At 40.2% G+C, this 72,089-nt stretch overlaps 1 protein-coding gene across 1 annotated transcript; it reads left to right on the top strand.

The window, feature by feature from the left end:
* Positions 1-1,050: 1,050 nt before the first annotated feature.
* Positions 1,051-41,203, top strand: DCHS2 (dachsous cadherin-related 2; the record flags this gene model as incomplete). The annotated part of the gene is made up of 15 exons (XM_009874815.1): positions 1,051-1,238; positions 1,713-1,812; positions 9,276-9,433; positions 10,252-11,095; positions 11,987-12,226; positions 17,229-17,363; positions 17,609-17,818; positions 19,028-19,885; positions 25,219-25,329; positions 27,180-27,391; positions 28,845-28,996; positions 31,778-31,908; positions 33,371-33,657; positions 37,102-37,240; positions 38,577-41,203. Coding segments are annotated over 15 exons (6,392 nt in total), but the record flags the coding sequence as incomplete, so codon positions are not given.
* Between the last annotated feature and the right edge of the window lie 30,886 nt (positions 41,204-72,089).

A 72,089-nucleotide genomic window follows, 5' to 3' on the forward strand; every position in this document is an offset into this window, starting at 1 on the left:
ACTGGGTTTTAGCTCAAACCCAGGACACAGTTACAGTGATTTAAAGTATTTGTGAAAACTTCTTTAAGTTACGTAAAAACTGAACTGACATTATACATGGCACCACAGAAATCAAACTGGCTGAGAGAAATTTTTCATTGCATGGAGTTTGCTCTGCAGTGAATCACGAATGCCTTGAGTAATAGCTAGTGTGTCCACACAGGGTAATGCCACAGAGCACAGCACAGAGAGCCCAGGGGAAGGGAAGCCTGTAAGGAACACACACCCTGTAAATAATCTGGTTTAACAAAATGATACACAGCAAACAAAGATCTGCTGTTTGAAATTCCTGTTCCCAGATGCCATGTCCTCATGGGGAGTTAATAGACTCTCCCAGAATGTCTCTTTGTGAATCTCAAAATAAAACTGTCATTTCAAGGCAAGTTCATGTTAAGTACATTTATGGAGGTTTAAAGGCAAACAGAGTACTAAGAGTTACCCAAGAAGATCTTAAAATAATGTGGTTGTCTGTGTGAAGGACTTTGGTCAACCGCAAATCTACAGCTATATTGAGTGTGGTTGAGCAGATGGAGAGAAGATTGGGTCAGATTTATTCACTGGGTTTACCAGAATGTGTACGAGACATAAGGCTTCCTCATTAATGTACAGACATTGCGTTGAGAATTTCCTAACCCCAGGGGCATTTGTCAGCAGTTAAAACAGCCTGCTCATATGTTATCTGCTCTGAAGTGTAGTGAAGAAAAGGCCAGATGGATTTCTCTGAAAGGTCAGCATGTTGGTTTGCACTGTTTTATACCTTTGCTCTGGGGCATCTGCTGTACAGTAAAGGATGTACTATGGTGCTAAAGTACAAGTGCAAAGTTTGATTGACAGAATGTTTCTACAGAATGGAGCCTGGAAAACTGAAGTTTTAATGTCAGCAGTAAGGTGTATCAGAAGATGTCTCATTATTTCATATTAAATTAAATGTATAATGTCACACAGTGAGATGAATGCTAGCATCTAGCAAATATCTAGCTCTCTTTCTCCTTCGTTTTCTTTGTCCATCAGGTGAAATCATAAACTGGGTGGCGCTAGATCGTGAAAAACAAGCTCACCACCAGCTGACCGTGCTGGTGACCGACCACGGGTCCCCGCGGCTGAACGCCACTGCAGCTGTGTACATCGCTGTGAGGGACCTCAACGACAACGAGCCCCAGTTCCCTCAGGCAGGGCCCGGGCAGGAGCTGCACCTCAAGGTGGGTGCTGCCAGCGGGGTGTGCTGCCTCGCCCCGAGCACCACCCTGTGGCAGGAACCCAACCCCCCGTCCAGTAAAACACTGACAGTACTGCACCGAAACAGAAATGGAATATCTGGGAATTGCAAAATTTATCAAATGGTTACACTGCTCTGCTTTGTGTACTGTTAGATGTAAAGGATATACATGTGTAATTTTATTTATATATGCGATAGCATCTCTTTTAATTTTTGACATCTGAGGCTGCTGTACTAAAGATTTTTGAATTAGCGATACATGCAGACCATAACAGAGAATTGCTAGAACTGTGTTATTTAACCATTTCCTGAAGTGCTTTTTGCACTGACTGTAAATGTTATTGAAAAAGGAAAATAGAGCAACAGCTAAACTCTTGTGTTATGGCAAGGAATTCATTTTAAGACTCACTGTTATCCATGTATATTTACAAATTGTTTATAAACTGCTTGATGACAGGTTTTAGAAGGACAGCCATCAGGGACACTTATTACCACCATCTTTGCAAAAGACTTGGATTCTGGAAACAATGGTGCTGTATTATATTCAATAGAATCAGGTAAGAATTTAAAGTGTTATTCATAAGATACATTGAAATAACTAGAGTTTTGCAGGTGGCATATATGCATACAGGATTTTATGTCTATCTTGTGTTTCTTAGAATAAAGGTGCCTGTGTGAACAGGAATCAGGACCATTGTATGTCTTATGAAGTGTATAAGTAGGTGCAAGCAGCTCTACCTTTCCGTCTTCTCATTCTTCCCTATCTTCCCAGGGATTTGTTTACTCATGTGGCTGGCCAGAGAGAATTCAAACAGCACTCAGAAAAGATTAGGATGGTGATCTTGTACTTACAGTTCCATGTTTCAGTCAGTTGTTTAACATCTTAAAAGAAAGATGATCTCCCTTTTCCCATGGCCAATTGAAAATGTTCCTGCTAGAAGGACAGTTTGTGACAGTCTGAGACAGGGATCAGAAGGATCAGCAGATAATCTGGGCAAACAATGAGGCTTGTGGTTTTCAGTTCATGTTTCACCCTTTGTTTAGCACTCTCTTAGCTTGACATAGCATGGCCACTTAAAAACACTTCTCTAGTTTTCCCCATAGTTACTGCATGCAGTAGTTCACTTCTAGGGTAAGCTGTAGGATACAGTTTTGCTTGCAGTGAAATCAGAGCAGGCCTAAATTGGAACATGAGTGGGACTGGGGCATGGTAAGAGACATAGGTGTGATCTCTGTGCTGCATACCAGTTTTACAGGAAAACTCCATCTGTAACCAGTGAGGGAAACATGTCTGTTCCTCCTGCTTTGATTCACTTCAAAAAAGCAAGCGTTGCCAGTAGCAGAAATGTTTCTTCTATTTTGGTACCTGCTTAATGTAATCGATGCCTTTTAAGCTTGGTATTTGTGTCTGTGGTAATTTGCACATAGAGCGTACTGTTTCAGAGCAAGAAAATATTTCCAGTATTTGCATCCACTCAGTGCATTTCCTCAGGTGTTCTTTTCTGTGTAGGCAGAACTCAAAAGTGGGCTTGGTTAGTTTAAACTCATTACAGTTATTTGGCACTGCAAGGTAAGGAATGAAATACTGCAAAGCTACATTTCTCCTCATTCTTAAAGAGCAAGGGAATCTGTAGCCTCTTCTTGCCAAGGCTGAAATTATTAAAAGGTTCCTGTGAATTATGTTATACCATGTCTCTATGTACTCTCTTGACTTCTGTGGAGTAATGGAAGGACTTTAAGATCCCAATCCCCAAGGGCCGGAGAACTAAGTCTGCTCTTTTCCACCATTAAGAGATGCTTAAAAAAATGAGACATTTAACAACTCTACTGAAAATTTTGTGGTTGAAATACATGTAGATAATAAAAGACTGTAGGATCAGTTTATGGCCATACTATTATTCCCTTTATTAGGATACAAGTGACTGCCTCTTCCAGGTCAAATTGGAGAGAATTCTACACGTCTGTATTGTGAATAATAGTATTTTGCACGAAAGGTCCTCACTTAAGAAAAAAGGAATGAATAGTACTTAACCCTTTGTTTGAAGGGTTATGTCCAGGCAACATGAGAAGTGTTCTTCAAGGGTCTCTGCGTGCCTGTATATCTGACTATATCCCCTTCCATCAAACAGCACATAGACTTTTCTTACTGGCTTCACTGTAGAGCCCCAGAGGGGAGTAAGTAAGAGTTCAAATTATAAACATGACTAACAACACAAAATATGACTGATCTTGCAAATGCTGTCTCTAGAAAGAACAAAAGGATAAAAACAGCAGCAAAAAAACACTGCAAGAGCCCTCCCAGCCTTGGAACTAGATATTTTCCCGATAAACAAATCCAGAAACAGCTGAGCTTCTCTGATCCTAATTTTTGTTGTTGTTTGTTGGCTCACAACTTTTAGCATCTGGTCTTCTGTTTCATGGTGAAGTTCTTGTCTGGTTTATATTTAAAATAGTATTTTCTAGTTCTGGGACATTGTTTAGTAATAAAATATGAAGAAGAAATACGATCTGATTTATGGCCGTCTTTGTTAAACACAAAGACATCGGGTTAATTGGAGGACTGCATGCAGACCAGTGCTCTTTTCAACAGTTGAGGGACTGCCACAGGATTAAGAGCTGCAAGTGTCAGTGTCAGCTGTTAAGCTTGTAGGAGTCACTGAGTAATTTTTAATGTTCTTAAGACCTTAAATAAATGCCAGGATAGCAGCAATAGATTAAGCTATGCAGGAGGGCTAATGACAAATGCCAGCAAATTACGTAAGGGAAAAATCAGTAAAAGAACTATGAGGTTTACACAACATCCTCAGAGGTGAAGTGTTTCCTTCCAAATGCCCCTCCCTCTTCCAAGAAAATCAAAACAAATCATCCTTAAACATTCCTGTGTATAGAAATGCATGTTTCCATGTTACCACTGAAAGAGTAACCAAATTCAGAGGTGACTACCAGCTATCGGTACTGTTCCTTAGTGATGCTGGCAATTGCAGAGTGATTTGCCTGACCTTCTTTATGACTGTCAGTAGGCTGTAGTACAGCATTCATAACTAAAATTAGCCTCTATTTATAGTGCATCATAAACTGTTGCTTTGTGTGTTAAGACCCGTGCTGGCAAAGTAGAGACTTGCATGGTTATATTTGGACCAGTTCTGCGGATACATTAGCACTTACCCACCAGAGTGCTAGGAGAAGCCTGGTTTACGATACTAACCCACGCAAACTGGCAAGTGTCGTACGTACGTCTGCAGACAAGTACTTGTTCTTCAGGACAATTTGCGAGCAGCATGCAGGGAGCCTTGCTAGGCTTGCAGAGGGCTGTGTTTCTGCGGCAGCACCGTGGTGTTCAAGCTCTTCGGGAGCCATGGCGTTGCTTTCCTCTTTTCTGTTAAGGAAAAGAAATTTTCTTTCATCTCAAGGGAAAAGGAGTTGGCCAAGACCCTAAGTATTTTAAAACCTAAGAAACATATAGCTCTTTAGGAAATTTGGTAAAAATACATAGTTAACTATCACTGCGTACTGAGAATACTCTAGTGTTGCTTTCTGTCTACTTTCTGGGCCATTTTGCCTGAATGCCAGTCCCTGGAAGGCTTGAATGTTCTGCCAAAGTTAACAGCCCACTTTGCCTGGGATTTCTCAGACCATCTTTTTTTTTTTGTCCAAAACTGCAATTTCTGTGGTTATGTTTGAGAGCACAGAGCTGAGAAAGTGCTTGGGCATTGGAGAACCTCATGTTAATGAAAGCCTGGCCAACAGGTTGGACAATGCAGAGGTGGAAAATTTAAGCGAAAAAGCGTATTCACTTATTGGCAGGTTAGGATAAGAAGAGACTAGAGCCATTAAAGTCTAGTTAATGAGAGATTAATTTTTTTTTTCAATTCCATGCTCCATCTGCTCTTCTCAGTTTCTTTCTTTCTTATGCATTTCTCCTATACTTTCTTTTTCGCTTCATCAAAAATGGGCATCTTATGGTATATGATATAAACAGCCATTGCCTAATTCAGGCAACTTACGGAGGTGAAAGCTGAGCAAATGTTTCTGGAAGTGCAGGGAGCATGAACGTTTAGAACAATGACTGACATGCTCTTTAACTGTAAAACTTCAGACTGCCTTTTCCCTTATTTTTCACTTTGAGCTTCCAGAAGAATGAGGAGGAGAATTCGGAGTGTATTTAGAAAGCAAGCAAGCTACCACTCACGTTCACTTGCCCTCAGTAGTCTTGGGCAAAACTGTTCAAAAGTGGTCTATCTCTTCTCTTAGTACATGTAATCTATTACATCAGTTGAAAAGAAAGATCTGTGTTTAGGAAGCCTTTTGAAATCCAGAAACTGAAGAAATTGCTTTAGCTACAAAATGTAGCATAAAAGTTAGGTTAGTCTGTCAGCGGATGAAGGGAAATCCATTTTGTAAGGGTTTTTTTTCCTTGAAGTTTTTTCTGATTTGGAATCAAATGGCTACACTTTGAAATTGTCCATGAATAAATTTAAAAATAGACTGATAAAAATACCAGAAAAATAGAAATGTTTCAGTTTTGACTGTCTTTTTAGTGCAGTACCAGATAAAAAGATGAAAATGAGAAACACTTTCAAATGAAGTCCTGAGGGGTTCTGGTTTTATACAATATCTCTTTCCAACATTTTCAGATTTTTCCATTACTTTTATCACCACCAAAATATGCCCAAAACTGATAATTTTGAGCAATACTTGGATTTTAGTGGAACGCAATCTCTAGTGAATAACGATATTGATAATTTCTTATCTCAACAGCTCTCTTTTATTCAAAAATCTAGAATTCGACCATGCCTTTCTCCTATCAAATAAGATTCAACCCTTCAGAAGCTCTGTGGACTGACTATTTCAAATGAGCTTAGTTAGCTTAGCTGTGTTCTGCTACGTGAAACAGGGAGAACAAGTATTGGTCTTTATACTGAGAGATAATAACTGTCTTCATCACTGCTGAAGTAAAGGTGAATCTTCACAGCATTATGCTCAGATTGCAGTGATGTGCTTCCAGCGTTTTTGTTCCTTGACTTTATTTTTTCAAATTTTATTTTATTTTTGGTTCACTTCGGTCACTGTAGCTCCATTTTGGTAGAAAATTTAAGAGGATAGTTTTCATGCACTTTTGTTTACTGCTTTGTTTTTCTTGTTAGTTCTCTTAGTTATTTTAAATATGCTTTAGCAAAATGTTAAAAAGATATGTATGCAATTCACATTATATGTTCTAGTTTTCATATCTTCTCTGCCTTTTGCTTAGCCGGGATTTTCTGTCATGAAACATTATATAGAACTAAACGGCATATCTGTGAAAATAGACATACTTTTGGGACGTATACCGGGAAAATAATCAAAAGCTATTTTTGAAAATAGTAGTATTGAAGCATTAGTATTTTGAAACTATAATGAAAAATCCAGAATGCAGGACTGTCTTATTCAATATAGTTGTCTGTACATTTTGTTTTCTTTTGTTCACCATTTCCCTGTTATGTTGCAGACTGCAAGAGTTAACTCAGAAGGGATTCAACGAGTATTAGAAACCTATAGTCAGTAAAAAATAGCAGAATAATAACAGAAAAATGTCTTATTTGTTGATTGTGAAAACCTTGGTTTTTAACTAGTCTACTCAGTGTTTTTTCAAATTCTACAGGTGCAAATATTTTACAGTTGCAGGTGAGCTGACTGGGTACAAAAACATCTATATGTGCATCTAACATCTGTATGTGCAACTAACTAATTTGCATGTGCAGATTTGGAGAACATAAACAACTTCATGCTCATTTAGGTGTCTATGGAAATATATTTTTTTATGAGTGTTTTGTGTACTACATCTGCACTGAATTTATTTTTACCACAGTTGCTTATTAGAATAGCAGCTGTTACGCTGCATGACTGTTCAGCACATTAGCGCACCTTATTAGAAGTCCATATAGCAAAAAGTTGTGTAATGTTCTAAGAGAGAAATAGTTATGACAAATTAAATTTTCTCAGTTTCTAGTAAGGTATAGCAAATAACAGATACTTTCCCATTTTACTAAAAATTAGAGAGTGATTTGTATTGGATTCATTGAAAATGGGGAAGATGGGGGTCGGTCTCTCTTCCCGGGTAACAAGTAACAGGACGAGAGGAAATGGCCTCAAGCTATTCCAAGGGAGGTTTAGATTGAATATTAGGAAAAATTTATTCACTGAATGGGTTATCAAACATTGGAATAGGCTACCCAGCAAAGCAGTTGAGTTGCCATCCCTGGAGTTGTTTTAAAGCTGTGTAGGTGTGGTGTTTGGAGATGTGGTTTAGACTTTTTAGTGCCAGGTTTACAGTTGGACTTGAAGATCTGAAAGCTCTTTTCCAGCCTAAATGATTCTGTGATTCTAAGTCACAAAGACGTATTTACTCTTAGGGGGCCGATTAGCTTAGTCAGTTGAGCATGGTGCTAATAATGCCTTCGGTCCCCATGTGTTGCCTGATCTACTCGAGGGGTGGCGTCCCTGGCGAGAGGGGGGCTGGATTAAAATGATCTCTAAGGTCCCTTCCAGCCTAGGCCATTATATGATTCTGTGGTACATTTTTTCTTTGCAACTCTAGAACAAATGTAATCTGATGTAGCTGCAAGTAGTAATTTTAATTAGAAGTTGCCTGTTACTAGCATGGGGCCAGTGCTTGATGAGGGATGTAAGCATCATTTCCAGTGTTCACATATTGCTCTGCAACAATTTACTGCAAGATTTCAGCTGCCCCAAGCTAGCTCCTGGTTCAGTTATCCTGGTCTGACCTAAGCAGAACCACTCCTATTCAGTGATTTTATTTTTCAGCTCAATCTCTTCTTAGAGGCTGCACTTTCTGAAGTTAACAGCACATTTTTGCAGACAGTGTCTGCTACTAGAAGTGGTAACGCCTGATGTTTACAGTTACTGCCTGGCACTGGTATGCAGAAGGGCTCTTGCTGATACTTATTCCTGCAGTGACCAAGGCCACTGCTGGCTCTTGTGTGCCCCACTGGGGGTGCCGGGAACTAAAAGGGATCACAAGGAAGTAAAAAATTGTGCCTCTGGGTAAGAGTGGACAGGTGACCCAAATGTGATATATATTCCATATGTGTCATATTCGGTATAAAGCTGAGGGATCATGGGAGTTAAGCTCTACTCTTCAATGACTGGCATCTGAGGAGGACTCTCTCTGATCTTCTGCCTTTGATCCCAATCCTGAGTTCCTGAATCCAGCTCCTCTGTCTGATTCCCCTCTGCTGCTGAGCCTGAGACTTGCCCAGTGCCTGTCTGCTCTGCAACATCAGTGAGGATTGCTGTTGGGGGATCAGAGGGTTGAGGTCTATGTTGATTTTATATACATTTGTCTATATTTTATTATTTTTCATTAATACTATTTTTTTTATTAAAGCTGGTTTTAGTTTTCCTGTCCGGAAGTGTCTCTGCCTTATTCCCTTATGCCTTCCCCTTTTGGGGGAGGAAGAGGGGTTATTAGAGAGCATCTGTCATTTGTTTAGTGACCAGCCTAGCCCTAACCCTTGACAAGAGCACAGGCAGGGCTGGTGGCACCACTGTGGTTTTGGTGTCTTAGAGGTAGATGGGGCTCTTTGCTGACCCATCTGTGAGGGACATGAGCAAGCTGGGTATCCAGCATCACTTACTTAACCCTTCATACCAGTGCAGAGACTAAGACAATTCTTTCTCTGGTCCTGCCTGCCACCTTATGTTGAAAGTAGGAGAACCGATGCTGGGGGTGGCTGCTGCTCTCCTGATGCACACACCATTGATGTGAATAACATTGATATTTGAGCAGTTGTTTTAGTACTATATAGTAGTTTTCTCTGTAGCTTTCTAAATTAAGAGTAAGTGGTTTAAAATAACTATCTCGGTAAAGGAAGAATAGGTGAAAAAATGAGAGATCCAAATGAGTGCAGCAGGTTCCCTTTCCTGTGGGTCCTGCTTTTTCTTACTGTTAATTACAACGTTCGGTACCATGGAGGCCAGCTGAAGAAGTCTGCAATAACTCACACCTATTTTTTCCCTGTAGAAGAGAATATAGGATACTTCCAGATTGATGCTGTCAGTGGGGAGTTAAGAACAACCCGGTCTCTGTCACATGTTGAGAGATCAGACTACAGAGTAATGGTCACAGCCAGGGACCAGGGGATGCCTTCACTTCAAGGACACACTGCTGTTTACATACAGGTACTTGTTTATGTTGTACAGATAGAACAGTTGCCTTAGATACTTAGGGGTTTTTGAAAAAAAAAAAAAATTTTGGGAGAATCTAGGAAAATAAGGAAGAAGTTCCAAATTATAAGCACCTTGTCTCGTGGTAATTTTATTCGGTCATTTTTCTATTGAGGGAGGAAATGAGACTAATTTTGATTAAGTTAAATATACACAGCAGCATTCTGGGCTCTGTTGCAAATAGGTGATATTTGTGCTTTAGTAAGAGGTAATTAGAAACACTAGAAAAAAGAAGAAAAATGCCCAGCTGACAGAATGAAAAGCAAATACCAAGAGGGCCTGTAAACTGAGGAGAGAGTAGATGTATTTTTCTCCACTGTGCTACTCTGTTTTCTAAATTCTGTCTCTGTAACCCAATATAAGGAGAGCTCATTCCTTTGTGTTGGTTTATACAGGGCTGCTCTGCATGGAGTGTGAAATCCAGCTTGTGCCCTTTCTACAGGCAGCCACCCGCTGTTCACCGAGCTGCAGTGGGGCTGCTTTGTCCAGGCTGCCTGTGCACTCTTTTATCAGAGGTTAAATGTCACTGAGGCTGCTATTTTTATGTCACCCAAAAGATGGTTGATTTTGGATAGCTTGGGAAAAAGTGCTTTAGTCAAGACTATCTGAACTCTTAGAGAACTTGTTGAGTTTGTTTTATTTAGGATAAATATAGTCACAAATAATAAATGATGAAACTCTCAGTTAAGGAGAACAAGTTTCATTACTGTCACTATAAATTTGGTGTTTGTAATAACAATGAGAATACTGCAGTCTTCGTGCTTTTTTTGCAGGTAGTCCCACTTCCCAACAGGAGATCTGTCTTCTTTCAAGATTTCAAGCACTTTGTTGTTGTACCTGAAAATGCTAAGCCTGGACAAGTATTGAATTCTCTGAAGTGGCCTGATAATCATCTAACAGCTAACAGGAAACTGCATTTTAGTATCACTAAAGATGATGATGATGTTCATTTTGAAATAGATAGCTTGACAGGAGACCTTTTTCTTTCCAAGGAACTTGACTATGAAACAGCTTCACACTTCCTTTTGCAAGTTATCATCAAGGATTATAATAATAATCATCCACAGAATAACACTGTCTTCCTAAGTATTGATGTAGAAGATCAGAATGATCATTCTCCATGTTTTCAGGATGACTTTATAGTGATTGGCGTAGAGGAAAATGTACCTGTTGGCACTCTGGTTTATACATTCAATGCAAAAGATGGAGATGGCAGTTTTCTGAACAGCAAAATACAGTATTCCCTAGAAATGAATAACAAAGGTGAAAGTCCATTCCTTCTTCATCCTTCATATGGCACCTTGACCACAGCTTTTCCGCTAGACAGGGAGGTCACTCGCTCTGTGATCCTTACAGTGTCTGCAGCAGACCAGGCAATAAATCTGACTGATCGCAGGCTCGATTCCCTGGCTGTGAAAATTGTTATTTTAGATATCAATGACAACAGACCAAGTTTTACGTCTTCACCTCATTCCTATGTCATGGAGAATGTGGAGGTGGGCTTCCCTGTGCACCGCATAATTGCCAAGGATCCTGATGAGGGAAGAAATGGACAAGTTACATATCACATTCTTTCAGGCAATGAAAACAAAGCTTTTGTTTTGGATAAGATCACAGGTAACTTCTGTTCTCTGGAGTTTCTTGTACTGTGCTTCATAAAAAGCAATACTGAAATACCGTATTACTGAGGTTCTCTGCCTAAGTGACTTGTCCTCAGGGGTGGTTACCTCAGGCAGAGCACCACACAGGCATGGCAGTACTATGTGCAGTAGGCGAGCTCGGTGGGACTTGGCTTGAAAATTTCGACATGACATTACATTACTGTGTTGTGTAATGTGCTTCCAAATAGCACATTAAGGAATGGGTAAAGAAAATGTGTGCAGTGGAATACATCATTCTGATTTTTGTGTGATGCATACTTAAACCATGTGCACACACTTATACTGCTGTATGTTCATACAAGGAAAGGCAAAGTCAGGTTCAAAGAATGTGCATTACATTGTGGGTAGAACATGTTGAGTGGAGACTCAAACTGCTGAGGAATTTTGTTCTTCAGTCTTCTGAAATTCTTTCATTCCTGAATGAGTTCTGTAGCCATGTATCATCTGTACACAAGTGCAAATCTCACCCTAGTACTTGCAGTATTTTCTGATTCTTGCTCTGATTTTTAATCCATTATGTGATACAGCTCACACTGATTTGTAGAGCTCCTAACTGCATAACTTAGGTGCAGAAGACAAAAAATATTTCAGTTAAATAAAGTTAAAAAGTTAAGCCCAAGTTAGATGAGAAGGAATCTTTGAACTTCCCTTGAATATTCCATGAATCCCACTCTCCCTTGGTGACTCTAAAGGGAGTCACAGGCAACGATTGACTCCAAAGTCTGGAAGTCTTGCAGCAGTGGCACAGCATACCTGGTGATGCCGCACTGAAGCTATGAGCGCTGGCAGAACTGGTATCGTAACCTGGACCAGAATACTTTTTTAATACCTTCTTTCTTTATAACAGGACTCTTAACTACAGCCCAGGTTCTGGATCACGAGGTTCAGGAGTGCTACAGTTTGACAGTCATGGCTCTTGATGACGGCAGCCCAGCTCTCTCTGCCACGCAGGTTCTAAACATCATGGTTCTTGATGTGAATGATGAGACCCCAGTATTTCTGAAGCGACATTACGAGGCTGCAGTTCGTGAAAACCAAGATCCAGGGGAGCTGGTTGTAAAGGTGGAAGCTGTGGACAGAGATGCAGGTAATTGCCATCCTGTTGCTATTAATTTCATTGTGGACCATAGTAGACCCATCAAATCTTCCTGCTTGCTGTGCTTGCATGTACAGCTGTTGTGCTTTTCCCAAGCTAATGTTTGAGTTTTGGGTTTCAAAACATGGGTTTTGGTTCAGACTCTCCACCTATACGCAGAGTTTGGAGTTACTCTGACTTACACACTGGGAGTAGTTAGCTTCAGCTCTGACTGGTAGAAATGCGTACGTGCATGATGCGGAGTAGCCCAGCATACTGTAGTTTTTGTGTGAAGATAGCTCTGGTTATAAATCAGCAAAAAATGTTCAGCTCAGTTAAAGTTAACATTTAAACTTTTTTTCTATCAGAGCGTCTTGGATAGTTTTAAAACTGTACTAAGACAACGGTTCTGGTTTTTAACGGTACTTGGTTTTGTAGCAGAAATATGCAGTAATCTTTTTTGACCAGAGAGGGGCACTGTCATCCTAGATTTACCACCTAGCGGAGCTGTGAAGGGATCGTGGAAGCCTGTCGGGATTCCAAATGGGATTTTGCGTACGTAAGAATGTTAAAGCATTGCTTTTCAAACATACGCAGAATGGATAAATAAGAAGGTATTTTATGTAAAGACTAAACGTGAGAGAGTCGTTGCTAAGCAACAAAAAAATTCTCCCCCATTCTTCAACTACCTGCTCTTTTGAAATATCTAAAATGCACATGATGTTACAGGTAGTCTGTGTGCTGGAGAGAACTTTACCTTAAGTAATACCATGCGCAGTGCACATAGTTGGTGTAACATGAAGCAGTTACACGGAGTCTGCAGTCTACAATAAAGATAAAATCTGAAAAGAGAATTCAGTATTAAAGTACTGCTGTAATTGGACCAAACTTTGTATCGTCTCTATGAATTTCTTTTTACTGTAGATTCACTTTCTGCACATCTTTAACAATGTTTATGGTTGTGCTGTCCAAAACATAGATAAAAAAGGTTGTGCTATCCAAAACATATATAGCAAAATAATTTCCTTACATTCACTAAGATTTGTCATTTTAGTGTAGAGCATGTATTCATTACAAAAGGCTGATGCGAGCTCAGTAAAGGTGTCACACAGAAGAGACATTTCCCCACAAGTACGTAAGGTATTTAGAAATTAGGAGTGAGTGAGTAGCCCTGTCTATGAAAATCTTTGTGACAGCTGAGCAGCATTACAATCTACTTCTCTACTTCACTCTTCTAAGTATTTTCTTTATTTTTTGGATCATGCTATTAAAAAAGGTAGCATTTGAAGTAAAAATTTGCAAGATAATAGAGGAAAAGAAGTGGGAATTTGACTGAATTCCTCTCCCTCCTTTCTCTGTCCCTTTATTTTTATTTATTGCACATCTTGTAGGAAATTTTGGGAGTCATTAGGAGGAGGGAGCAGGGGTGGCTTGGTGTGGTGGAGAGGAAGGGCATTCCAAGTACACTGGGTGGCACAGTGTGAGCCTGCCTGAGCAGACACTTTGGGCTGGAGCACTCTTGTGGCTGACAGTTCCTTCCTGCTTTGTTTTTTTAAGTACATTTTCCAGTAACCACAGTCCTTCTGTTGAGTCTTTTTCTCCCATTTGCCTGTTTTGGCCCTGTGACATGTGCATGTAAAAATATTGTTCCAAACAAATACTAAAGTGATGCTCATCATGTAAGAAAATATATAGAGATATTATGTTACTCACTTTTCCTATGTCTTTGGAACAGAATTTTTGAATAAGATGACTTCTCTCATGGTGTTCTTTATTCTTTACATCACATTTTTTACTGTATTTTTATTAGCCCTTTAAATTGCAATTCATACCTCAGTAATATTTGCATAGTTTCAGTGGAAGACTTCCCTTCCATCACAGATTGTTTTTTTTATTTCACTTCATATGTTCCTTGATCGACCACAGGGAGGAATCGTGTTTGCTGACAATGTCAGCCATCACTAACCTTCTGTTTGTCTTTCTACTTCATTCCCAGTGAAGGGAAGAGAGAGAGCAGGTATCTGTCACCTTCTTTGTGTTTGACCTAAACTTAAGCTTCCTTCCAGTTCAAAAGGGTTTATTTTCTTTTTTTTTTAGATTTTTTTTTTTGTTTTCCTGGAAATTACTATTAAAATCTTTGCTTATGATGATTTTCTTTCATGTGAATATCCATGAAACATCTTTTTCAGTCTACTGCTTCCTGTATGTTACAAGAGCTGCTCTGACTGCAACTTTGTTACCTCACTTTCTCTAAGTCCCCTTATGTTGTTTAACAGCACAACACAAGTAAATACAAGTCTGTAGACACGTGTAGCAGAGGTAAAAGCAAAAGTACCCACAGTGGATTTAAGATAGGTCAGAGGTTTGTCTTGAGATATGTCTTTGCAGAAGCTTTGAATGGACTGAGCTAGCATTTGTTAAGGTCTGCTTTTAAGCTGACGTGCACCTCCAGGGTTCAGTAGTTATGCCTGGAGCCTTGGGAGAAAAATCTCAGAAGGTCGACAGGGACAGCTGAATTAGAGTTGTGAGACAGGGCTTAGTGCCATTCACTAGATATTTTGTCTTGCTCATATTCATGGATTGTCATGGTCTTAACAGCGCTACTATAATAAAAATGAGACTTGAGCCTAGATTTGAGGCGGCGGCGGCGGGGGGATATTTATTCCCATTGCTGCTTCACTGATGTTGACACTAGATGTATCCATGGCTGCTTCTTCTGAGAAGCTGTGGGAGCACAGGGGCTGCCCGGGCTGTGGTGGGGAAAGGAACTGAAGCTTTTCCCTGGCATCCACCCTGCCATTTCACCTGCACGGAAAGGGGTCTTTGCCACTGACTGGTGGCATTATACTTTCATCCCTCCGTCTTTGCCACTGACTGGTGGCAAAGAAGGAGCTAGACTGCCCCTCTAGCTTGTAGTGGGTAGGAAGAACAGTTTGTTTCTTGTTTCAGTTTGTAATTTCAGCCCAAAATATGAATGGCACTACTGAATAATTAACCAGCAGGTTGGATCAAGTGCAAATGTGTCATGGTGTGTGAATGTGTAGATTCAGCACTCTCCTTGCTTAGGTAGGGTGTGCAGCTTTCTTCTACTGCCGAGTGTATGCTCCTAGCAGCTGCATAAGAGAAAGGAGGCAATAAGTCCTTGGTAAATAAATGTAATTAAAGTGTCACACATCAATGTCCTTTAAGGTTTAAAGTTTTCAATTTCAACAGTGTGTGAGTAGTCAACTTAGATGGCACCTTTATGTTTTTTTGGCACTGTCTCTAAATAATGTTCATTGTGAAATCTGCCAGTGAAGACAGTAGGCTGAAGGAATTCAGTTGTGGGGGACCAATGTCTAGTAGTTAATATCAGCCCTGCGGTGTCATGTGTCTTTTTTTCCATCTGTAGTACATTGATGATTAAGGATAGATGAATGCAGGCAGAGCTGTGAATATTTTTTTGAAGTAGTTGAATGGTATCTTATATGGGCAGATCAGATAGTGTGTATTGTCATCCTTAAAGTTTCAAGACATTTTCCTTACTACTGTGATTACTTTTTTCCAGAAATCTGGAAGGATTTCTGCAACTCATTTTTCTTTCTTCTGTACATGGTACGAGTATGTCCCTTCCTTGACTTAAATCAAGTGCAAATGCACTTAGAGTAATAATTCTCTTAATCAAATCTCATCTCTCACTGTCAACTATTTAGCAAAGCTCTTCAAAGGCAGACAAAGAACATCAAGGAGGATAAAAACTGTAAGTTCTCTTTCTTCTTTCACACTGGTGTTTCTCCATCAACTCCGGTACAGATTGTTCTGGTTTTTGCTGCAGCAGATGAGAATAGGCAGGCAGTGTCCTGACTCTGCGCAGCAGTTTTTGTACAGCCAGGAGTGCTGTAGTCTTCCAGGTGTGTGCGCCAACTGTCCCTACACTACTAAAAGACTGATTATTGGTAGGAAAAACACAGAATGATTGAATGAAACTTAGAAAAAATTTGGGGGTAAAAAAGAGCACAATAGTACAAGCCTTTTAAGTATAACGTAGGATTAAACTCATAAAAGTTAATAATATAAATATGATGGAGATGACATTATACTTTCATCAAGAGGATGTGAAACTAGAAAGAAATTATCACCATAATAGGTAAGAATGTAGAGTCAGATTCCATGTTCAACTCAGGCAGGTAACTTTGAAAGAAAGGATTTTAAAAGCCTCTACGGTTTGAGCCTATTTACTGGTGAAAGACAGGAAGGCTGCTATTCCTGTACTATATACAAATGGTAGATCTGATCAGGAACTGAATGGAATTGACATTCAGAAAAACTTGGAGGGAAGGACACTCTTTAACCTTCCCTTCTGGAAATACTGCACAACTTTATAAAACCAAGCAGTATCATTTCGGATACTGACTACAAGTGAGAATCTAAAAGGCTTGAGATGTGCTGTGAGAATGTCCACAGATTGGCTTTTCTGTTGAAGACAAGTAGGAGGTTCCTGCCCTGTGAGCCCTAATGGGACTTAGGCACCTGCCTGCTCAGTATTACGAATATATAGAACTGGTGGGCATGCCGTGAAGTAGATATTTTCTCTAAATATTTATACCGTTCAGTGTTGTACTGTATAGAGATACTTGCATTGGCTCCAAAGTAAGGTGGAGAAGCAGAGCTGCCAGAGCAGACCACTACTCTGCCTGGCATCCTGTTGAGAAATAAACTATGTGCCTGATGAAGAGCAGAAGACAAACGCATGGATTCCATGATTTAGGTGAATGCTCTCTTTCACCATGTTGATATGTCACCTTGTTCAGAGACATGGCCTGAGTGCCTAGAAATGTTACTAGGGTCACTTTGAGCAGCATCTGGACAAAGGTTTTGAAGGAGCTAATGAAGAAGCAGTTACTCACTGTGTTAAGAATAATAATTTCATCCACAACCCATTTGCCAGGGAGGAGGAGAAGAAAGGGACAAATCTGTAGACCTGAACATGAGGAGAGTGGCTGTGTTTTACTAAGACTTCCATTCTGCTTTTAAGGACTGAATTCCTTGCTTCGGTATGAAATCTTGCCAGGAACTGGTTATGAGAAATTCAAGATGAACTCGGACAGTGGAGAACTTGTGACAGCTGTGTCACTGGACAGGGAAAGCCAGGACATTTTCATTATTAAAGGTAACAGTGTGAAATACCTATGAGTGCCTGGAAAATGGCAAGTGAGAATGGATGTGGTGTTACTATCAGCATTGCCTGTTTTCATGCCATCTGAACTAAATAGAAGTGTTAAGACTTTCAGGTAGAGAAGAACATGTGCTTTTTTGCATAGCACAGGTAACTCTCCTGTTCTGCTGTTGTTAAGAAACATCTAGTGTTGCAGCCATAACCCTTATATGAAACTTGCCTTTTTTTATTAATTCTAGTTTTGGTTAGAGATAGTGGAACGCCATCGCTGTCAAGCATGGTGACAGTTACCTGCACGGTGCTGGATGAAAACGATCACTCTCCCATGTTTCTTCTCCCTGCCTCTGAGATCCGTGTTCCAGAAAACCAAGAGCCTTCACTTGTTTACATTGCCCAGGCTGTAGACATGGATGCTGGCAACAATGGAGCTTTAAGATACAAAATAATTGGTAAGTTATGCTCCATCATTTTTGTTAGTATGTAGCAGGAAGTATATAACCAGCAGTATCCAAGTTTTAGGCTAGTCTTGATTTTACCAGGCCTCCCAACTCCCATCAGCATCCCATGCTTCTTTCATGTGGAAAAATAAAAAAGTTCTTTCACCCTTTTATCAGCATTCATAAGCACTTTCCAGGCATACTTTCAGTCTGCTTTTTGGATTTGAAATAGTACAGAAAAGAAAAACAAAAATACTGGAAGAAGGCATTAATCATGAAGGTGTAATTTTGTCCTTTTGTTATAGAAGTTTTGTTATGGAAGTTCTGAATGTAAATACACCCTTGCAAATAAGTACAAGAATTAATCTCATTTTATCTATTTATTTATTTATTAATAAATTTTATTTCATGAGAGTTTCTTTCACCCAGCAATTACTCATGTCATACTTAGTTTTCATATTGCCAAACTCTCTGTGTCCACTATGCCAATGTAAGCTCTACAGCTGTTCAAAGCCTCCTGTAATATCTTTGCACAAATACAAGTTTGTTGTGCTTACTTTGGTTTGTGGCTCTCAGCAATAGCTCAAATGTAGGCAGAAGACTGCTGTCATAACAGCCAGCACATTTTTCTTTGAAGAAACAGTTATGAATTCCTTTATGTTTTCGTGGTTTTAGTTTCACAATCTTTTATGATCTGTAATTTAATTACCTTTGGTCTTTCTACATGTTATAAAGTATGTTATGCCACTCATGGTGACTATAAATGCTTACTATTCTGTTGGTTGCTTCATGTTTACCTCTACCTCCACACAACTGTTCAGTTCCAAGAGACAGGTGTGCAGAAGAGAACAAGGAGCAAGTAGTTACAATTTCAACGATGCTTTATGGGTTTCTGGAATTTGTAACTAAGGTTGGGAAAAGGTCAGTTTATGCAGCAGCATAGTTGCAGGAGATATTATAAGGTGTGCTGCTCTGGGAAGAAAATAGCCACTCTGTAAATTGATAGGATATTCTGTAGTTACTGTCTCTTCCACCTGCTGAGTTAAATGAAAGGCAGGGTTTAGTTCATATAAGAGGAATAAAATATGTGAAAGACACATGAGCGCACCAGCTGTATGAGCAATTGGATCATGTTATTGCAATTAACATAGCGGTATTCACAAGGGATTATTTTTACAAAAGCAATTGTTGTGATCATTTTATTTTTTATGTGTTTGAAAGGTGGAAATGTTGGAGAATACTTCACACTAAATAACACTTCAGGAAAACTGCTGGTCACCCGTAGCTTAGATAGAGAAGACATCAGCAATTTCACTCTTGTAATTGAGTGCCGTGACCTAGGCAGTCCCTCGAGAAGCTCCACTGCACAGCTCTACCTAACAGTCTTGGATGAAAACGACCACAACCCGTTGTTTGCAAAGACTCAGTATCAAATCTCTGTGAGAGAAGACGTGAAAGAAGGCTCAGCCATCCTGGACCTCTTCGCATCTGATGAAGATGATAGCCTGAATGGTGAAGTTACATACTCACTCATTGACAACACCTTCGGAGCGTTTGCTATCAACAGTGTAACAGGGTCTATAGTTACTACAAAGACACTGGATCGGGAGACCAAATCCCAGTATACGTTTAGGGCTGTGGCAAGTGACTGTAGCACCCAATTGCCCAGAAGCACGACTGTCAGTGTTGTGGTGCATGTGGATGACATCAATGACAATGATCCCGTTTTTTTGCAGAATCCTATCAGGGCCTTTGTGCCTGCTGAAACCCTCGTGAATGAAACAGTAGCCACCGTGAGAGCAGAGGACGTGGATCTGGGATCAAATGGAGCTGTTGTTTTCAGTTTGATGACTGCAGAAACTATATTTCAGATCAATGCAAAGACAGGTGACATCATTCTTCAGGAGCCTTTGGCTTCCAAGAACTTCAGTACCCAGCTGCTAGTGATGGCTTCAGATCAAGGTATCTCACCTCGAACAGCCACAGCTATGGTCATTATCTTTACAGAAGAACAAACGGAGGAGATTTTGTTCAGCCATAACCTGTATGAAGCAAGCGTGCCTGAGAACAGTGCGGCAGGTGGGCATCAAATCCCAATTTGTATTCTTGTGGTTGCCAATCTCCCTTTCTTTTGGAATAATAATTGTAGCAGATAATATATGGAAAGTTTTTTCCTGTGCAGCTGCAGAGAAAAATTAATTTGGATGTAGCAAATACCTGTGTCCCTTTTCCAGCACACCAGCATGAGGAAGCATGATCTGTTAGTTGGAGGTATTGTCTGGCTCCTGAGTTTGCTGCCCATGTACAACAGTGATGCTCACATTAAGCAGAAAGCTCCCTTGTCAAAGGTGGTGTGTTGCCATCCCTCAGCCTGGGAAGCCTTGAGCATCAGTGGGTTCTCTCTTCGAACAGAATGATTTCAGTGATGGGTGGACAGTGTTTACTCGTCATTTCACTTGTCAGTGCATGCATCCTCACATGAGACGATTGATGTGTACCAGTTGCAACATGATATTTCATGTTCTTGCAAAAGCTTTCATGACCCATAGGAGCTTTCAGAGATACTTTAAAACTTTCCTGAAGTTTTGGACTTTCCAGAAGAAGGAGAATGGGAGAGTAGGGTATGGTGAAAGAGAAGTTCAGAAGCTATGGTACATTGTCACTTGGACAGGCGTCTACAGTGTATGTCTAGGTAGAGCCCAGCTATTGAATGCTATCTATAGACAAACCAGCTTCAATCACGAGGTGCTTGCAGATCTGTTTACTTTTGTTCCATAAAATGATGAGAATTACTGCTCTACCGTTTATCATCCAGACAATATTACTAGTTATGCCTCCTGCCAATTAGATTTGCTAAGCACCTTCTCCTGCTTCAGGGGATGGGTTTGTCCTAATGAGAGGCAGAAAGGAGTGCCTTTCACATTTTTCTGCCCGTAAATCCCACTGTACAACTGACTGGATGTATTTAGAGATCCAACCTGTGGTATATTCTTGATTCAAGCACTGTCTCATGATGTTCACCTTGAACAAGTCATTTATCCTCCTTATGGTTCAAATTTCCCTCAGTAAAATGAAAGCAGTATTCCTTTATATCCTAAGGGTATTGTGAGACTAGTGAATTCTTAGAACTTGAGTAACAGCCTAAATATTTGATTAGGAATTGTTAAAAAAGAAATGTGTTAATAATTTTGGAAAACCAATCAATATTCTTGGATAATTACAAACAGAATAGAGAATGAAAGCTGAAGATGCCTGTTGCAGTAATTACTGCTCTGGTTACTCAGCCATTCCTTCCTGTGTGCATGTTTGGGACTACAAGCCAAATTTTCAACAGTGTATTTTAAGATAAAGATAATGCTGTGAGTATTACTGATGTTTCAATTAACAGATCAAAAATAGGCAATAAGGTAAAAAATTTTATTTAATTAAGTGACTTTTTTCCCCCTCTTTTGTTCATGTGAATGATAGCTACCCCAAGGCCATCAAGCCCTGTTTTACTATAGTTAGCACTGCACAGTAATTAATTGTGTATCACTTTGCAAAGGAGAGTCTGTCTTGGGGGAATTTCTGCTTCCAAAAGATACAGTGTGGAGTCACATAAGTGTGGGTTAATCTCTCATTTTCTGTCTTTTCGTTCATCTACCCAGTGAGAGTCAACTGTGGTGATGTAGGGAATCTCTCCATCCCAGGTGTCTGGAAAACTGAGAGACCAGGGTGTTTCCAGAGGCGAGCTCTGGGCTGTCAGTTTTGTCTCTCCACTGCTGCAGCAGGCTTCTGTTTTCAGAAAGTATCATGAGAACCTGTTTATCAGGCTTCCCAGGCAGTAAGGTCAAAGCCCTGGGGTTTCAGTCTTTTCAGGAGAGATGGGATTAATCTGCATTAATCCTGCACTGAAATTTCTTTCTAGTTCAGAAAAAAATAAGGAGAAGGAAGATAGGGTTTTTTAGGTTTAAAGAAAGAAAATAAAAATCAGGGCTTTCTCGCAATAGATAAATTGATCTGATCCTAAGTTTTCATAGATACATTCCTGGCTAGATGATCCAGCCTGAAGTTATGGAAATACCCCAAGGAACTGTGTTATCAGAATGCCATAGTCACATGTTCTCCCATTCAATCTATACAAAATACAAGTAAGGTTCAATTTGTTTTGATTAAAGGTAATTTAGCAAAGCTTCAGGGTGAACAGGAGGGTTTCATCCCCAAATGTTAGTTTGTATATTTAATAAAAGTGTATTTGCTTCGAAGATCAAATTCCTTTAAGAGTATGAGAGATCTTACCAAATACTAACACTGTTTTGGCTTTGTTTGTGGTACTTTCTTTTTTATATAAACATAAGTAAATATAAAATATTTTACATTTCAGTGGGAAAAAAGCATGTTTATAATTAAAAGTCTCATAGAAGTTCGCTTACATCCTTACATCCTTATATTTGCTCCTGGGACCTACCAATATGAATGGTACCAGTGTGTTCAGTCCAGGAGAGACTTACATTACATACTGATTATTTGTAGAACTGGTATTAATAATGCGGATTTTCCTCCTAATTTTATTTCTGTCTTAACTAATAGAGTGGGAAAACTCTAAGTTTATTTTTAAAAGAATCAAAAATCTGTGTAGTATAAATGAGGAAAGCCAAAGGCAAGTGTACTTATTTTTAACTTAGTCTAAACTCATCAATTCAGCTAGTGTCTCAGGAATTGGTCCTTGTGGTCAGATTTTCTTTAAGTGTTTGACCTCCAAGTTTGATGACCTTCAGAAAATTCCATTCTTCTACTTTTTGTTTAATATTGAACATTTAAAGTCTTTAAATATTGCAAACTGTATTACAACAGACACTTAGAAGCCAGTCAATAAATAATCAAGTCACTGGCCTCTCCAGAGTGTGAGGAGCCTTTATTATTCACCCAGCTTTTGCTGAAGTGCTCGTTTGCACAACAGTTCCTCCGAGACAGATTCACTGTTAAAACTTGTTGACTCCTCTGTTTTTTTTCTAACAGATCTAAAATAGGTAGCTGCTTAGTCTGTAAGTCATCTCCTACTCTTTGTGCCCAGTTAGCTGTTTCTTTCGTGAGCAATTAAGAGGTCTCAGGAAACAATGGCAAGGATGAACCTGGTTTAGGTGACAAAGGAGTGGAAAAGAGGCTGCTATAATGACTAATGAAGAGAGGAGAAAGCCAATGTTACCGTGGTACGGCAGCTCAGTTCTGGTGTATGTGTTGTGTCTTAACACAGAGTATGCTGAGTGTTTTTGAGTCTGTTTGGCCAGGTAGGCAGATGCTGTCCACGCTGCTATGCTTCAGTTTCAAGTCAGCAGGCGTAATGTAACAGATGGTATGTAGGCTATTTAAAGCAGTTTGAGATACTTTCAGATGTAGTAATGTTATCTGTGATTTAGGTGGAGAAGACCTAAATAAAAACATTTTAAACTTCCCTTCGCTTCCTTTCTTCTTCACTAATTCAGAAGTCGATTTGATAGCCTTTCAAGGCAATCTCTCTGGATTCTGCGGTGATCCTGATCTTTCTCCTCCCTTGCACAGGCTTCGGTGCTGATCTCATCCTCGTCCTGCCATTTCACTGTGCTTTGCACCCCAGAAAGCTACATTTCTCTTCATTTTCTCCAGGTTAAGTGTTAGGTGTTGTGACCTCTGCTTGAAGCAGTCTTTGAATCACCGGTACTTGAAAATGCAAGCTCCAGCAGATGCAAACTATTTTTGGCAATTTGCCTGGGTGTATCACAACAGACCTCAGAGTTCAGGTTTTGGGGTTTTTTTAGGACAATGAACTATACAAATTGACTGTTGGAAGGACTCATTTTCTGTCGAAGGTATCACAAACAGAAAGAGAAGAAGCTGTAAACAGTTTTAACTACCTGAAAATATGAAACTTAAAGGATTAGGAATTGAGGACCCAGAGAAACAACTTATTAACCTAACCCCTGAAAAACAGGGATTCAAGTAGAAATGCCTCTACTTCCTTCATTTCTGTTAGTGTTTCTTCTTAAACATGCAAGCAAACAAACAAAAAGACTGCTGACAGCATTAGAAAATCAATAGTGACATTCTTCAGACCTTGAATTTTTTCCTTATCTTTAACTCTGCTCCGAGGATGATTGCCCTTGCAGGCTTTTGTAGTAAATCAAAGCTGCTTGGCAATGAAGATTCAACCTACAACACCCTATATTAGTTTCTGAAAAAACCCAAACAGTGCAGTGTTTGTATCAGTCTTTACCTATTGGATTATTAGATCTTTCTTCCAGAACTCTTCTACAAGATATCTCATGAATATATTGACTAATACAGAAAATTACATGTCAAAATCAGCATGGTTTTGCTTTTGCTAGTCACATTTTAAGAACAAATGATAAACCACTTAAAATTTCCAGTTGTTAAGAATTAATAAGTAACAACACTAAAATGAAAAAGATAGCAGATAGTAGTAATAGCAACATTTCCTCTCATTTTTAAATTAAAGTCCTTTCTTTGGACGTCCAGGACACTGAATGTGAACAGCATGCTCTTTGTAGTGTAATAAAATAGCTAGTTGTCTGCAAATGCTGTTTGGAAGAGTTCAGGTTGCACAGTAACCTCACTCCATCATGGTTGCATGGAACCAGTTAGTATTAAATGACGTAATTAAAATCCGCTGAAATCAACTGCCATATATGCTGAGCTATTTCATAACTCACGTGAAAAGAAGAATTATTTGAAAATCTTGATAATACTTTTTGAACTTGCTACATTTTTGTTAAATGTGATGATTCCAAAAAAGGGTAATGTATTCAGTTTCACATTTCTCCTCGGCCTATTTCAAACAGGATTTTTATTTCATGTCTCTTGTATTCTGTATTAAATTATTGCTCTTTTCATGGACTTCGGGTTGACACAGAGATATCCATGTAGTTTTGTCTTTTCATTCTCTCTGTCAGAAGACGGTGAATTAAAATTTTAAAGAATATTTCATTTAAAATACTACTCAGAAATCCTAACTGAATTCAGATAAACGAAGGAAGAATAAACTCTTTATAATGATTCAGGGGTAACATGCATTCCTGTGATGTAGAAAAAATGGCAGCATAATGTGAATAAAAGGAATACATATGACTTAAGGTAAGATTCCAGTGGTACGTGGGAGTTTGCAGTTGGGAAAAGTTAAAACTCACCACTTTATTTAGGCAGGTGATCAAGCTGTGATCAGGTAAGTAATTTACTGGGCAAGGGCGGGCAGGCAGTACCTTGCCAATGAAGTTGTAATGCAGTGAAAGTCACAAAGGAGTTAAAATTATCTACTATTTTAGTTCATGAGTAAGCACTTAGCCTAGTGCGTAGGTGTTTGGCTGTTCATCACAGCAATATAAAATTAAGAAAAAGCCTTCTAAAGTGGACATGATGAAAATGTCTTATTGCTTCCCTAGGTACATCATTACTGACTGTAGAAGCTTATGAAAGCAAATTTACAGGAGAAAACATAAAATATAGCATCTTCAGTGACAAAGAAAGCATATTCTCCATACACCCCATTACAGGTACATTTTTGTAAATTTCTGGTTTTTTCGACTGTGTCTGTACGTAGCTTAAAGAGTGTGATCTCTAACATATAGCAAGTTCCTACCACAAGAATAAGGGGTAATACCTTAGAGTAATACTTTCCTATCAAAATTAATAAATCATTAGTAAAACTAGGGAAATGGAGAGACCTACACTATTGTAAACTTGATGTGGAAGGAAATTGAACACCAGTATACCTGGTGTTTAAAATGCTCAGTTCTGATTAACTATCGATGACCAGATATTGAGTGCTGATAAACTACAGCTTGGTGATGCAAGCCAACATTCCGTCTTGTTTCTCCTCACGAAGTTGCCCCAAAACTCAAAAAATGTAAACCTTCCAAACACTCCTAATTTAAGGAGCAGTCGGCCCAGGTTGAATTTAATGCCCTTTGTTTCAGGCAAACCTGGACAAGCCTGAAAGTGAAGTTTGTTCATTTTTTGGGTGACTCTGTTTGCATTCTGCAGCAGCTCTGCTTTCACCTGCTCCTCAGTCAGGAGTCAACTTGGGATGGCCAGAGTGCGGTGCGTTGCCCGTGTGCTTTTATGTGTTCTCATCTAAGGCGTGTAAGAAAACATAGTTACTGTGGTTTCCTCTCGGCTCCTAAACATCTGCTACTGCAGAGTTTGCCATCTGAACAGCTATAATCTTCCTGGGATGGCTTAGAACAGTATAAGGAGTTTTCCTCAGAAATAGCGTAAATGGTTTGTACTCTTAACAAATGACTTTCTCCCTGACTTCCTGGAGGCTTTAATCTCTGATTATTCTGATGCCTCCAGGCATCAAGTGACAGTACTCCTGTGAAGCTGTCATGTTTGATGCTGGTGGACAATTAAAAATAAATAAAAGATAAACAAAAAAAAATCACAAGTATTTTCCCTTTTTTCTCTTTTTATTAAGCCGAACTGCAAACAGTTACATGATGTTTTTAAGAGTCTCGTAAGCACTGTTCTGAAAACAGCAGTGAAATTTCTCTAGCAGTGGATGTCACAAGTCTTCTTTTGAGATATTTGAGCCACTGTGGTTTCTTCTGTTTCCTTTTCTCTGAAACCGTCCTTCTTGTTTTTAGAAAGCATTAATTTAACTGCAGGCTTTCAGGGCTTTTTAAAGAAACAGTTCTTATCTTAGTGTTAATTTTGACACCAGTAACTTTCCATACCTTGTTTCTACAACAAAAGTGCTTTTAGCTATATTGATGGTGTTTCTATCATAGGTGTTCTAAACAGCCAAACATCTGCCCTGCTTATCTTTTCCAGCGCTAATGTTAGTTATCCTACTTTGAAAAAGACTTTCTCCTATTCTGGGCATATTTATTATGTTGTAGAATAATATAAAGTATAGTAGGAAGTTACCCAAAGATATGAACTAGTCTGTCCTGTGACACAGGAGGAGAATTAGTTGTGCCAAAACCTCTCTGTTGTGTTCGTAAAAACCTCCAGTGGTAGCAATTCTACAAACCCTCTCAGTAGTCTGTGCCGATCTTGACCACTGGAAAATTTTTATTCATATTTTTCTGTATTTTAGTTAAAATATTTTAAATTGTATTACTTCTTAACCTAGTAAGAATAGACATAAGACAGAGGTAAAAAACCTATTCTTTCCATATTTGAGTACTGTTACCCTGTTTCTCCTTTGTGTGCACTGCTCTAGAATCAATACTGTGATGTTAGGCAGAGGAAGGACATGGTAGGGAGCTTGCTGAAGTTCTGACGTGTTCAGTGAGAGAGACCATATACATTATGGACTTCATAACTGCATTTGTGCATGTTTTTTTCCTGAATACATATGTCACTTCTCTATTTTTTTATTTTTGTTTCAATAAACCAGGTGCAATTACAGTAAAAGAGCCAAAGTTTCTTGATTATGAAGTAAAGAATAAAATACATCTTTCAGTTTTGGCTGAAAATGGCTTCAGTTCAGCACTCTGTGGAGTGACAGTTTTGGTACAAGATGTGAATGATAATGTACCTAAATTTGAGCAAAGCTATTACAAAGCATCAGTATGGGAAAGCCAAAGTCCTAAACCAGACATCTTACAGGTAAGTGGAAATATATTGTCCCAAGCCTAGTGCTGTAGTTAAAATGAACTTAGATTGATCTGTTTGTGACTACAATCCTGCTAGGTCTGTTCTGAACCACTGTCTCTTAGAAAATGATAATGAGGTTCTCGGTATTGCTACTACTTTGCTTGAATCTCTAAAATATTTAATGATCTTTTTTTTCTAGACCACATTTCATATCTCATATTCAGATTTGTTAAGTTGAAAGATAATTCTTTATCATCTTAATAGTTGTGCAGCTGAACTTTAAATACTTGAAAGAAAAAAGTCTGGTTCTTCAAGTAGTTGAAAAATACCATTCAAAGCTGTGGTTCTGGTTACAATATAGCCTGGGTCTTACATTAATGCATCTACTGGAAGGGCTATAACAATAAAAAGAATACTTTCAACTCATCAAACTAGTAGAGTCAAACCCAAGTGTTCAATTTAAAATCTGATGCCTAAAGAGCAGCTTGTCTTAATTTAAATGTGCAAACACTTCTTCCTCTGAATGGATCCATTCTCTAAAAGTGTTTCCAGCTGGCCATGTTAGAGCAAAAGAAGACATCAGTTGGACTAGAAGAACACATGATTTCCTTAGCAAATGTTCTTGCATTGCAAGTCAGGTCACAGTGAGGGTCATGTTAGGTACTAAAGATATTCCTTCTCTGGAGAATAAATTAATGAAAAGCTACAAATGCCTCCAGGGCAAAGTGATTAGAAACTGATGGACTTTCTATTTAGAGAAACCTATGTCCAGAAACAGAAAAATCCAAAGGCAGTCAACCCAGATATGTAGTCAAAATTTTATAACAGAACATGTTCTGTTGTATTTCTTTTATTCAGTCTGACTGGTTGCCCCTACTATGGTTTGGATCCCGTACGCGTGATAATGCTTGTTCAGCAACCAGAAAAATACAAAGATGACTCTTCCAAGAGTCAGAGGAGTCTTTGAGAAACCTGTTTGCTGCTCAATGTTATTTTTTCTGCCCTTTTCACATTTCTGGGTTCATACTTTGAAAAGTAATTAATGAGCTATTCCATGAAGGCTCTGAAAAAGTGGTAATTTTTTTTTATCCTTTGTTTGTATAGCAGTAATACTTTATGGGCCAGTCCCCAACCCCTGAGATAAGTGCATTTTTATGCACTAAGCAGAGATAGCATTCTAACAGCAACCTTATAGTAATACAATGGTTACATTAAGCCCCAGCTATATAAATATAGCTGAATTTCAAATTACTCAGGGAAAGATTTCATGTGCATCCTATTGCAATTCATGAGCAGATTTTGTGACCTCACATGACACTCATGGTGGCGACCAATACGATTATTTGCTTAATTCTGTGCAGCTGAAGGGAAAGTAACTGGAGATAGATGACTATAGTGTAAGGTTTTTCTTTCTGAAACTGTGTTCTGCCATTTTGGATTAAACCTCAATTTTGCACCCAAACAGGTATTTGCAACTGACTTTGACAGTGGGCTGAATGGAGAAACTGAATACTCAATTTTATCTGGTAATGAAAATGCAACATTTCTAATCGATTCAGCACGAGGGATTTTAGCAACTAATACAGTCCTAGATCATGAAAACACTTCATCTTACAGGTTTGTATATAGGTTCTTATAAAAATGTAATCTTTCTGTTCACTTTAACTTGAGATTGCTCATGTTTTTTGTGCGTATACGTTACCCACAGAGCCTGACTGCAAGCCAGACAGGATTGAGAACAGCACTAAAGCTACCCATTTGTACCATGGATTCTTGTGTAATTCTCAAATTTAAGGCAAGAAATGTATACTTGTTTAATCAATGACAAAAACTTCCTGATAGAAGTGAGTGTGGTAATTCACTATGGGAATGATGACGGTTCCTGAATTTTAGTTAACTAAGGACTGCACAGCCATTCCCTCTCTTGAACTATTTCGTATAGATATGTAAAGATAAGAGAGAAAGAAGTCAAACCAAATCCAAGAAATAGGGACATGTTCTGTTCTTTAATTAGAATATAGTTCCAATTTTCTTGTCCATAATCTGGTAAAGATGCTAAGCTATTTCCATCTATAAGCTGTCTTGTACTGAGTTTTATCTGTTTTCCAAGAAACTCTGAGTAAATATGATCAAGTGGATGTAACAGTTTTTCTTTATGGTTCATGCCTTAATTGCATTTAGAAGCCAAGTAAATCATGCCTAGGAGAGAAAACACGAGTATGTGGATTCATTAATACACCCGTTTTATCTACTGCATCTCTACAAAAAGTAGGTTTCTGTTTATGCATCAGTAGAAATTCCCTTTTTTTTTGTGGTTGTGGCATCAGTTAAGCTTTTTCCTGTCCTCTGGGCCTCAAAGTTTTAAACATTCAATCAGAATTCTTATGAACCAGAATTAGAAAACCACATTAAAAAGATCGGCAGAATATGATTTTATTTTTTTAAGTATCAGTGTAATTTGATAGTAGTGCCCTAAAGAAAATACTTTGTTTTAACTTAATATATAGAACACTTCATTTGGAGTTTATTTTTCAGTTTTTCACTGCCTCAAAAACATAATTTCTGATTTTTAATCATTTAAATAGTGTATTTTATTTAACTAGTATTTTAAAAGAATGCCTTAAATAAATCTTCCTAAAGAAGGATGTTTACTGCTGATGAAGCACTGAACATGTTCAGCATACCAATTCTTGTATCTGTCTTTAGCTGGTAGCCCGATTTATTTCAGTATTTATGATGGAATTCTAACCTTTTTAAATTGACAGTTTGTTCTGGGAATCTGAGGCTTCATATTCCTTGTCTTTATTAAAATGTTATTAATCTGTATATTGTTAGGTGAAAAGAGAGTAGCAAAAGAAGCTTTCAAAACTACTTTCCTGTTTAATTTCAAAATGTTAACTATTGATTCTTTCAAATTTGGAAGAAGTTTATTTTATCCGTATTGAACGTTTTCATCTGCAGAAGTTCTAATTCCTTTGTAATAGAAGTAAGGGAAAGTGTTGACAGACTCCTAATTTTAATGCCTTTGCTGAGATGTTATGAGAGTTTTTTCCTGAAACTTTAGAAAGTGGTTATTTTTAGTAAAATATTTCCATATGTATACCTTACCAGTATTAATTCTAGAAAAAATACGCTTTCTATATGGAATTATATGTGGTCACTGATTGAATAGTAGCCTGCAGTTCAAGTTTGTGTTCTGTCGGCATTGGAAACCACAACAAGGACACCCAGAGCAGCGCTGGTGTGGCTCAGGAATGGAAATGCTGCAATCTTCTGCTTGAATTACAGCCTTGGTATTCCATACTGTTATGTGAACATTTAGGAAGTAATACCTGTTTGACAGCTTAAACAGAAACTGCGACTTAGAAGAAAGAGGGAGAAATAAATGCAAATGGTTGTTAGTACAAAAAACATTTGATTGAAGATGCCAGGCTCTGACGTGTATCCTTTTGCATAGCTTGATGGATTCCCTCACCACTACTTTTTCTGGAGCACCTGTTGAGTTAGATTTAATTTTTAATTCCTTTCTGGATAATTTTCAATTCTGAGGAATCGAGAAGTCTTGAAAATAATCTTTGCTTACAATAAACATTACTTTAGTGTTCAGAACCTGGTTCCCACAGAGAGCAAACATCCTTTTATCCATGTTTGTCAGGTTCCTACTGTTTCCTTTGCTACATTGTTCGCAGAAATCAAAAGACTGTTAAAGAATATAAAAGCCATCCTTATGGAGGTATAAAGTGGAAGCATACACACAAAGTCTCTTACTCTGACAGTGAAATCATGGTCCCACTAAAAACATTTGGAAATTTGGCATTCTCAAATGATGCATGTATTCAGGTTTTTCTCTTTATCATTTGCACTTAGAATATAATGAGGGAACTATTCTATATCTCTACAGACATTTTGGCTGAATATTACTTTGGATGTTTTCATATTGTCCAGGTTCCTCCAAATGCTAATGATTAATTAATAATCAATTTATAATTATCAATTAAATAATAATTAACAGTTAATTCATAAATAAGTTTTCATTCCTGTTCTGAAGTACAAACTAGAGAAACGTGTCTTATTTTAAAGGTCTTACTGGCCTATTTAACCGCCTATATTTGTTATGAAATCAGATGAAACAAATACAGATTAATGCTTCCTCTTCTTCATATGATTTTGTTATGATTTTGCCGCCTAGAATCTCCTGGGCATTTTTCCTGCAAGACACAATAAATAAAGACTCCAGACAGTCAACCTTACAGAAAGAAACATGGAATTTAAGAGTCTCAGTGCAGTGCAGAAAGGGTTAATCTGTTTTGTTTGTATTTTTTACGCTCCTTATAACATTGGTGGATAAATCAGTGATTTCTGACGGATAGTGACAATTACTCCTTCCTTTAATTGTAGGTTGGTTGTACAAGCTGCTGATAAAGGAAATCCCAGACTTTCTGCTACAACTATTGTGAGGATACAAGTGTTAGATGTTAATGACAATGCTCCAGTTGTCCAACCGTCAGGTGAAGTGGAGGTCCCAGAAGGTAAGTGTGATAGTGCAGTTAAGTTTTGTAGAGATTGGGATTTGTCAGACAGCGATAGTGCTTTTGGTGATCTGTGTAACCAAGCAACTGTAGTAAAAATGCTAATGGATTGTATTAATACTGAAATATCAAAGTAAATTGTGATCTGCTTTTGTTTTCAGAGGCATTATTCTTAATCTTTAGACACTGTGTTTAAGAATAGTTTGGAACAAAACCATAAGCAATTCAGAAAGAGGTAAACAAACTGCAGAAATACATCTGTAATCTGTTCATTTTGGGCTTCAGTGTCATACTCTTCAGATGTCTTCAATTTCTGCTTTTCTCCAATAAAAATACTTGGTGTTAAAACCAGCATTGCTAGAAATGAGGCATTTTGAACTTCGCTTGTGATGAAAGAAATAATTTCTGTAAATGTGAATGAAGTGTTAAAATGCTCTATAGCTTGATGCAGTTGACGATTGTGAAGAGCAGGACGTATGACCTCCTGAGTTCTCATTCCAGCATACATCTGGTGTGTTGTGTGACATGAGCTCAACACTGGCAGGCCTTGAGTCTTAAGCCAAGCATTTTCAAATATAGGCATCATGCATGTGATGCATTAGGATACACAGCAGAAAATTTATGAAGGTTTAGGTGCCGAAATTCCACTACTCCTGTTAACAAAAGATATCAAGGCTGTCTTTCTAAACTTAGCTCCCACTGTTAATGACAAGTATGAGAGTCATGGATGCACAGCAGCTGTAAACTACTGGCTACTTACTTAGACTTTTGTATTTTGTTTAAGAACGCTTGTCTTAGGACATTGCACAGCATTGTTGTGACTTAATATCCCAGGCATGCAAATGGGAAATTTTTTAGGTTTTGTTAGCTCCAGGCTTTGTTAGATGATCGCTTACAGGTTCAGTTTGCAGTTCCTGGTACTGTCAATTTGGCACATTACAGAAGCTGTCTGTATCCAGTTGCTCAATCTCATAGGACTCATACCTTGAACTCTCATGTGCCATGTAGGTCTGGATGGAGGTTTCATTTCTCTCTAGTGGCCTTCTGCTTCTTTGGAAAAGCATCAGAATTGCATTTGCTGGTTCTACACAGACCAGGGGATTCTGATGCCTCAGTTAAATATTCTTACAGAAGTTTGTGACAATGTTCAATAAAATCATGCCACCTAAATGCTTGTGGAAAAGCATGGAAGTTTCTGTTGCTGAGGGAGGAACAGTTATGGCTACACTGTGTCTGGGAGAGTCTAAAGAAAACCCAGTTTAAAATTAGGATAAAGCAGATGCATTTGAAGAAATCCACTACTGTCTCCATAGCACTGCTAAAACACAAAGACTAAATACACCAAAAACTAATACGGAAAGATTACATGTATCTAAGATTCAATATTACAGAACTGACAAAATCTTCAGAAGCTGTAACATTATCTTTTAGCTGTGACTTACTCTGAAAATTATCATTTCAGATGCCCTGCCTGGTTATATAGTGACTCAGGTGTCAGCAAGTGATGTAGACTCCAGGCCAGCACTTCAGTTTGCTTTTATCTGTGACAGTAGTCCTGGAATGAAATTTGCCATTAATCAACACACCGGTGTAGTCACAGTGATGGAACCGTTAGATTTTGAAGAAACTGCTGTGTATAAGCTGAGAATCATGGTTTCAGATTCTGTACATCAAACAGAAGCAGAACTCACCATCATTGTTTTGGACGTCAATGATAACCCACCAGTGTTTACTCAGGATTCATATCAGGTGGGAACATGGCAAAGGCACAACAAACGTGGTATTGTTTCATATATGATCATAAGACTAGGAGTGCTTGTTTATATTTGTCCTAAAAATGCATTTGAGCACTGCGAAGGAAGGTCTCTGCAAACTATTACTGAGCATAAACAGAGTAGAGTCTTTCTGGGAAACTCCAGCCCCTTCCTAGAAATTCTGCTAAGAGGACTGAGGGAATTGTTCAGTTTTCATGTTTGTGGTTTCTGACTTCAGAAGGAAAGTGGTGTGAATGCTAGCTGTACTCCATACACCATGGAGTACGTGGAGTACACCATCACTAGGAGTTACAGGATGTAATCCAAACCAGTTTGGGGAACAAAGTCCAGTGTTCAAAACTTGCTGCTTCTGAGAAAATGGTAAACAATTTGGTGCATTTATTCTGGCCCTGTTACTATGGCATGAATTTCTTCATTTTCAGTTACACAGCTCCACAGAGATGTAGCAAATGCCCATGTGGTAGGTTATACACAGATAGTTTGTAGTGTGTAACCCTGCCTTACAGCAATGGCATTCATGTAGGGACTGCGTGATACGAGTTTTCACCTCCCCAACATACACTGCTAGACTGAGGGTAGTACAGGGCTCAGATTTTTGGACTTCTGCACAAGTGTTTGAACTGCTAAACTACTGTCAAAGTCAGGTTGTCTCACAATATTTTGAAACAAAGCTGTTTTAGCAACAATGGACAATTGTGGGACACTAAGATGATTAAAGGAATCAGAGTATGTGTAAAACAGAATAGACTTATTTCAGTTGGCAGTGACCTACAGTGATCATTTAGTCAAATTGTCTGACCAGTTCTGGCCTGACTAAAAGTTAAAGAATGTTGTTAAGGTCATTGTACAAATGCCTTTTAAACACTTGACAGTCTTGGGGCATCAACTGCCTCACCAAGAAACCTGTTCCACTGTTTGACCACCCACTACACAGAGAAACACTTCCTAATGTCCAGTCTAAACTTTCCCTGGTGCAGCTTTGACCCATTTCCATGCATCCTGTCACTGGATAAAAAGGGCAAGAGCTCAGCACCTCACGCTCCACATCCTCTTCTCAGGAAGCTGCAGAGAACAAGGAGTCACCCCTCAGCCTCCTTTTGTCCAAACTAGACAAACCACACGTCCTCAGCCACTCTCCTCGTAGGACATTCCCTCCAGCCTTTTCACCAGCTTTATTGCCTTCCTCTGGATGCATCCAAAGACCTGAACATCCTCCTTAAATTGTGGGGCCCAGAATTTTACACAATATTCAAGACACGACCACACCAACACCGTAAACAGCAGAATAATCACCTATTTGACTAGCTGGTCATGCTGTGTTTGATGAGCTCCAGGATGGGGTTTGCCCTCTCAGCTGCCGAAGCGAGCACAGTGATGTACAAGGCTCTCATGGGCAGGCTGTTGAAAGGGTTTTGCCCTGACCTCATCAGCCTTAAGGCTGTGGGGCTTGGGCTGAGGCTTAGCATGTGTAATGGCTTGGAAATTGGGTTAGGGACAGGAGAGAAAGTCTGGTGCTCTGGGTTACCATAGGCTGCAGTGAGACTTCCATAGGAAAGGTGGAGCAGTTGCTTCCTTAGGACCTGTTTGGGTGAGGTTGGGCTGTGTGGCTTGGGCTGCAGATCAAGAAAGCCCAGAGCATGAATTGTGGCCCCTGGAACAGAGAAGACTCAGGGAAGATCTTACCAATGTGTGTGAGTAGTAGTGGGGAGAGTAAAGAAGGCAAAGCCAGACTCTGCTCTCTGGTGTCCAGTGACAGGACAAGAGGCAGTTGGCATGAACTGAAATGCAAGAAAATCTGTATAAATATCAGGAAAGCATTTTGTAAAAAAACCACACCTCTTAAAAATGGTGGAGTATTGGCACTGGTTGCCCAGAGCGGTTGTGGAGTCTCCATCCGTGGAGATACTCAAAACTCAACTGTGTAGTCAAGGGTGCCCTGCTCTAGATGACCCTGGTTGGAGCAAGGGTTGGAAAAATGACTTAAGAGGTGCCCACCAGCCTCAGCCATTCTGTGATCCTACAAACTGAGCTGTTTGCTTGATTTGGTGCTTTTTGGATGTGATGGATGTGCTCAGAGCCAAAAATATGAGGCACCGCAGAAGACTTGGATTTAATAATGCTTCATTTATAAATCTCAGACAGATTTAGTTCAAGAAATAAGTCTAAACATTTGGCTTGGTAAAGAAATTTCAACATCTGAGCTGCAAGCACAACAGTTTAGTCAAATAAGTATGGGACAGGCTGTGGGCACCTGTGAAACTTTCAGGTCCTTGAGTTGTCAGAATTTGTGCAAATTGCCCACTTAGACTCCTGAGTCTAAATTCGGTGGGAGGAAAGCACTATTAATGTTCAAGTGTTTTTTAGACCTTGCCTCAAGTTTTTGTCAACCCTCATATGTGTCTGATTTTGGAGAATAGTTTAGGCAAGTACTCGCTTGTGCAAGTGCTAGGAATTTGTTTTTGTAGATCGGAGCAAATGTTACAGGCAAGGTTATTAACTGATGCAAAACAGCATAGCTCTATTGACTGTGCTTACATAAACAGCTAAGCTTTTCTTTCCACAATCCTGATGTTTTGATGTGTTGCTTAGACAGTAAGATACACTGCTGCTTTTTTGGTCAATGACATGTACAATTCTTTACTCATCATCCTGTGATTTTTACCCTTTTATTGTCTTTTCAAGTGTTTTCATATTTATACTGTTCATATGTATATATATATGTATATGACCATTATATAAACTCTCTGTTAAAATTATTTAAACTAACACTTCAAATTATGTCGAAGGTGGCTGCTATACAATATTGTTAATTTGAAATTGGACTTACAAGGTGGTAGGACACTTTTATCACAGCAGTATTGTATCAAATAATGGAAGCTCTTAAGAAGGGAAAGGACTTTCTTGGTTTCCTGGGTTATACAAAGAAAAAAAGTAGGAATAATCCAGTGATTATTAAGTGCTCTGGTGCCGGAATTTTAAGAGTACATATGCTGGGATTTTTTAATGGTCAGTTATACTCCAGACAGAGGCTGCAGACTGTATTTCATATGTGAAAATCAAGGGGTTTCTCAAAGCAGAGAGAAAGGCCAATTTTAGTTGCAGTCCATTGTAGGTATTCTTTCCATTAGTATAATATTGAAAAAAGACATTCAGTGATTCTCTGAAGTCATTGTTACAGTGAACTAGAACTAGATGAATTTCACTGCTGTTTAAAGATTCCTAGACATTTTGGCTGTGTTGTATGCATCATTCTCAATATCTCAACTCTTGTCCCGGAAGAAAACAAATAGGTGAAACTTCTCCAAAGCTGGGAACTGTGTTTGTATTTTTATAATAAGGTCAAATGAGGGAAATATATTTTTTATGCTCAGATCTTTTATTAAGCTCTGTCAAAACTGTAATTTGCTTTATATATCAGGTGAGCTTGCCAGAGCTCGTTTCTATGGATGCCACTCTTCTGACAGTCTCTGCTGTGGATAGTGATTCGGAGCATAATGGAATGATTTCCTACAAAATCCTTTCTTCCACTGAGGAATTTTCCATTGATCACAAGAATGGTGAGTCTCTAATTTTTTAAGTCTCTTATTTTTTCATATTTCTTAGTATAAATTGAAGAGTCCTACTGCACTTCCTCACCTGTTGCCAGTGATCATGTGAGTTCTGGAACTTGTTTACTCCATATTTAGCTAGGCAATTTGAATGAAATGTGTTTACATAACTGATTGGCAAACCTATCTAAATATCAAACAAGCCCATAATGCTGTTACTGGATTGCAAGCAAAACAGGAGAGCTAACGACCTTCAGTAATGAACTCACACAGCATAGCTGCCTCTAATAGGCTACTTAGCCTATATAAGAGCTAATAGAGATGATCTAATCCAATCCCTCTGCAGCGAGCAGAGACATCTTCAGCTCGATCAGGTTGTTCAGAGCCCCTTTCAACCTCACTTTGAATGTTTCCAGGGTTGGTACATCTGCCACCTCTCTGGGTAACCTGTTCCAGTGTTTCACCAGCCTTATAAACAAAATCTTCCTCATATCCAGTCTAAATCTACTCTCTAGATTAAAATCATTCCTCCTTGTCCTATCCCTACAGGCTCTGTTAAAAAGTGTCCCCGTCTTTCTTATAGGCCACCTTTAAGTATTGAAAGGCCAAACCAAAGTCTCCCCAGAGCCTTCTCTTCTCCAGGCTGAACAACCCCAACTCTCTCAGCCTTTCTTCACGGGAGAGGTGTTTGAGCCCTCTCATCATTTTCGAGACCCTCCTCTGGACCTGCTCCAGTAGGTCCATGTCCTTCTTAGCTGGGGGCTCCAGAGCTGAACACAGTACTGCAGGTGAGGTCTCAGAAGAGTGGCTTAGAAGAGCAGAATCACCTCTCTCAACCTGCTGGCCATGCTTCTTTTGATGCAGCCAAGGATGTGGTTGGCCTCCTGGGCTGCGAATGCACATTACCAGCTTATGGCCAATTTTTTATCCACCAATATCTCCAAGTCCTTCTCCACTGGGCTATTCTCATTCTCTTCATCCACCAGCCTCTGTTGATACTGGGAATTGCCTGGAGCCAGGTACAGGACATTGCACTTGGCCTCATTGAACCTCATGAGGTTCAGAGAGGCCCACTTCTCAAATTTGTCCAGGTCCCTTTGGATGGCATCCTGATCTTCAAGCATGTCAACCACACCTCACAGCTTGGTGTCATCTGTAAAGCTGCTGAGGGTGCATTTAATCCCACTGTCTGTCATTGATGAATATATTAAACAGTACTGGTCCCAATACAGACTCCTCAGGGACACCACTTGTCACTGATCTCCATCCAGACGTTGAGCCATTGACCCACTACCCCTTAGTGAGTGTGAAGTGTGGGCTTTTGTTAATTCTGTTTTATTTTCAGGTTCAGTGTTCACTACACGAGCAGTGACACAGCTGGAAGAGATTTCCGTCATTCAGCTCCTGATAGAAGCCACGGATGGTGGCAGTCCCACTCTGAGTGCAATTACCTCTGTAGAGGTCCATGTGGAAGGTGTAACTAACTATGCCCCTCAGTTCACAAGGGTTCTCTACAATCTCAGTGTGAATGAGGATGCCTCCATTGGAGAAAGTCTCCTCATATTTTCAGCTATCGACTACGATTGGACGCGTGAAAACACATATGTTGAATACTCTATTATTGATGGCAATGGTGAGAATTTATTCTCCGTGGAGACAAGTGTCATGAAGTCAGAAACATCCTACAGACTTGTTGGCAGTCTTGTTTTGAGCAATGTTCTTGATAGGGAAACAGCTTCTTTTCACCGTTTGCTCCTCCTTGCCTCTAATCGTGGAACGCCCTCCTTGAATTCGACTGCTACTGTGCTAATAACTGTACTGGATGTTAATGACAATCCCCCAGTATTTAGCAGCTCAGAGTACCATATTCATGTCAAAGAAAGCATCCCTGTAGGTAGTCACATCACTGAAGTTTCAGCAAGTGACCATGATGCAGGCACTAATGCAGAGATCACTTACGCCATCATCTCTGGAAATGACAGGGGACATTTTCGCTTGGATGAGAAAACAGGATCAGTGGATGTGATGAAAATGCTGGATTATGAGGATACCATGAAATTCACTTTGATCATCCAAGCCACAGATGGAGGAGCTGATGTAAAAAACGTGGCTTTATCTGTTGTTCTTGTTAGTATCTTAGATGACAACGATTATGCCCCACTGTTTCTGTTTCCCAGCCTGAGCTGCGTTGTCAGTGAAAATCTGCCAGCCTTTTCTTTCGTGTGTGCTGTTAATGCACTGGATTTTGATAAAGGCTCCTATGGACACCTTACCTACTCCATCCAGTCTTCGTGTCTGGCTCATCGCGAAGCTCCTAGAGACCACGACATGTTCTTCATTGATCCTTTGACAGGAGATATTCATACAAAGCAGATGTTTGACTATGAAAGTCAGAATAGATACTGTCTCATAATCCAAGCAAAAGACAAGGGCGACTCACTGGCTACTGTAACAGTTCAGGTAGATATTGAGGGGAGAGATGAGTTTGAGCCAGTGTTTACACAAGATCTGTATTTCTTTAATCTCCCTGATAAGAATGAAGCAGGGCAGTTGCTTGGCAGAGTGACAGCATCAGACAGTGATGGTGGACTGGATGGAGTTGTTCATTACTCTCTGCTAAGAACTTCTCCCTTCTTTTCTGTGAATCAGACCAGTGGTAATATTTATTTGACTCAGACTATTCACAGAAAGAAAAATGGCAGCAAAAGGAATGATGACACCCTGGAGTTGCTGGTAAGAGCTCATAGCCCCAGAATTGAGTCAAAGTTCACAGTATGCACTGTTCTAGTAAATGTTTCCAGTTCTCCTGAGAGTTACCCCATAGTGTCAGCACACAGCCTAACCATTAGTGTTTCGGTCTCCTTAATAGTGTTCCTACTGCTCACCATCAGTCTCATTGCACTTATTCTGGGGCATAAGCAGAAAGATCTCATGAACTCTTGTGTGAAAAAAGAAGCAGTATCCTCCTCAGCTGCTGATGTGATTTCAGCCAGCGAAGACAAGGACTGCCAGAAAATCCAAAGTACTGAGAGCAGCATGCTTCCCATGGGTGCCATAGCGGAATGGCTGAGCCTGGCAGGAATGAAGGAGGGGAAGGGTGATGGTGTTCCCTGCAGGCATTCAGACTCCAGTGGCCACGGTTCTGCTGAAGGAGAAACTGCAGAGGATGAGGAAATCAAAAGGATCAATGAGCATCCTTGCAGAAAAAGCACCGGATCAGCGATGAGTGAGCGAGGCTCACGAGTGCCAGATTCAGGGATCCCAAGAGAGTCTGGTCAACTCTCCTGTCAGTCTGGAGAAACAGATGTCGTGGCTACCGTGCAAAGCGCGGAGAGCGTGGAGGCCATTAAAAGAGAAGGCAGAGAAGAAGCCTGTGACACAGCCTATGTACATAATATGTTGTCTCAAACACTTAAGAAAATTGGAATAAAAGAGAAAGACATAACAACTGACCTCACAAAAGAGTATGTCTTGATGTCAGGTAGGCAAGACTCTGGGTGTGATTCACTTGCAACTCTTGGCACCTCGGATGAGGATCTCAGAGGTAATTATAACTGGGATTGTGCGCTCAGATGGGAACCTAGATTTCAACCTCTTGCCTCAGTGTTTAATGATATTGCAAAACTGGAAGATGAAAACATATACATTCATAGCTTCCCTAAGGAGAAGAAATCTCTTGTTTTCCCTCCTCCCTTGATAACATCAGTAGCTCAGCCTGGCATAAGGACAGTGCCACCACGAATGCCAAATATAATACCAGGGCAAGCATTTAAAAAATACCCTCGTTCTCCCCTTATCCAGAATCATGGATATCCTCCACCAACCATGACCCCCAGTTTTTCTCCTTCTCTCTCTTTACTTACCATGCAGACACCCACTGCTTCTCCAATAATATCTGATGGGAGAATGATAGGAACATGTCTTATTGATCCAAGCCATGAACTTGTGACAGAGGAAGAAATTCAAGTCTAGGTTATTAACTGACAGTAGTTTATGGTAAAAAATATGGTTTAAATTTTTTTTTGTTATTGTTTCGTACGCAAAATATGCCTGTCAGAGCTATATTGCCAGTATTCCTGTTTTCATGAACTGAAAAAGTTAAAATAAAAATAGCCACAAACTTGGTAACTATCCTTCTTGTTCTTCTCAGAATACACTGTGAGACCATCAACCTTCTCGCCCTTCAGCTCCCAACAGCTGTGATTCCTCTGTAAATTACGTAGCCAGGTGCCTGATAATCAACAAGTTTTACTGTTTTTCTCATAAATTTTGTCAATAACAAATAAATTTTAATAACTCTTTACTGTGGAAAAACTTCCATTAACATGCTGGTGGGTTCTGATCGCTTCTGTGATGGTGTTAGAAGAGGATGCCAAAGGGGTGTGCAAGTATGGCGGGATTGAGGGTGGCCAAAGAGAAAAGCAAGGATTTCTAATGAGCTTTTTCTCAAGTGTTTCCCCAAATTTCCTACCTCTCAGCCTCTGGGTCCCAACAGTCTGTTGGGTGTGTTGCAGTTTCAGCATCTGCCTTGGCTCCCCAGTGGGCTTTATTAGCTATCTTTGTGCTACGGAATCCCACTTAGCAGTTTCTGTGCCCCTTTCATTTATCTCCCGGTGTAAAGCCAACAGGTCATGATTATGTGAATAATAACGGGTCACTCTTAGAAAATGCAATAACCAGTGGTAAGATAAAAGCAAAAATGTTCTTTTTTACTACATCTAAAACAGATGCCTGTTGTCTTTCTGTCCTTATAGAGGCTGTCTTGGTCCCCAGGCAGGTGTAGAAACAGACAGCATTACAGTTCTGAACAGCTCATATGTCTCCACCCTGGTCTTTGGTTCTGTGCTGGGGATATCTCTGCAAGACCAGATAATCTGGCCTTGTTTGTTGTATGTGTCATACATCTGGCATTTTGTGTATGTATGTATGTATATCCAGACACATACACATGCCTATACTGCTGTGTATGCTTGTGTATTATATCAGATCAATAAAACCTGCAGAAAATACATCTAGAATAATGCTGTTTTCAGTGTGTATTTAAAAGTCTTTTGCATCACGTGTACTGAAACTGGACTGTATGGAAGAGTCTGACTGATGCCTGGGAATATGTTACAAGTTGGATGTGTACAGGAGGTATATACTGTACTGGTCATAACAGATGAAGGAAGAGCATATAGTGTGATCAGACTAAGCGATCTTGTGGGGTCAGCATCATGTGCAGTGGCTTTTGTTGGTTCCTCGGTTGTGCATGTCAAGATTTGCAGCCTGTGGGCTCATACCTTGTCTTTGAATAAGATCCTGTTTCTAAGGCGGTACGTGCACTGCCCTATTAGTCAACAGGATCTGTGCTGCTGTGCATGAGTCCATCTTTTAAAGCTGACAGTTGTTCTTTGTACTGCTGTGGAGTAAGAAATGAGAGATGTATGGCCTAGGAGTTCATCAGGATACACAAATGTTACTAAGAAAGGAGACAGGATGATAACTTTTATAGTCAGACCAAGACCTGTGCCAGGAAGAGGAAAACAAAGAAGAGGAGTCTTTCACAGTTCATATCTGAACTTGGAGTATCAGTTTTAAGGCCATTTTTTCAGCTTTAGTATTATTCTCCACCTGTTAACATATGCTGTCTACAGACCGATTGGTTTTGGCTTCTATGTCTTAACTTGTAATTTCTGATAGAATGAGAGGTGTCCTTTGTGGTGTTCAGTTCTTTGCAGTTGCAGTTTCAGGAGGCACACATGGCACACAGAACTACCTTTACTATAAGGTCAACAACCTAGCTAATCTGATTTTAGTTTCAAGTGGTAATGGTCAAGTGGCAGCTATTGCTCTGAGGAGCAATGAGCACATACTGTCTTGATAGGGGTCATCTTTCCAGTAGGTGACTGGTGGAAGAATAAATGCTTTACACAGCAAAACCATGTCAGATCTTTCACATTGATGGATATGAAGTGGTAACTAGGGCCTCATCTTGTGTACAGTCTAAGCTAATGGATGACTGGGATTTTCTTCACTAATATTGCTGTTGCAAATGAAATATCTGTAGCATTAGAAATCATTAGAAAGCATTCACTAAACACATCTAGCACAAGATTTGGACCTCACCATGCTAATGTGTGCCCACTTCCTATAGTTCTGCTTGAAAAGTTTCTGTTTGTGCCCTTTTTGCTCCTTCAAATGCAGCTTGCTTTTGATGCCTTTCTGAAAAGATTAGATGTGATTTGCATCTTGTTTATCGAGTGCATGATATAACCAATGTGTACTTTGTCCTCCTCTTAAGTGTTAGAGCAATCTTTTCCTTGTTTCTTACCTACTTGCCCATTCTGTACCAAATGGGAAACAAGGATTAACAGATACATTGTTTCACATACAGTCAAGCTTAAAAATGGGACCATTGAAACAAGGGTCTGCAGTAAATCATGTATAGTTCTTTTAACCTTACTGTTTTTTTCTCTAAGTAAACCATATAACTTCTATCAGTTACCATGACTTTACTATTAGCTTGCCTCAATTCTTTGCAATTCTGCACACCGGTTTTAGCACTTTGGAGGAGGTACAGAACTTGTTAGTGGAAAATCATATTAAGCTCAAAATGCATAAGCTATAAAATAAAAGACAGTTGTCTCTTCTGGAATTTTGGCTGCCTGCCTTCTGGATTTGCTTGTTGGCAGACTTGAAAACACTGGTGTAAATCACTACCAAATGGATATCAAAATTCCATCTACCAGTAGTAATCATTAAGTTGACATTTAAGCAGATTCCTGTGCAAAGAGGAAAAACCTTCATATTTTTAGGTAACCCATAATAATTTAAAGATTTCTAAAAATATATATACTCTTTTCTAAAATGACACTAAACCCACTAGTTACCTACACAAGTCCATATTTAGTTTGTATTTTATCTTCAACTGAAGACAGGTATTGTTCCTAAAGCAGTTGGGGATATAAATAGTTCAGATAAAAATGAACCATTGTTGCCAAGTCTGTTGCATTGCCAATTCCTACTGTCTTATGTATTGAGTTGCCATTGCTTCTCTGTGCAATATGTCACTTGTCTTCTTTAACTGACATGTAGCTTCCTGAAGAACCATGTTTAACTCTTCTCTTTCAGTGACCTGTAAGCCAAAAAATGCTCCCTTGACAAAAGATGTTACTAGAACATCAGCTAGCACCAAACTGATGATTGTGCTCGTATGGCTTTATACTTCTACAGATCATGAAGTCAAAGGCCAATTGGCAATCTAGTTGACCATTACAGGCGTGCTGGGCCATTGGGATTAGACCTTCTTGCAGTGCGTCCTGACTGTCTCACTGCTTCAAAATTGGCTCCCAGGGTATGGAGGACACGGGAATCCTGGTGGGGAGGGAACTAGCACAGGCTGCCTGAGAATGGAGGGTGGTGTTCCCCAAAATCCTGTAAAAACGCTAATTGGAATAGAAGGCAGTTGTAACTTTGTAATTTGAATAGAATGTAGCGGGAGGGTTATGTGTAGAACTTGGCTTGCTTTGCAAGTGAAATGGCTTTGCAGCTTCTTGCTCTTAGTATCTGGCACAACAGAACCAACTCGCTATGGCAGTATTTGGCTTCGTTCCCTGTAGATGATCTGTTTGGAATAACTAAGGTGTTGCAGAATGAAATTGAGTATACTTTTGGGTGTTGCATAGCTACTAGCTCTGCTAGCTGTTCACTAGCATGTGTGCAAAGCCCAATGTGTACTCAGCTGTGTATGGATTTGGATGTTCAGGTCACGTTAAAGAGAGCTGTAGTCTGGCTTCCAAATCCTCCTGGTGGCTTTGAAAATTCCACCATAAATGTAAACAACATTTTTTAAACATTGGAAAAAATGTGGATAGCTAAGCAAAAGAAGGGCCTTATGGAAAGGAAAATTGAGGATCTAAAACTTTTTGGTTTAGACTTGCACTTTACATAACTGCTAGGGCTATTTGTCATAAAATGTCAGATGCTTTACTTCTAAAGTGTGTAAAATGTAATAGAAGAGCATCTGTAAGGAATACAGAGAGGCACCAGAGTATGCTAGAATTATGAAATAGTTCTGTTTCTTTACACATGTTAGATACTTGAGCATTGTAGAAAATACCAGATCCTTTATCTGTTGACAGTCACGAAAATCGAAATTGCTACCCCGTTACTGTATAAACGTTTGACCGACCCAAACAAGTCCTGTACCTGAAAACAGAGATGTCATGGTAAAGGACTGAAGTGATCCACCATGGTCAATGTCATTTGAAAATCTCATTACAATTAGAAAACTCAAACTTCTTGAATATTTTGTTCGAAACAAAGGATCAACACACTGCAAACTTAAACTGTCAGCCATGCCCATGTCGCCTTATACACTGGAAAATAATCTTACATTTAACACTTCCCTGAAACTAGATGTTAATTGCCCATGAAAAGCTCTCAGAAAACTCAGAAAATGGAAATTGAGCTGTTGATTGTGAGAGCTGGTCAGTCAACAGTAGCTCTTATATAAAGGTGGTATTTGAGAATGTCACCTTGTATGGGGATAGTCAATGCCCACTCACTAGCCCAACCTGGAGGAATGCCTTGATGTTACTTATATATGCCTACAACATTTTGTTAAAAACTTTCACGTGGGAAATTCTGAAATGGTCTTACTGGTGCCATAACCAAAAGAAATGAGCAGCAAGTCAAGTTTGCTTGTGTTGACCTCAGAAATTCCTGTCTCAAGCTCTGTCTAGCTGGATGTAGACTCATTTCCAGCAACTATCTCCCTTTTAACAAACTGTAGGGTTCATTTGGTTTCAAAAGGTTTAAAAATTCTGGGTCTTGATCCAACACCCCAAGACTTCTTCCACTGATTTCAGCGGGACTTGAATAAAACATGCACCTGGAAGAAATGGACAACACGTGCGCCTCCCTGGTTCTGTAACAAGAGTCACTGGCAGCAGAGAGCTGGCTCCCTGGCGTGTGGGGCTGTAAACCAGCAGGAAGGAGCATTAAAAGAAGGGAAATCGAGAGCCTGGAAAAGAGAGTAGAACCAGCATGTGGCGGGATGGGAGTGGGAGATTTGGAGGGGAGGCTCCTCTGTGCTTCATGGTGATTGATGCAAGCCTTACTTTTTATGCTTATTTTGGAGTGACTTTTAGAGAAGTCTCAGAAGGTCTGTAATGGAAAGGTCACTTACTGTTTCCTCATTCTACTTTTATGTAAACTGTATCCTTCTGCCTGATTTGCTACTGCTTTTACTGAATACACAGAATAATCATGTGTTTGGACAGGGATTTCTCTAATTTGTCTTGTAAACACTTGATCTGAGGTCAAGTGCTGGGTAGAATTAGTCTTCAAAATGATCCTAATAGCTATTAACATTAAGGTAGCCAGGAAAGTTTTGGGTTTGTTGAGTGGGTTACTGAATAGCTGTTGGGGTTTTGGGGTTTGTTTGGATTTGGGGGGGGGAGGTGGGGAATTGCATGCTTTTTCTTAAATTTTAAGCTGAACTCTGCAATCATATAGCTTTTGCACTTTGAATTTTGGGTTCTATCATGCTAATGGAGTGTCTTGTGCCACTGACTGATCACACATTCCTTGGGTAGAGACTGATAAATTTCAACAGCCTGCTCTGTACCCGGCAGAATTGCACAAAACTACATATAGCTTTGTTGCTGAATATCATACACACTTCTCAGTCAATGATATATTTGAACTCACTCACTTTTCCTCCAGATATTTTCCATATCTACTTAAAATGTTCCGGTATCCACCATTTTCATCCTTTGTATGTTTCTTGTATAACTTAGTTTTTAATACCTGAAAATTGAGGATTCTGATCCCTAATCAGTTAAGGTGTGAAGCCAAGATGAGAATGTTTCCTATTAAAATAATGTGGTATGTTCCATCATTATAATTAGATATAAAGGAGGGTTTAGTAACACAAGCCTTCTCTTACCAACAGTTTCTGGCTGGGGTTTAATGAGGTATTTTGTGCCTTAAATTGAGTTAAGTAGTGATGTTTATACCGTAGAAACAAAAAGGAACAAGGAAATTTGATTATTTCAAGTAGTGTAAAGATGAAATGACGAAGCAAGGAGGACATCTTGATACCTGAATTTTAAAACATGAGTCTGAGTAAAAGGCACGTCAAGTTCATCTGCCTGCTTGAGACATTAATTGCTTAGGAAGATCTTATAATAGCCAAGACTGTTTTGGGGACTGTAGAGCTGCTAGTCCTTTGTTACAGCTCTTTTATTTTGTAGCAATGGTAATGCTTATATGTATAAACAGAAGCGCCTGCTATTCTATGCCATGGCAGAATCAGGGATGTTTTGTGGCAATAGTAGGAACTGGTAAGAACACCACCGAACCCATCACCTGCTGAGATGATTTACCAAGTAACTGCCTCAAATAGTTAAAAAGACAAATTTGAGGTATTCTTCCTAAGAGAGAAATTCATTACAAATAATCTGAGCAAAATCCTTCCAGTGACTGCTGATTACATGCTTCTGAAATGTGTGTACAGTTGTCTGCTGCATGTGTCTCCTAAGCAGAGATGTTGTCAGTCTCAGTAATGAATAAAAAGGGTGACAATGTGAAAGTCTATGACAGAGAAGATGGGATACACTGCATGTGAAAGAAAGAGCCAAGACACATAGAGACATGGAGAAGATCTCTGTTAGTGAGGACTCCCTGTTAAGAAGAAGTGAGTGCCTGCCAGCTTAGCTGGTCCAGAAGACAAGTGTTGTGCTGCCTGCCAGGGAGTGAATTGCATGTTAAAGATTTGACACTGAGAAATATTCTCTGAGGAATGAGAACAGCTTTCTTTGCTCACCTGCAGTCACACAACAGAAGAAACTGTCTTCTTGAGTCTGTCAAGGATAGTGATGAGAGGCTGAGGCTTCAAGACCTTGCAGCCTAGATGACCTTCAGCAAACTTCTGCCAGTCTGTCAAGGAGAAGAGGATAGGGGAAGACAGTCTGGAGAAGGTCAGGGAGGACATACGTCATTTCTCAAGCCTGATTCTGTTACATGGAAGAGAAAAATTGGATGAGTGGGGAGGAGATAAGGGAGAAAAAGGAGTCAGAGGGGCAAGGGGAATGGACAAGAGATTTGGAGGTTTGCAAAACTCATTGAGGCTCTGATCAAATTGCTATAACTTTGAAGCTTGCACTACTTTGAGCAGGAGTTTGAATTGTAGATTTTTAATGGATCCTTTCTGACTTAGATTATTCTGTAACTCTGTTACTGTAAGACAGAAGTGTTGCCACTAAGAATGGTGATCAGGTAGGTGATGCAGTGGGGGATGAAAGGTCAGGTGTGGTATTGAACGAGGTTAGACAGATACAACTGAGGTTACTGTATGTTATTCACACAATTAATGACAAAAGGCGATCTGTATTAACTTTTTTTGACAATTAACACTGTTTAAGACTTGACTATAGAAAACAAGCTTGTATTTGTAATCTAAAGTTAGTTTTGTTTAAATTAAAAGAACCCACCTCTTAAAAGGAAGAAATAGGTCTATAACTTGGAACTATGTTTACTCAACAGTATTGAGCCTGCAAAGAGAAGCAAATTAGTTCTGAACACGCTGATTTGAATCTCTGAAGCTGTACTGCCATATGCTTTGCTCCAGCTAGCAGATTCAAAGTGTACCAGCTGAAGTGGAACATCACACTGACATAGCTATGCCACCCAGAATAGCTTTGATCATATTTCCTACTGTGTCATGTAAACTAAATTCTAGGATTACTGACTTCAAAGAGCAAAACTGAATAAATGTAGAGGCGAAGACATTAGGACCCAGCAGTCTGACTGTTGAGAAAGTTTAGAATTGTGTCAAGCCAAAGATGTGAATATTAGTTGGAACTGTCTGGGTTGGAAAGATTATCCAGGACAAAAAAAAACAGGACATGGACTGTCCAGTAAAGAGTGTATATGTTTTAAAGGGGACGAAGTATAATGATTGCAAAAAGTTGATGAATAGATTTAAGAAAATTACAACAAACTACCAAAGGTTATTTGCTCATTAAAATTAAGAAAAGAAGGCAGATCCCTGAAAAATGAAGCAGAGGTTAAAAATAATCTCTGCCGGGTCAAGTGAAAGCATTTTTAACCTTGATTTGCAGTAAAGTTAGTGGTGATGTTGACAGTGGGATAAAGTAGAGGACGAGAGCAAGGGAAAGAAAAGACACCACAGATAAGGTGAAAATGTACCTCAAAAATTTTAAGGTGGTCAGAGAGAGGGGAAAGAATACTCCTTGTCCTAAGATTGTGAAGGAGTATGTGTGTGGAGTTGACATGCCCAACAGCATGGTATGGATGGCCTTTAGATCGTTTTGTAAAGGAAGAGATGAAAGCATGCTCCTGGAAAATCATGATAGAGTCCTTGTAGCAAAGGAGGGGAGAATGAAATGATTCACCCAACCCTTGAAGTGTTACCTCCATCAGATTAGAATCAGCTTTGGAGAACAATCATGACACACAGAGCAGTAGTATTGTGCATGGCTTTCAGGGTAGGTCAGGTGCTCAAACTCTGCAATCTTCGAGGAGATGACTCAATAGATAAATTCAATGGAATTAATGTATCTGAGTTTCAGAAAAGCATTTGACACAGAGCTGAAGCAAGGTTATTGGTAGAGGCAGGTAGATTTTTCTGGATTGTTTAATGTTTTTGAGTAGAACCAGTGACAGAAACAAGCCTGACTGGAGCAGAGTTTTGTCAGTTCATGAGAGGAAATTATGATTAATTTTATATATGAATTCCTCAAACTACATCTTCTACATATTGCTTCTTATAATACCTTCTTCTGCTCTAGGTTAAGAAGCACATGAATTTCTGATATGATTGCTCACTGTAACCAAATCTATTTTAACCTCTTTTTCTACCTACTAAAAATACTGACCTTTTCTACAGTCACACCATGAATAATTTTCTCTAGTCCTTAAGTAATTTCTGTCACTCTCATCAAAACTGACTTTTTCAGCACTTTGAAATAAATTCAGTTGTTATTCCAATATTTTTGTAATACTAAAAATTATTGCAAATTACCATTTGTAGACCAGAAGCATTTGCAACCAGTTCTTTTTTGATTCTTGAAAGGAAAATATCCCAGCTGTTAATCCAGCTATATTCATTCTCGTATTTGTTCTCTGAGCTTAATAACATTACCATTCCCTTCACTAGCTAATGAACTGGGTAATGCTTACTGTCCCTAAAAAATGTTGGAGGTTCTTCAGTTGTACAAACCAGAGAGATCTATTGAACACTTCTGAATTAATAGTGCTTCACACAATTGTATTTGAAGAAAAAAATTACCTTGATTTGCACAGAGATTAAGAAAATACTATTGTTTGAAAAGGTTGCACAAAACATGAATGCAAATACAAAGGAGAATGTACTGAGAGTGTGGCGTCCAGGATTGTGAGCATTGACATGGGCTTCAGTACTCTTAAAGGCACCATAATTCACAGAGCTCTGTTTAATCCACTTGGCTATCTGGAGCTGCCATTGCTTGATGTGAATTTTGGATCAATAGAGTTGTTTCAGAACTAGCACAGGAATCCAAATATTTAAAAATATTTTGTTTGAATTTTTATCAAGGTGTTTTGAAATGTAATAGAGGTCATCACATGTAATAAATAATGCATGAAAATGCAAAGGCAGGCTTATTTTATTTAAGCTTCCAATTTCATGAATCTGCTTCTTTTTCCTCTTCTGTTTCCCTGCCTCTGTTTCCCCGCCACATCATCTCCTCCTGCCAAAAATTTTTGGGGAATTGAACTTGAGGAGCTGTAGTCAGATGACTGAAAGCACATTTTGTATTAAATGTCGCATTACTGGATCATCTCACTCTATTTTAGAGTTGTGAAAGCAAGAAAGATACATGTATGGGATATATAAAAATATAGTAACAATTTTGGAATGCAGTCTGAATTTTGCAGCCTGTGTTTTGAAAGATGCACTATTTCTGAGTGAAGATGCTGTGAGTGAGTTATGTAGGTCATCTCTAAGAAGCAATGATAAGGCCTTTCGAGTATTTCACACCACAGTGTGCTCTGTAGATGCCTGATATTTTACAGCAGCTTATTCGTAAAATATTTTAGTGAGTTTTAAAGCTTTATTGTTTCTATTTCTGTCTCTGCCTGTAAAGCCAAGCTCCACTAATGCTACAATTCCAACTGTAAAAAATTGTGGGAGAGGAAAGGAACTTTTAAATAATGCATGTAGTAACCTCTAAAAATGATTGCAGAATTTTTTACACACTTCTTAAAGGGGACTGTCTCATGATCAGACACAGGCAGAGATTTTTTTAACCGTAGACAGGTAGGAAATGCTTCCTGGTGTTTTAAATGGAAATAAATTTCTTGTTTGCAGCCAGTCAGGGTTATTAAGCTTATTGGTAGCTTTTGTTCAAAGCAGACTAATTCCAAGGGGGAGATTCATAGTTTATTCTGGGGGAGAGAAGTGGGAATAGGTGACATCCTGCTCGCAGGGATTGGAATCTGAGTCCTCTGTGCAAATGAAACTGCTATGGCTAGATTTCAGGTTCCTGGCTACTGAAAGGCTGCAAAGTGTCATATGTGGTTCAAGGGCTCAATCAGTCAGTGGATGTTATGGACTAGAGCGTAAAATCTGAAGTGGTATCTCCTTCACAAGAGCATTCTCAGTGGGCTTTGTTGGGGATGGATGTTCCTCCTGGTCCAAGTGCTGCAATACAAGCAAAATACAAATAGTTCTCTTCCCCAAATGGCTTTCAAACCAGGGGCAAGTTTCTGCGATAGGACACAGAAGATGTCTCTCTAACATCTTTTCTGCTTCTTGGCATCATCTCCAAAGTTTCCCTCTTTTCCATATCTGTACTGTAACTGAGCCATCTGGGAATAATTCAGTTGAATCCAATTCTCCCCTGGGGCCTCAGTGGGAATTCTCACACAGGACAGTTCTCTTCAATGCATGGAAGAGTGCTCAGAATATGAAAATTACATCATTTTATGCTTCCCTCTGCAATAAATCTATTGCTTGGGGATTTTCATTAAACTGACTGCACAGAAACCCAGTTTACGAGTCAGAAACAACTTTGATGACACTGTAGAAGTTGTAAAGAAATGAGAGGAAAGAGGTAGCCTTCCTGTGGAAGCAGAAATTGCCAGTGGTTGAAGTGCCTTTGGAAGCACATACTTAAATCCTGTGCAGTTTCACATTTAGATCTAGAAGATGTAGCTCAGTGTAGATTGAAGAATTTCAAGAATTCCATGCTGGCTTTCACCAAAGGAAAAATAAGTCTTTTAACTTCTTTTATGTCCTTCGCTTTCTTTTATTGTAGGCATTTTGAATGCTTCTCTCACTTTTTCATCTTCCTGTTCCTCAGTTTTGAAGTATTTCAACACTGTAAAAACATGCTCAGTATTTAAGCTGCCCTAAGGAATGGAGGGCCAGATTCTTTTCTCTGTTGCATTCCCATAAATGTTAAACAGTTCCTGTCATTTGCACAAGCTATAGGCAAAACCGAATATGATTCAAGGAATAACTTTTTGTTTGACAGTGGCTGCTGAAGAACAAACCTGATGATCTTGAAGGGGAAAGCTGGAGACTGGACAAACAGATAAAAAAGGAAGTGAGTTGAATGCTCTCCCAAATTCTGTGGTTGTCAGCTGGCTTGGCACAAGAGTCAGGTTTCTTTTTTTGGTGAAGTCCCTGAACTTCAGCTCAGAGTTTTAAGCCAGGTCCTGCAGTTTCTGTCTTTGGAATGTATTTTGTTCTCTAATCGGTTCCTGAGGTGATCCACCCACTGCTAGGATGGACTTGAAAGTTGTAATCTGGTCTTTGTGGGATCAAAGGCAACCCGTCAAAAGGAGAGAGACTCTTGGGGATAAATTCCTTATTTTGTGTCTTGCGACTTGCAGTCCTGCTTACTTACTGTAAAACCATTTGGTACATGATCAAAGTCTTTCTATGGCAAGTGAATTAAAAAATTAAGAACTGAACTAGTGGGATTGGGAGCCCGTAAAAGAAAAGGTAATTTGGTGTTTCTAACAGGAAGAACTATATTATGTTGCCAAAGGATTTCGAAGGTGACTATTTCCTTGAATCTGACTTGATTCTTGCTTGCCTATGCTGAGATGCTTAAGTATTCCAGTTCTTCCTACACTGGTAATTAGAGGTTGATTAACTCAAATTTTTTTTGATGTTTGGGAAAGAACACCTAAGTTGCTCATTTTTTACTAGATGCTTATTATACTTCAATCTGGAATACTGCTAAAATTAATAGTGAAAGTACTTCTGCATTTTGAAAGAAACAGGAATTGTTGTGTATTATTTGTCTTTGCATTTATGTTAACAGGTTTTATTCAGTTATAGTTGCATCTTTGCAAAAAGTGTGAAACTCATAAAGCAGTCAAAACCTAAGAGTACAGAGTTTAAGAAATCTTCATAGCTAACCCTGCCACAGGTCATCTGTTACAGTGTTTTTAATATTAAAAGTGATTCTAGCATCGTATCATCTTCTGTGATATTACCTGGCCAACCTATTTTGTGCACTTCATTTTCTCAAAGGGCTCAGAACTTGGCATTGATGAAGGGCAAAATAGATAAATATTTTAAACTAGAAAAACAGATGAGCTCTTAAAGAAAAAATGAAAGAATGTACAATAAGTGTAAATTATATAAATAACTTCCAGAGTTCTGTGTTTCAATAATGCCTGCTAGATAACAGCATTTGCTGGTGGTACATAAATTTAAGATAGTAATCTGTCTTGCATTGTCCAAGTGCTGTAAAGACTTTTTTAAAAAACCACAGTAGTAATTTTCAGATCAGAATGGTGTTATCTTTATTTGTCCTTCCATTTTAAAATTTTGATTTTAAAAGGGTTGCTTTTGTAATGAGTTGGGCAAGGAAACGATTCCCAGAAGAGGAATCTTATTTTAAAGACTTACACATTGACAAGGCAGAAATTGGTGTTTAAGAATTTCTTTTAAGATTAATGCCAGAAGTGAAACCTTTCAGACATTGTGAGAACTGTTTATTCATATAAAGTAAATAAAGATATGCAATGCCTAGTGCCTAGGTACAAGGGGATATTTTAGAAGTCTCAGAAAATGTCATTGGGTGAGGCTGGGGCTGATTTTGGTTTGTTGCTTTGCTGAATGTTATCTTATACAATGTCTTATGTATTCATCAATGATCTTGATGAGGGGATTGAGTGCACCCTCAGCAAGTTTGCAGATGACACCAAGCTGGGAGGGAGTGTCGATGTGCTGGAGGGTAGAAAGGCTCTACAGAGGGACCTGGACAGACTGGATCGATGGGCCCAGGCCAACTGCATGAAATTCAATAGAGACAAGTGTAGGGTCCTGCATTTTGGTCACGGCAACCCCATGCAACGCTACAGGTTTGGGGAAGGGTGGCTGGAAGGCTGTACGGCGGAAAAGGACCTGGTTGTTCTAATTGACAGTCGACTGAATATGAGCCAGCAGTGTGCCCAGGTGGCCAAGAAAGCCAACAGCATCCTGGCCTGTACTAGAAATTTTGTGACCAGAAGGGAAGTGATTGTCCCTCTGTACTCGGCACTGGTGTGGCCGCACCTTGAGTATTGTGTTCAGTTTTGAGCACCTCGGTACAGGAGAGATATTGAGGTGTTGGAGCATGGGCAGAAGAGGGCAACAAAGCTGGTGGAGGGCCTGGAGAATAGATCTTACAAGGAGCGATTGAGGGAGCTGGGACTGTTCAGTTTGATAAAGAGGAGGCTGAGGAGGGACCTCATCATGCTCTACAGTTACTTGAAAGGACATTGTAGAGAGGTTGGTGCTGGTCTCTTCTCACAGGTAATTAGGGACAGAACCAGGGAGAACGGTTTCAAGTTGCAACAGGGCAAGTTTAGGCTGGACATTAGGAAGAAATTCTTCACAGAAAGAGTGGTCAGACACTGGAATAGACTGCCCAGGAAGGTGGTTGCGTCGCCGTCCCTGGATATGTTCAAGTGTCATTTAGATGGGGTGTTGGGTAATATGGTTTATGGGTGAACTTGTAGTGTAGGGTTAATATTTGGACTCGATGATCCCAAGGGTCTCTTCCAACCTGAATTGTTCTATGATTCTATGTTGTTTGAAACACAACCAAGCTTTAAAAATAATCAGATGTGACTACCATTAAAGGATGTAGTCACTCCAGAAGCAGAGGGGGAAGTTGACGTAGCCTAACTTGGTCACTGGCCTATCCATTTTCTAAGTGTTTGGCCCTAACAAGTTTCTTGCCTGTTCTGAGTTATTGACTCCATCAGTGAATTCCTTCTAGAGGCAACAGGTGTCTGTGGAGATACAATGCTAAGCAATCAGCTCTTTAACTTTGTTAGCTTTGTTGACTTTGTTTTAACTTTGTTGACTTGAACATCTCTCCTATGAAGAGAGACTGAGAGAACTGGGGCTGTTTAGCCTTGAAAGGAGACGGCTGAGAGGGGACCTTATTAACGTATAGAAATATCTGAGGGGTGGGTGTCAAGGGGAAGGAGACATTCTCTTCTCAGTAGTGCCCAGCATTAGAATAATGGGTTTAAATTAGAACATAGGAAGTTCCACCTCAACATGAGGAGAAACTTTTTCACTGTGAGGGTGTCAGAGCCCTGGCACAGGCTGCCCAGAGAGGTTGTGGAGTCTCCTTCTCTGGAGACTTTCAAAACCCACCTGGATGCGTTCCTGTGTGGCTGCCCTAGGGGATCCTGCTCTGGCAGGGAGATTGGACTAGATGATCTCTAGAGGTCTCTTCCAACCCCAAATATTCTATCAATCTATGATTCTGTGACTCCCTAAAGAAACGCTCAGAAGACAACTCAGCCCCTGTCAATGTCCCACTGAGTGCACAGGGAACAGCAGGAACCTCAAATTCCTTCTGTTCACCTAGGACTGGCCCTGTTCCCTGTCTGTTAAGGACTTGAAGGGCTCATCCGAGAAATAAGAGTTACGAGGTAAGACCTGTCTTAAGGAGTCCTAATCACCACCACTGGTATCTCAAGGGGGTCCTTGACTACCGGGGGAGCGCAGAGTTTTCTGAAGAAGGAGTCTCCCTCTGCCAAAGCTGAGCTGCTGCAAGGATTTCCTTCTCAGAAGGAAAATGATTTTTTCATTCATTAGTCCTCTTAGAAAAGCTATTTGGTTTATTGCTCCCTTCCTCTGCTACCCTGTTCCCACAGTCTAAGCGTGTACAGGGCCTTCTCACACCTGATGAGGGCTGGAGGAAGTTCAGGGGCTGGATTAGCTCAGATCTTGTGAAAGTGAGCCCTGGATGGTTTGTTTTTGTTTTTTTAACATCATACCCATAAGATAACATTATTCTTCTACGCGGTGACTTGAGTGATTGGCAGATTCTGCAGTAGCATAGGGATCTCTGAAATCAGTACATGTGCTCATTGACCCCTGTAGTACGTTCACCTGTAGACAACATCTTAGCTGTGAATATACAGCACACTCTTTTTGAAAAGCCACAACTTTACTAAATTAAAGCCAATTCCTTTCAAAGCATGCAAGAACACTAATTTTCATTGATTACTCAGTCATGGCCAAGTTTCAGGTTTCATCTGTTTTTGCTGTAGTTCTTCTGGAAGAAGTTTGGTTAGAATCACTCTCCCATAACCTAAAAATGGTTGCAGTGATTTTGCTTTGACTTTAAGGGAATAAGGAAAAAACCACACCACTCTCTTTAGGCATGGAAAACTTCAGACTGAACAATGAATGATTCAGAAGACTGTGGTTGTGAGAAAAACGGGCTTTTAATTGGATTCATTTTGCTTATGTAACCATTTGGCCGCTATCAAGCAGCTGCTCTATTAATAATTTTGCTTATCAATGTAGCCTTCTCTAAACTCGTGTATCTATAGGAATAAAAAATGTGCCACATATATATGCCTGTGCTCCTATGCAAAGTTCCTGCAAAAGCTTTTTGAAGACAAGACTGCCCAGGGGTCTTAGTAGAAAGACATTGCCTCTGGCTCAAGAAGTCCTTTAGCCATAACTAGCTGGAGCTTGGGAACATTTTCTGGAAAAACTACATCTGCTGGCTTAGATGAACCTTTGATCCAGGACAATCAAACTTGGGTGAACAAAACAACAGCAGCGTGAAGAGAAACGTCCTGTGAGAAGATGGAATGTTTACTGCTTCATCCTGAATCCCATGGCAAGAGCACAGGCTTAGCCCTCCCGCTGTGGCTGCTGTCATGGCAAATATCCTGAGTGCTTTTACCACCCTGCTTCGGAGTTGGATAGACAATGCTGAGATTTGTTCTCGGTAAGCTCCTGCACAGGGCAGTTGGACAAGGGCCTTGCCTTCTTGTGGCTTTGTGATGACGAGGAGCTGGGGTTGGTTCTGGGGTTTGCAGCTGGCTTTGCTGTTGAATGACTCAAGCTGTTAATCCTGCTGGGTCAGCTGCAGCGGATGAAGCTAAGCAGAAAGACTTAGCACTGAAATTCATGTCAGGCAAATACTGGAGCTGACAGAAAGAAGAGGCAAGCAAGTGATGCTTTTATGCTCTCTGATGGTGAAATGCCTTCCACTAACACAGTAGTCAAGTAGGTTAAGCCACAGGTCTCAACAGTTAGATCACAGGAGTTGGTAAAGAGCTACCTGAGAAGGGACTGGTTTTAAAATGTGGTGGTCCCCCACACCCTGGGGAACACATCTGAATGTCAATCTATCAGAGACAGCTGGAGTAATTTCTGTGGACTTGTCGGTCTGACTGAATAAAACAGTAAAAACACTGAGATGTGACTCAAGAGGAAGTTAAACAGCAGCAAAATATATAATACCAGTTCATGAAGGCTGAGATAGAGTCTTAAAATGAGGGAAAAGAGAATTTACCAATTTAATTTGATAGAGCTGTGATGAGTCTGTGAATTTACTTGCTAATGATCACTGTATTGGTGTGAGGTCTTGGTATTTTACTTGGTTTTCTCTGCTATATATTAGTTTTGGCACAAGAAGAGCACAAAATCTGTATGACCTAGTCAACAAAATAAACAAGATCAGATCCTAGGCTAATGCAGTTAGAATCACAGAATAACAGAACAATTTGGATTAGGTGGGGCTCTGAACAGTGTGATGTAGTTAAAGATGTCCCTACTTACTGCAGGGAGGTTGAACTAGATGACCTTTAAAGGTCTCTTCCATCTCAAAGCTTTCTATGATTGCCAGCCCATGTTGAGCTTGTTATCAACCAACACCGCCACGTCCTTCTCTGCAGGGCTGCTCTCAGTCCACTCATTGCCCAGCCTGGGCAAGGTCTGGGTGCAGGGTCTTGTACTTGACTTGTTGAACCTCATGAGGTTTGCACGGGTCCGCCTCTCAAGCCTGTCAAGGCCCCTCAGGATGGTTTCCTACCTTTTATCAATGGCCTGAAAATGTCAGTTGCGGTTAACCCAGAGACTTGTGAATGAAAATCAGTCAAGTGATGTGTTATGACAGAAGTGGCTCAGTCAGATACTTTCTGCTCTGGTGTGGCACTGTCTTGGCCACATTTGTCATAGTACTTGGCAATTCAAGGCAACAGCTGGGAATCACGGTGGCTAATTGATTAACTTGGGTTCCTTGTAGAATCCTCTGGCTATAAAAGGTGAGCTGAGATTTCAGCCTTGCATCTATAGTCAAGGAGATACTATATGATGTGGGAACTTTTTCATGTTTGTACTTGGCACAATGACTGCTATGCAACCTCCATTCTTTTCTGGCACTTGTTATTCAAGAATGTGTTGAGTGTTGGTTGGATTGGGAGGTGAACCATGGGAGCAGTAACAGCATCGTTAAGTGACACTCATTTCTTCTTTCTGCTGCAGTTGTGCTGCTGAGCACTAAATATATCCTAGGAAGTTGTTAATGCTTTGTAGCAGCAAGTCACACTAGAAACGCATATCTAAATTGCAGTAAGCAGGACAAATAGTTATCCCTGGGTGACTGAAGATTTTGGGTTTGGTAGACAATCCCCAAAACTGGAGGAAGGGGTGAAGAAGGTTCAATGGATTGAGTAACTGTAGAATCATCATCACCACCACCACCAGAAATGTATTAAATCGAGAGCTGAATAAAGGCATTTTTATTTTTAAAAAGTTGTTGGTAAAGCAGGAAGCAAAACCGTTCAAGTTAATGACAAATCAAAACATTTAAACTTCTGAAATGTTTGAAGGTTTAATTATTTCTGGCCAAAAAATATCAGCCAAATCACAAGGAATTTTGGTTGTCTTAAATAAACATTTTTTAGAGGAAAAGTATTTCTTCCAAAAGAATGTCACTCTAATCAACAGAACATTGTAAACAGGCCAAGTAAAATCATTAATCTGTTATGCAAAACTGCGTAAAGACCCCACCACAGAATGATATTCCCTCTTGAGTATATCTGCTCGATCTGATAAAAAATGTAAGCAGGAGCTTAGATATGATAATAAACTGAGGACCTTAGGGTTGAAATTCCCTCCCTGCCCCACCAAAATTATGAAGTTAGGCAGTTCAATCCAAGTGGTCTAGTTTTCACATTTACTGAACTGCAAGATTTCTGCATTTTCATTCTGTTTTTATTTGTTGCCATGGAGTCTAGCAGGATATTTAGATATGCGACAGTTGAGCAGGATGGTTGGGATTACAGTGTGTGGCTGCTTGCCTTCTCCATGTGGCAAGCACATTGGGCTGATGTTCAAGTCCTTCAGCTGGCTCTTAGCTCTGGATGCTGACTTAGGGCTTAGGCCCCCATCTCCCACCATGTTGATCAGTCAAGACCCAGCTACACTGAAAGGTTGAATTTCCGTTTGGGTGCCACCAGCACAGCTGTGGCATTGCAGACCGGCACATCCAACTGCGTCGTGTGATGGCTCAGCCCGGAAGAGATCAGGCAAGCGTAGAGGATGTCTCCCTTGAGGAAACACTGCAAAACCTCCATCATTCCTGTTTTCAGAATTACCATTCACAAAACTTGTCTCCAAACTGCGCCTCGAGTACTGTGTCCAGTTTTGGGCCCCTCACTACAGGAGGGATGTTGAGGTGCTGGAGAGAGTACAGGGGCGGGCTGCCAAGCTGGTAAAGGATTTGGAGCATGTGTCATATGAGGAACAGCTGAGGGATCCGGGGCTGTTTAGCCTGGACAAGAGGAGATTGAGGGGAGACCTTATCTCTCTCTACAACTACCTGAAAGGAGGTTGTAGTGAGGCAGGGGTTGGTCTTTTCTCCCTAGTGGTGAGTGACAGGACAAGGGTAAATGGCCTTAAGTTGCTCCAGGGGGAGGTTCAGGGTGGATATTGGGAAGAATTTCTTTACTGAAGGGGTTGTCAGTCACCATCCCTGGGGGTGTTTAAGAGACGGCTAGATGTTGTGCTGAGGGACGTGGTTTAGTGATGATAATAGGGCTAGGACAAAGGTTGAACTCGATGCTCTTGAAAGTCTCTTCCAACCGCAACAGTTCTATGATTCTATGATCAACCACTGCTTGTCCCCTTCCAGTGGTTCTCTCCCTCCAGCTCTTCTCAACCAGGCTTTCCTTGAAGAAAAGGAAAAAGTCAGAGATTGTAGAAAGGGATTTTACTAATTTAAATAATGTGTGCTCAGGTTTGTTTACTTTTTAATGATGGACAGCATTAGAAAACTCAGACCACGAAGATCTTAGGCAAATGGACAGGAAATTAAAAGAGCATTTTAAAAGCAACAGTTTATTTTACAATAAAAATGTCATCTTTGGAAATACATTTCCTTTTTGTTATAAATAGAGAGATAAAGGAGATGGAAGAGTCCAATATTTGGCATTTCAGACTGCAGGTCTTGAGATTGGGGAGGGAGAGCAAAAAAGAAATATTGCATCTCCAGTCTGCTGTTTCTCCAGATGTGGCTTCAGTCTGCGTACAGAGGCATCTCTTAAGGAACTGCCAGATACATCAGTGTCTCTGTAAAAGTGAACAAAATGGAACTGTCAATTATTTAAAAGTGTAGATGCAGCAACTAGTGAGCAGTTTGCTGTGTCTGGAATTCCTCGCAAAGAGGGGTGCCAGAAATTTACTGGCAAAACCCTTCAGCTAAGTGATCTCAGATGAAAAAATGACAGCTTCTGCTAATGAACAGTCAGTGCTGTGAGCATACACATTCATCAATAGTCCCAGAGTGGAAGAACTGCAGTAGGATCTGGCTTCGCAAAGACTCTCCTTTTCTCTGCACCCATGTGCACATTTAGCTCAGTCTTACTCTGTGATGATACCGGAGCTGGAATGGACATGCCATCAGAAGAAGGGGCACCGGGCATCTGCTCCCAAAGACATGGCTCAAATGCCTTGGTGGTCTCAAATGCCTTCCTTCGCAGCTCCCAAGGAAGGCGGTGAAGATCATAGGAACCATCCCATGTCCTGCCCCAGCTGCAGCCAACAGCAGATGGCTGGGAGGAGTACCAAAACCAGCACAGTATGGTCCATTGGGGACCTGGCATCTGCTGTGACACATGGTAACCTGCAGGCTGTATGGTCAAAATTGTGCTCGAGAACCACTGCACTGTCCTGTTTTCTGTTAACTGCCTTAATCTCTTTCTTAATCCTTTTAATCTTATGGTTTCCATAAGGTAAGGATGATGCATTTCACCATCTAATTATGCACAGTGTGGGAAAAAGCTTTCCTTTGTGGCATTCAGAATGAATTGTTTTGGGTGATGTATATGTTTGGGAATATTTCTGTGCAACCACAAATTAATTACTAAGACTGATACAAGTGTCAACTTGATTTAAAACCTAACACATTAAATCCACAGTTTGTGCACTGCAGACATTAACAAACACTTTAAAGTGTTTTAGAGTCAAAAACTTTAAAGAAAGAAGGCAGCTGTGACGATGGGGCTAAAGGTTTAGTGTCTTTATTTGTGGGAAGCCCATGTTAACTGGCACAAATAACTTCTTTACATTGCCAAAAGGGGCCTTTGCAATGCCTTCCCCTCACCTCCAGATGACAAGCCCGCAGATGTGTACAGCATCTGCAGATTGAATGCATGCCTGGAATATATTTGGTATTTGCAGAGAGATGTTCTACAGCTTTTGAGGAAAAGAGCTAGGAATTGTACATATCAGCTTGATGTGAGAAACCTTGTAGGAGTGTCCAGTCTCTGAGAAAGTATAGGCTGTGGTGGCTGGTCACACCATGGGGTTGAGACGCTATGGAAAGTCACTGAGGCTGGCTGTTAGGGAGGAGAACTGAAACTGCACCTCCCACCTGCCCCACTCAGGATACTCAGGCTTAGGATGCCTGCTAGGTGATTCTCTGGGAATGGAGAAAAGCATAGTCAAAATCAGAAGTCTGGGACAATTGAAAAGTGTAAAATCAAGGAAAGACGTTTCATTCTTCCCTTGAAAAAATAGATGAAACCAATAAAGCTGACCACACGTGCCAAGGACATGTACCCAGGCAAATGAAAGAGGTAGTGTTGTTGGCCAAGAAAAATCCCTGCCCCTTCAGAAGGTGCAAAGGTGAGTGAAGTTCCTCCTAGTTACTTTACATTTACTGCATAATCTGTGATCTCATAGCTTTGCAGCCATTCACAGCTGTAGATGCACTGTTCTTTGAGAGCTGCTCTAGTATTTCAAGGGGAAGGGCAGGTCCAAGAAACAACAAAAGGCACTGCAGAGGTTGGTTGTTCCATCATTAGTAAGTTAAATTAGTATGAGGTAATAAAGACAGGTCCCCTGCAATTGTCCCCTAGCACATTCCCCCTGCTAGGGGAGCTAAACAGAAATAGGATGTATCTAATACAGTCAAACGTGACTCAGCAGCTCGTCTTTTATCATTAAATATTATCCACTTCATAATTAACCTTTGGGGTTTTATTATACTCATACAATGCTTTACTTGTCATTTTTCAGGCAGGAAGCATGGGTTTAGCCCATTTGCCACAAAGCGCAGTTCTGGATAGGTAACTATTAATCTCTATTGTGCTCAACCCACTGTGTGTGGGAAAATGTTAGTGAATAATATTTCAGCTCCGGAAGAGAACTGTGCAGCTATCTATCTATCTATCTACCTACCTACCTACCTAGCTGACTGTCTATCTGTCTTAAGTATCTATGTTTACACATCTAATCCATATAGAAATGTCAGAACAACGATAACAAAGCATTGCTTCTCATGCATATTAAAAAAAAAAAAAGAAGAGAACTGTAGCTTTGACAACTGAGGCCAGAGTAACTGAAGCCAGGCAACTGTATAAACTGATGAAAGTTAAACCCAACAATAGCAAACCACTGTATTTTGTTGCCTGAGGAGGCAACACATTGCAAGCAAGAGGGGTACCATAGAAAGATGCCCATTACAGCATAACACACAAAGAGCACAAGATAACCACAGCACATAAAACACAACCAAGTACAATTGCCAACAGCTGCAGATGTGCTCTTCTTTGACAGCTGCTCTAGAGTTTCAAGGGGAACAGCAGGTCCAAGCAACAACAAAAGGCACTGCAGAGGTTGGTTGTGCCATTAGTAGTAAGTTACATGAGTTAGTAAGAGGTAATAAATGGGTTTTGTAGGATCCAGTGTGGTCAATAAACATAATTCTTGAGCTAGCTCTCTTGGTCTAACTCGCCAGTTATAATTCCTCATTGACCCCGGCCTCCAAATTGAGCTCAGAGTGCAAAATAAAGTGATTTAACCTCACCCGCTGCCCATGGCCTAACACAGAGCTTGTACTGCAGGGTAAGTGTCTCTCTCAATGTCCGTGTATGAAGACACCACAGTGTATCATCCTTCCATGTGACCCACTTTTTGCTTCAGTTAAAATAATGCATTCTTGCACGTTCATAAATAATATCTATTAGGTGAGATAGTTATTAGCACATCTTCTCTGTTGCAGAGATATCTGTCATACCAAGGGTGGACTGTTTCCTCTGGTTTTATCCAGACCAAGCATGTTTTCCAATTTTGGAGAGCTGAGGCTTGGTTTCTCCAAGCAATTCAGTCCTCTAACTTGAATGTCCTATGCGTGACATCCAGAGTCACCCTCCCTGAAGAACTGGGAAAACACCTTTTTTAACAGATGCTTGGCAGAGAGTCCCCTGGTCCTCTCTGCAGATTGAACTGTCTTTGGCAGTTTCTTTCCCTGCAGCATTCTGGGACAGGGAGGAGGGGAGGAGAAATTCTGAGTAAAATCACAGCCTGTGTGAGTAGGCAAAAATCCACATTAAAACAGCTACAAAACACCTTCCTCCAGACGCAGCAGGTCACCTGAAGAGTGAGTCTTCTCCATAGGAACTGGGCTCATACACCTGCCAATCAGCTGGGCATCATAAAATGCACAGACGGTGAGTTAATAAATAATATTTTACCAGTATTATGGGCTTTTTCCTCTCCTGATGTTTATATAAAAATGTTTTATAATCCTGGCTAGATTTCTGACTTTATTTATTCACCACCATCTGTTCTTTGTCTTTTTTCTCTTTTTTCAAGGATTTGCTTCCCATCCTCCTGCTTGTTTATCTTTTCCTCACTGATCCCATGCTCTTCCCAGTGGGCTTTTCTCTCCTTGCTTTACAGAGCTGTTCTTTCCCATGCCCATTTTACATCCATGGCAGTGCTTGTGCTACAGGCTTTTCTTTCTTATTCTTTCTTATTCTTTCTTATATTCTTATCTTTTCTTATCCTTTCTTACTCTTTCTTACTCTTTCTTATTCTTTGGAGGTTTGGGCTCATTTGGCTCATCTCAAAGGGTTTTCTGTCTTTTTTATTTCATTGACTAGCAGTCTGACAGTGTAACTCCTTTAGTGTGGGGCACAGAGGGGCCAAGCGAGGTTCCTCGGGCTGGCACAAGGCAACTATCGAGCAAGAAGTGTGATGGCCTATGAAGACAGACTAAGAGAGTTGGGGTTGTTCAGTCTGGAGAAAAGAAGGCTCTGAGGAGACCTTATTGTGGCTTTCCAGTATCTTAAGGGAGCCTACAAGAAAGCTGGTGAGGGACTTTTCAGGATGTCGGGTAGTGACAGGAGTAGAGGAAATGGATTCAAACTACAGATGGATCAGTTCAGACTGGACATTAGGAAGAAGTTCTTCCCCATGAGAGTGGTGAGACACTGGCACAGGTTGCCCACAGAGAGGGTGGAAGCCCCGTCCCTGGAGGTTTTTAAGGCCAGACTGGATGGGACTCTGAGCAGCCTGATCTAGTGGGGGATATCCCTGCCCATGTCAGGGGGGTTGGAACTAGATGATCTTTAAGATCCCTTCCAACCCTGACAGTTCTATGATTCTATGGTTGTCCTTGTTCTCTTCTGCAGGAGAAGGAAGGACAGGGAGACAAGAAGTGTCTTGAAGTCACTCAGCTCTCTGATTGGACATCAGGAATAGAAGTGAAGCTTCCACATACTTCTTTCTTATTTCTGAAAGTACTGTGCCTCTCACTGTAGTGTCCTTTAGGCACCTTTATATGTGGGTTGGGACTGATACTTAGGAGGAACTTGCCCGAGGAAGCCACTAAACATTGAAATCACTCTGTTAGCTGTTAAATATAGACATTTCTAGCCAACATGGTGGAAGGAGACTGTAGCCAATTTTCCTCACATCAATCACTTGCAAAGTTGTGTTTTCAAAGCAAATGTTATACACGAAAAGATTGATCTGAGCTGTCTGAGGTGATCCATTGCATCTTTTCTGTAGCTATCAATTAATAGCGAGAAAGTTACTGTTTGCTGTCTCACAGCCAACTAAGTAACCAAATTAATTGGCTGTATTTCAGACAGCTACTCCCTACTTGTGAAAATTTTGGGCAAATCACTAGAAGGAAGAAAAATAGGGTTTGAGTGTTATTGAAAATAAATCTAGGTTTTTAGACAATGGAAATATTTTATTCTCTAAGTTAAAACAGAATGTATGCAGCCAGTTTCTTATTCACGTTGTCTGTGAAACTGAAGCAATGTATTCATCTTACTTCCCTGCTTGTTGTCCCTAGTAAAAATGCTCTACATCAAATGCTCATTATTTGCTGAGGTTGTTTACTGTTAAGTTTGTGTATGATTTCAAATTAAACAAGTGCATTCATATTGAACAAGCCACTATTCGTAGCATCTAGCAAGGCCTGTTTTTCTCACTGAACACTGAGAAACCACCTCAGATCTAGTATTTTCCTTGATATTGAAAAAGTGCTATGTTTCAAATCTTAGACTGGACAGAAAGTACAGGAGATAAGCAGGATTTTTAATATAAACCCAAGCTATTTTATACATAAAATAATAATTAAACCTGTTCTATGCAAGCAATTGAGTATTAACATTAGCTTACTAAGAGGTAAGAAAGTAATTATCTCATCAATGACTACATGCATAAATATCCAGCAGAATTTGATTGATTAATTATTGCTACATCAAAATGTATGACTGAATGCTTCTCTGATTATAGAAACATTTTAAAAAATAACCTGTTATTCTAAGGGTCAAATTTGTTGGATACCTACGCTGAATTACTTTAGAAAGGAGTCATTTTCAGAAGGTTACTGCCTGATGCTTTCTGAAGACCTGACACAGTTGGAGCCTCTTGTGTTAAATGCCTAAGATGTGGTACACACAATGCTATTATTGTTTAATTTTACCCACTTTCATTCATAAAAATAATGTAAAAAATTTTCTTTAGGAGATCACCAAATTTATCAAATGGGAAAAAGATCTTTTCTTCACCACTGCCTTTCCTTGCTGATGGATGACTACTTTCTAGGCATCAAGTCATGCAGGTACATGAAAATCAGTATGATCTCCTCAAGGCTTTTATTTTCAGAAGCTCTGAGTTGGCCATGAATGCTTCATGTGGCTGGAAACACCTCCCAAAGGGGAACTACATCTGCTTCCATTGCTGCATGCTCTCTGGCTGTTTTTCTTCAGCTCTAGCTGCTACAAGTCATCTACCACGGTAAGTGTTTTCTCTCCCTCGGTTGAAGCCCTTCATCTGGTCTCTCCTGTTCGGAGCCTGACCTTACAAGAATCTGAGAAGCTGTAGCCTATGGACATCTGTGACAGATAGTGCAGTAAAAATGAAGGATAAGGCACTGCCACCCTCAGGCAAAGCCCTCTGCCTGTCACACTGCTCTTCTCAATTTCTTCACATTGCCTTTCCACTGCTGCCACTCTCAGAAGGGTGAACCCCTGCAGCGTTGGAGCACAGCCAGGACAAAGGCGGTGGTCACACTGTTACTGGTGAAGGACACGAGAAGCTACGGCCTCAAGTTTGAAAACTCACACTACGGCATCACAACATCGGTGTTGCTGCTCGCCACGAGCGCTGGATCTTTCCCATTGCCAGTGGTCCGTCAGTGAGTTTCACAACAGGGTGATCAGCGCAGGGAATGGTGTTGAGGCTTCCACATCACCTGCTGCCGTGAGCACATGAAATCACGGCAGGAGGGCGTCCACTGCCGGGTAGGTGAAAGCTGTGTGATCTCTGAACAGCTTGTGACGAGCTGCTGGAGGAGAAAGGGCTGACGGCAAAATGGGGAGAGGAGTGAGTTTTATCTTCTACTTGCCAGCATCATGAAAAAGCATTGGGATTTATGTCCTGGGATCTGACTTATCACTGGCTAAGGAGAAACGCTTCATAGGACAAATAGTGATATCGACAGAGCGTGCACGTGTGACTTAGATTTCTGAACGACCGAAGAATGCCAGCATGTGACAATGTCAGGCATCAAAATCTTTAGGTCTTTAGGCCTCCATAGCTTTATCTTGATCTCATGCCCTACACAATTTAAACTTTGAATCTCCATCTGTAAATTTATGTAACTTTTGGAAGATAATGTAACTGAGCCAAAGGCACTGGAGAATGAGGTGACCCAGCTTACTTAAATGGGAATTGAGATGGCTAAGTAGCCCTGTGGAGTTCAGGCTGCAAGTGATACATAATTTCTTATAAACAATAGAGAATTTTGCAATATCACATTTGGCACAGTGATGAGGTTTCCTAAATTCTTCTACTAAGGAAGAAAATGATGCATTTTTCACACCAGAAGGAGAAATCAAATTTGACAGTGGAGCCAGATCTGCAGGAGCACATAGATGCCAAATGCTGGTGTCAAGCTCCTTGTGAAACTGATAAATGGGGAGAGCAGCTCTCCAGGTTTTCCAGTGGGAGCCCTGGCACTGTCAGCTCTTCCCCAGGGCCTCTAGCTGCAGCAACGAGGTGCAGATCTGCAGGTGGTCTGGTGACACCTGGGCGCAGTCCAGCACATTAAATCAAATCTTTGATGAAGGTAAGAGGAAGACTTTTCAATTTGTCCTAAAGAGAACCTGCCCTCCATTAATTTAAAATAAATATTACAGAACGCTAAGGTTGCGGGTTCGATTCCCATTCAGTCCTCATGTGTTGCCTGATCTAGTCGAGAGGTGGCATCCCTGGCGGCAGGGAGGCTGGATTAAAATGATCTCTAAGGTCCCTTCCAGCTTAGGCCATTCTATGATTCTATGATTATTTCAGTCATCAGCTTATTTTTCTACTGTGGTAAGTTGGTAAGTTGGTAAGAAGGTGGACATCATGCACTGTCATGTCCGGGATGGATATGAAATCTTACTTCAGAGAAAGCTCAAGAGATACTTCTTGTCATTCTCATGGACTCAGTCCTATAAAAAATAGTTGTTTGCTACTTTCTACAAAATACGATTGTTTGTTCTGGTTTTTCTCACTAGTGCAGAACAAAATGAGTTTTAATGCTTCACCTCCGTTCCCCAGCTCTGGGTAAAGCTGTGGTTTGGGGTAGGGAGGAAAAAGCTTCAGACACAGAAAGGAGACAAAATGTTCTTGTGGTCATTTGTGTGGCTTGTCACCAGCTCCAGGGGAGGCCAGCACAGCTCTTGTGAAGCTGACAGCGCTGAAACCATCTGGGGCTGCAGACATAATGCACAGGAGGAAAAGTCCCAACATGAGGAACCTGTTTGTCACGTGGAGGAAACCTGTCATGGAGCATGAAGCCGTCCCAGCAGTGCCATCACTCTGGAGGGACGCAGAAAGGCCTGAGTGTATATTAACATCAGATCACTGGTCCTTTTCCATGATGCTTTCTGCATCCACATGGCACAGACACCTGCATGGAGATACCTGCTTCTGCAGGGGCAGGTAGGAGACTTCCTGTCTGCTCGGAGCAGTGCACAGGCAGTAGGAAGGGCAGAGCTTCCCACCACAGCTATCTGCCTGCCCCGAGACAACACACTCTGCAGCCAAGGGACACTTTCTCCTCTGGAGTACATACTCCGCAGATGGTGCTTTTCCTGATGCAAAAGCAAATTATGCACACTTCAGCTCCACTGGGGGACTTTTCCAAAAGGAGGGAGTGCCGAAGGGAAAAAATGAAAATGACATCCTTCCCCTTCCAAAGAAAACAGCCCTCCTCCCGAACCCCTAATTAAAATGTGAAGGTTTAATATACAAACCAGCAGAAGGCTTAATCATCATGACTCAGCTCATGGGAAAGACGTCCAGCATTTCAGCTAAACAGCAGCACATCGCTGCCTTCCCATGAGGAGAGACTACCGTCCATCGTTCCCTGGAAAGCACCCGATGTTTTGATTGCAGGGGATGTAAGCAATGGCCTGTCCTCTCTTGCTTGCAAGGGAGGCAAATTTCAGTGAAATAAAAGAGGTGAGGAGGGCCAGGAGAACAAGTCTGGAGTCTCAGGCTTACAGAGCTGGGGTGGAGGTTGGGCTCATGGACCACCCAGATGCTCTTCCCTGTCATCCTGCAGCATCATCTGTCCCCAAAACTTTTCCAGCAGGCACTACTTGGGTCTGATCTTGAGTATCTCCAATCCTCCACAGGCAGGCTTGGACAGTGTTTATCTAGCTACATTTTGAGAACCTTTTTCTTGGCATCTTACCTACGTGTCCCCAGGCACAGGTCTGTCCTCTTCATCTAGTGCCACGCGACACCAAAAGCCTTGATTCTCTTTGCAACCTTGCCCTTGTCTTGACCGAACCATGCCTTCTACTTTACTGACATCCAATTTTATGTCACTCAGCTTAGGCATTACTTATTTTTGGCGTATATATATTGGGCACCTAATAACATGTACGTATCTATAGATGTATATATATATTTATGTGATTTTGCATGTACATATCTATATGAAAGTACCACCGATCTTTTATTTTTATATCAGCTTTATGTTATAATATGAAGTTAATGACATGTTATGGATAAAAAAATGAAGTAAATTTACTTGTACATGAACACTTCTGGTAAGGGAAAAGAAGGAAAAACAAAGAAAAAAGAGCACTCTTCTTTGAACATTTGCTAAGCAATTTAGGAAAAAAAAATACAGAGTTTTAATAGATTTTCACCATTAAATTGGTTTGTTCTAAAAGTTTTGGATTACGTAGAATATTTTAGTTAGCCAGAAGTAACATTGAGATGGGAAGTATTCTGCTGATGAAACAAACAAATGCAATTGAAATTTGGTTCAGTCTGAACCCATTTCCCTTCTGTCTCTCTCAGGTTGGCTGGTGAGTCGAGGAGAATTAAGTGCGTGGCTTCCACTGCTCCTCGGCACAGGGGTGCAGGAGTCCTTGTACTCTGGATTTGTGGCCACAGGAGCATCTGAATCACAAAACAACTTCTAAGAACAGGACTCCAACTACGAATAAAAACATGACTTTGTGGAAAACTAATGAGAAGATAATTCACAGGCATGTTTATTTATAGGAAGCCATCGCACAAAATGTATGCGTAAGGCAAAACGTTGACTAAAATACCACCCAGGTAAATCAGTTTCCCAGGCAATATATGGGGATCGTTGCCATTTAAGTGCTCTGAGGCAGCCAGCAAAAATGCTGGAGCAGTCTGCCAAAGAGCTAGATGTTGCTGATGGAAAAAATTAGCTGTAGTACATTGGCATCTGGAATCTGTGACTACCATCCAAAAAGAAAATGGACTGGTGCTGTGGAATTGGGTAATTGCACTCCAGAAGCCTACCACAAGTCTGCTGTGGCTTTGTCGTTAAAAAAAATAATTAAAAAATTGTTTTTAATTAAAAAAAAAGGTCTTTGAAAGTACAGAAAGTAAGATGTTAGGGGAAGGCATACAATTAACTGGATAAAAGGAGTCACAATTCTTCTGTATGTCTGAGTAAAACACACACATGCATACGTGTGCATGTGCTGGTCTGTGTTTCTGAGTGTTTGTTTCTGTGTTAACTCTGTGTCCATTTCACAAAGAGTTATACACTCTACTTGAGATCCCAATGTATATTGCTTGGGAAGAAAATCCATTTGTGAGTACAGCCCATGTTTTAACAATTATATTATTTTCCCTCTTCCCCCTCTCCCCCCTTCCCCCACTTTTCTGGTTTGTTTTTTGTTTTTTTACTTTATTATTTTAGGGAGAGCTGACAGATGCAGGCAATCACCCCCTGTTGTGATCCCAAGGGTGGGGGGGTGTAGCTGAAGCAACAAGAGTGGAGCAGCCAGTGGAGATAAATTACCAGTTCTTAATCTGACAGCACGGCTACTCATAGGAGGAATTTACAGGAATCGGGATACATCAGTGCAAACCTTCTAGTTACCTGAATGGTCACATTTTCTTTAGTGCTCATGCCCAGGGACATGACACTGAAACTACTCTGCTTAAGGTTCTTCATGGCCCTTTACTCTGAAAACTTTCATTGCAGATGCTCAGAAGTTTTCCCTCCAGAAGAGCAAGGACACATACTTCTCACGTGTGAAACTTTAAGGAAAAGCCACTTAGGCATTTTCCTATTAAATTAAGAATTACTAAGACTAACTGTAGGATGGTTAAAACCGCAGAGGCAATGAGAGGAAGCATATTATTTAGTCCCATCATAGATGTGGATGGGACTAGTCATGTACTTAAAGTGTAGGGGAGCGCTTAAGTGCTTTGCTGGATGACGGCCCATGTGCAGCACCAGGTGCC

This window comes from Apaloderma vittatum, unplaced genomic scaffold, assembly GCF_000703405.1.
Source record: "Apaloderma vittatum isolate BGI_N311 unplaced genomic scaffold, ASM70340v1 scaffold17878, whole genome shotgun sequence".
Lineage (NCBI taxonomy): Eukaryota > Metazoa > Chordata > Aves > Trogoniformes > Trogonidae > Apaloderma > Apaloderma vittatum.